We start from the raw sequence: 72,089 nt of genomic DNA, 5'->3' as shown, positions 1-72,089 counted from the left end.
GCCCCAGCATTACACCAGAACCAGGTCGTTACACCCGTTTTGAAGTTCCTGTTGAGAAACTTTGGGAAGTTCCATTGCTGGAACTCTTCTTCTGTTCTTTACTTGTCCTCATGGATCTTCCAAAGTTCCTTTGTTCCAGTTCCTACTTCAGCCCTCTACGCTTACTGAACCTGCCAACATCACAACACTAGAAAATCCTTATTAAAAGGAAGTTTGCTCAATTCTTAGTATCATCATTAAAACCTCATAAGGGTCAACAATTTCCCCCTTTTTGATGATGACAAACTGAGCAAACTTCTGAGGATGATAAGTAGAGAAACAGAAGGTTAATTTTTTCATTTTCCAATTTTTTCTTTTTTTCAATAAGCAAAACAAAGAAACAAAACAGAACATAAGTAACAGAAAGAAAACAAACAGAAAGCAAAGAAAATTTTGTAGAGAAGAGAAACCTTTGTTACAAACAGAAAGCAAAGAAAATTTTGTAGAGAAGAGAAACCTTTGTTACTTACTCAACTGGAACTAGAACAACTTCAGCTTTCAAGTTTGCTCCTGCTTTTCCCCCTTTTGGCATCATCAAAAACTTGACTTTTCAAAGTTTTATTCATCTACTCACAGCCCCACAGGCAATTCATCGAATGTGGGAAGCTGGAAGCAGCGCTGGCTAGCTCTCTTAAGCTAGTACTTTCACACAAATTTTCCTGTTTATTCTCAACAATGCAAGCAAGTATAGACAAATTTCCATAATATTTAACAAAACCAACCATCCAGAGTACTTAAAAAATATTACAGACCAAGTTCCAAAATATTCTAAAGCAAATAAAGTTCAAAAACATCCAAATAAAAACAGATCATTGTTCCAAAACCATTAATATGAAGCTAGGGGATGGCTAGGGTAGGCTGCATAGGTGATCAAGCATCAAGCGCTTGTAAAATTCTCTCAAGATCAGCTTTGTTGTCCTCTTGAGCTTTCTTCATTTTCGCTTCAAGGCTTGAGATGGCTTTGTGGAACTCCTTGGCCTGAGCAGCGTCAGTCCTCTCCATAGCCTTTATCTTCCCTGACAAGTCAAGGAGCTGTCCTTCAACCTGCATAAGCCTATTAGATAAATCAGCTACTAGCTCATCAGCTCCTCCATTTCCTTCACTCAACTCCAAGGGATCAGCAGCACTGGTCCTACCCTGAGTTCCACCAGAGAACCTTCTGCTCTTCCTGACAGGAACTCTCACCTGTGAGTCCTCGTCCTTTTCTTTCTTTTTCTGAGCAGCTTCATACCTCACACACTTCCCCCTCACTACAGCAATACTCAAACCTCTCAGAGTGGTTTCATTGATCACATTTTCTCCTTTCTCCCTCATATGCCCATAGAAATCCCTCAATAGCACACCTAAATCTTCAAACACAGAAGCAAGAATCGCAGCATATCCAACCTTTATTTCCTTTTCTATGCAGTGCTCTAAGTGTTGGATCATAATTGCTGGGAAATTAATTTTAATCTTCTTAGACATGCAAAAGATTAGGGCCATATCTAAGTAGCACAATTCATTTTTCTTTTGAGTCCTTGGAACCAAGGACTTCTTTACCAAATTAAACAGCAATTTGTGCAACGGAGAGAGATCATTGTGATTCATCACGCTAACACCCTTTTTACCCCCTAAGTAATTTATGATTTCAGTTTTAGTATGCCCTGCTACCTTAACAGTCACAGCCCCTTTCATGTAAGTATCACAACAGGAATTTCTTGGTATTTTTTGGTTCTGAGGTGGTTTGAAGTAGCACAACAGGAATTTCTTAGCTGAGTGGTTGTGGGCTAGGTGATCTGGGAGGTGATAGCTCTTCTTGGTTCTTAGGGTTTTCTTCGGCCATGGTTGGTTGAGGTTTAGCTGTAGAAATTTTTGTGTGGTTTAGCTGTAGAAATTTTATGGTCAGGGTAGTTCTAGAGTTTAATTGATGTGATGGTAAGTTAATGGGGTTGGTTGGGTAGTATTTATAAGGGAGTAATTTTTGAGGCGGTGTATTGAAGTGGAAGGGTTTAGTTTAGGAACAATGAATTTTATCTTGTTTTTAAAAACTAATCCGGATGGAATTTTTACAAATCAAGAATTTATCTTTTCACACTAAATTTAATAAAAGATAATTCCAGAAGATAAATCTTCTCGAAAAGAAAAATTGGTTTTTCAAAAATATAATTTATGGAACAAGTCACATACAAGTCTACATTGCTTTGAATAGTATGTACAGTTTTAAATAAGTGTTACTTGCACTGACCTCCAAGAGTTTACCAACGGTGACATTCCCGTTATGTTTATCACACCAAATTTGTGGTAGATGTTTTATTCTTCTAATTGATCTTGTTAATTGACAATGCCATATCTAGGAACTTCAGTTGCAATCAATTCAGCTTGATCATCCCAAGTTCCAGTCTCATGTCTCAAAGCGTTCTCTGCTCAAAGGCTTAGTTAGAATATCAGCAATTTGATTATCAGTAGGACAAAATTCCAACTTAATATAGCCTTTTTCCACATTATCTTTTAAGAAGTGGTGTCTAATGTGGATGTGCTTAACCTTAGAGTGTTGCACTGGATCTTTAGAAATACAGATAGCACTAGTATTATCACAATAAATTGGAACACATTCAAATTTTAAACCAAAATCACATATTTGTTGTTTTATCCACAGCATTTGTGAACAACAAGCTGCAGCAGCTACATATTCAGCTTCTGCTGTGGACAAGGCAACTGTATTCTGTTTCTTGGAACCCCAAGAAACTAAGCATGATCCAAGAAATTGAGTCATACCTGATGTGCTCTTCCTATTCACTAAATCACCTGCATAGTCAGCATCCGTGTATCCAACTAAATCAATTGATTCATTCCTTGGATAGTAGAGACATAAATCATCAGTTCCTTTGAGGTACCTAAGTATCCTCTTAACTGCCTTGAGATGAGATTCCTTTGGATTTGCTTGGAACCTCGCACATAAGCCTACACTGAAAGATATATCAGGTCTACTAGCAGTTAGATATAATAAGGAACCTATCATACCTCTATACATCTTCTAATCTATGCAAGTTCCAACTATGTCTTCATCCAGTCTGGCGTTAGTTCCCATAGGTGTTCTTATAGTTTTGGAACTTTCCATCTTATATTTCTTTATGAGTTCCTTCACATACTTTTGTTGGTGAATCATTATTCCTTTCTCAGTTTGCTTAATTTGCAATCCAAGAAAGAAGTTTAGCTCACCCATCATGCTCATCTCGAACTCACCACTCATAAGGTCAGCAAAATACTTCACCAAAAATTCATTAGTTGCACCAAAAATAATATCATCTACATATATTTGTACAACTAAAATGTCAGTTCCTTTAGATTTCAAAAACAAAGTTTTGTCTATTTTGCCTCTTTTAAAATCATTATCTAACAGGAACTTGGACAACCTCTCATACCATGCCCTTGGTGCTTGTTTTAGCCCATAGAGAGCTTTATCAAGTTTATAGACATGATTTGAGAAATCTGGATCTTCAAATCCAGGAGGTTGTTCCACATAGACGTCCTCTTTTAATAGACCATTTAAAAATGCACATTTAACGTCCATCTGAAACAACTTAATCTCCATAAAAGCTGCAAAAGCAATAAGAATGCGTATAGCTTCTAACCTGGCAACTGGAGAAAATGTCTCATCAAAGTCTATGCCTTCTTGTTGATTGTACCCCTTGACAACCAGTCTAGCCTTGTTTCTTACTATGATTCCATGTTCATCAAGCTTGTTTCTGAACACCCACTTTAGACCTATGACCTTCTGGTGTTCCGGTCTAGGAACTAGGTGCCAAACTTTGTTTCTCTCGAATTCTCCTAGTTCAGCTTGCATGGCTATGATCCAATCAGCATCTTGTAAGGCTTCATCACAGTTCTTTGGTTCCAACGTAGATAGGAACGAGAAAAATGCACAGAAGTTCCTTAGCTGTGACCTGGTCTGAGTTCCTTTGGTTATGTCACTCATAATCACGTCCACTGGATGAGACTTTTGATGTTTCCAACGTTTAGGGGTAAAGTCTTTGATTGGATACAACTTTTCAGGTTCAGCATCATTGTTTCCTGTCTCTTGATTCAGTGGTTCCTGATTCTCAGGTTCTGGGTTCTCAGGCTCAGGATGTTCCTCTTGTGGAACTTCTGTTTCAGTTGCAGTTTGGTTTTCAGCTACTGGATTCTTGTTTTGCTGCTTTATGGATATTGTTGATTCCTCATCAGGGTCATGTCTTCTTACTAACCCTATCTCGAAATCATCATCAGCCTGTACATCAATCACAAAATCAGTTTCATCAAAAATTATATGTACAGACTCTTCAACACACATTGTTCTTTTATTATAAACTCTGTAAGCTTTACTATTTGAGGCATATCCTAAGAATATAGCCTCATCACTTCTTTCATCAAACTTTCCCAAGTTTCTCTTTCCATTATTGTGTACAAAACATCTGCAACCAAAAGATCTAAAGTAAGAAATATTTGGTTTTCTTCCTTTAATTAGTTCATAAGGTGTTTTGTTGGTTATTGCTCTAATAGAAACTCTATTCAATATGTAACATGCTGTGTTTATTGCTTCTGCCCAGAAGTTCCTAGGCAGTCCACTGGAAATCAGCATAGTCCTTGCCATGTCTTCCAAGCTTCTGTTTTTCCGTTCAACTACTCCATTTTGTTGCGGAGTCCTGGGAGCAGAGAAGTTGTGGTCCATCCCATGTTCATCACAAAACTCATCAAATTTTGAGTTTTCAAACTCAGTTCCATGATCCGACCTTAGGTGAATCAGTTGATGACCTGTTCTTCTCTGTTCTTTCTTCACAAAAGCAACAAAGTGATCAAACGTATCATCCTTGCTTACAAGAAAGAAAACCCAGGTATATCTGGAAAAATCATCTACAATAACCATCACATACCTTTTTCCACTTCTGCTTTGTATTCTTATAGGACCACACAAATCCATATGGATAAGTTCCAATGGTTTTGTGGTGCTTACCATATTCTTAGATTTGAAAGATATTCGTGTCTGCTTACCTCTAACACATGCACTGCAGACTTTATCTTTTAGGAACTTGATGGTTGGAAGTCCTTCCACAAGTTCTTTTGATCTAAGTTTATCAAGCAAAGAAAAACTAGCATGGCCAAATCGTTTGTGCCATAATAAGGGATCATTCTCAATGACACTAAGACAAGTTAAGCTACTACTTGGAACTTCGTTAAGATCCACAATATATGTGTTCCCTTTTCTGGTTCCTTCCAGGATAATATTGTTAGTGTCATTGTTAATGATTCTACAAAAATTAGAAGTAAAGCTAACTGAGTTACCTCTATCACAAAATTGAGAAATACTTAACAAGTTGTGTTTAAGACCCTCGACTAAAAAGACATTTTCAATAGCATTGGAACTTGACCTTCCTACTTTACCTATAGCAATGATTTCACCTTTCTTATTATCACCAAAGGTCACAGTTCCACCGTAGTAGGCATCCAGTGAGAGAAATTTAGATTTGTCTCCAGTCATGTGCTTAGAACAACCACTGTCGAGGTACCAAGTGCTGTTCCCCCTCACTGGAACCTGCATGAAAATTAAGCGTTAATTTCTGGAACCCAAGTTTCCTTGGGTTCCATTGTTTTGGAAGAAGATTCAGATTTCTTCAACCATACCTGTTCAGCATGCTCAGTATTCTTAAGAGTATCTCTATTTCTTTTAGGACATGCAGCTTTAAGATGTCCTGTACTACCACAATAGTAACATAGTTTTTGACTGGGGAGATCCACATACTTCTTGTTTCTCCTAGACTTCTTCTTATAACCTAGTCCTTCTTTATTCTTGTTATGGATGTTAACTATCCAAGATGGAATTCCATTATTAATTACTTCTTTGCCTCTCCTGGCTCTGGCAAGTTCCTCCTCCAAGGTTTGATTTTTTATTTTAACATCTTCCAAATTAGATTTTAATTTTTCAAAATTTGGAAGTTGGCTTACAATAGGAACTTCAGAGTCAGGAGTGTCAATTCCAAGTTTTAGTTGAGCTAGCTCTACATTCAACAGAATATTATCATGTTTCAGTTTTTCAACTTGTTCTTTTAGAAGGACATTTCTATCATATAAATCAAAGAATCTAGTTTGTATGTCAGTTTTCATATTATCTACCCATTCACTATGTTCTTTGTAAATATTTAAAGCTTTATCAGTTTGGAACTTCGACCTATTCAATTCTTTACAATCTTCTTGAAGTTCCAGAATAATGTCCATAAGATTTTCCTTTTTTAAGTGTTTAAGTTGTCGATAGTCATACCATACCTCAGATTCAAGTTCCTTCAGACGTGCTTCATCATCTGCTTTGGCCATGAGACATAAGTTGGCTGTTTCCTCTACAGGTTCTCCTTCTCCTTCATCTTCTGAATCAGAGTTTCCCCATGCAGCCATCATGGCTTTTCTCACATCTTCCTTGGAGAATGATGGTTTGTAATACTTGTTTTGTTCCTTCCCTTTGTACTTTGATTTTTCATCCTCCTTAGGTTGAGGACAATCTCTGATGAGATGGTCCTTGGAACCACAACCAAAGCATTTGATCTCCCTGGAACTTGGCTGTCCTCTCCTGTTCTTCTCTCCTCTCTTTCCCAGCATCCTCCTGAACCTTCGTACCAGCATGGCTGTCTCCATGTCATCATCTTCAGACTCACTTGATTCATAAGCCTTTAGAGCAAGGCTTTTGTTCTTGGAACTTTCAGTATTAGCTCCAAGATGAAGTTCATGAGTAAGCAGGGAACCATTGAGCTGTTCAAGGTTGAACTTGGTGAAGTCCTTGGATTCTTGCAAAGCAGTGACCTTGGACCTCCATCTCTCATCTTGAGGAAGGCTTCTAAGGACTTTCCTTACCTGTTCATCAATGGGTATGGACCTGCCTAAAGATTCTAACTCATTGACAATGTTAGTAAATCTAGTGAACATATCCTGAATGGATTCTTTGTGTAGCATTTCAAATCTTTCATATTTAGACATTAGTAAATCAATTTTGGAACGTTTAACTTCATTCGTTCCTTCATGTGTTACTTGTAGTAAATCCCAAATCTGCTTTGCAGACTTACAACCCATGATCCTATTGTGCTCATGAGGTCCTAGTCCACAATGCAAGATTTTCACAGCTTGAGCATTTAACTCAAATTTTTTATAATCTTCCTTATCAAATTCAGCTAGTGGTTTAGGGATTACCTCTTTGTTTGCATTGGTTTTTGTTACCTCAAAGTCACCGTTTTCAATGACTCTCCATACTTGGTAATTTTCAGCTTTGATGAATATCTCCATTCTATTCTTCCAGTATGAATAAAACTTACCATTGAACATTGGTGGTCTCTGGGTGGAATACCCTTCTTCAAGTTTCTCATGTGCATTCATCTCTTCAGTAACTTTACTCTACAAGGTTGCTTGTAATCTCGTGAGAACCTGCTCTGATACCAATTGTTAGTTTAGATGAAATACTACGAGAGGGGGGGTGAATAGTAGTAGGTTCCAATCGCGGAACTTAAGCGGAAATAAACAATAAAAACATAAAGAAAACTTAAGCACACAGCAAGTTTACGAGGAAACCATCCAGTGCCTAACTGGAAGTAAAACCTCGGCCCTATTGGGACTTATGAACAAATTCCACTATAATAGGCAACTCTCCTAGTACAACCTATTACACAGACCTTTGCTTTGCAAGTTCCACCACGGACACTTGACTCTATGATAGGACACTTCCTACCAGACCTAAGACACTTCTCAGGACCCTTTTTCTCCCCTTACCCAGGACACTTCCTAGGTGACCCAAGACACTTCTCAGGTTCCTTTCACTCTCTGTGCACTCACAGTCTTCACTCGAATTTTAGAGAATTCAAACTCATACACTTGCGTGAATTTAAGAGAATTCACGATCTCACCCCAAAACCAATTACAACTCAAAGACACACTCTAACACATAAATGGAAAGCTACACATGAAACCCGAAATCAAAATGATAAAACTTAAACCTTTTGGCAAACTTACTCTTAAGCACTAAGTGGTTTTCACGCTTAAAACTCTCACTTTGCTAAGCTGAAATACTTCTATATTTATAGGAGTTCCTCAGCTTCTCAAACTAGGGTTTTCGCAAACAAGATAGATCAAACACAAATTTGATCTTATCTTCTTTAAAACCGAATCCAAACAGATTTAAATTCGTTTTTATAAAAACCAAATTTTATCAAATTCGTTTTTGTTAAAAGATAAGATTTTATAAAAAAGATAAAACCAAGTTAAACCAGATTTTATAAGATAAAATCCATTAAGTACTTTTTTATAAAATTCATAATTATCTTTTACGAATTAGTTAGTTTGCCAAGCTTTATCTGATTTCTAATAAGTTCCAGGCATATCTATCATTTATATGTTTACATCATCCTACGAAAACAAACTTATCTTTTACACAACTATAAGTTATGAAGTCCATCTTCTTCGGTTGATATCTTGATCTTTGTGTTGATCCTTGATTGTTGAGGCTTGCCCCAGCATTACACCAGAACCAGGTCGTTACACCCGTTTTGAAGTTCCTGTTGAGAAACTTCGGGAAGTTCCATTGCTGGAACTCTTCTTCTGTTCTTTACTTGTCCTCATGGATCTTCCAAAGTTCCTTTGTTCCAGTTCCTACTTCAGCCCTCTACGCTTACTGAACCTGCCAACATCACAACACTAGAAAATCCTTATTAAAAGGAAGTTTGCTCAATTCTTAGTTACATCATCAAAACCTCATAAGGGTCAACACAATGTAATTCATTCCTTTATATATGTTAATAATGTTACTATACATATGATACTAGTATACTATATAGTATATACTCATGCGCTAGACATAAGGAAGCAAAAGGACTGACATATATTGAAAGTAAAATACTACTGCAATTTCATTCAATCAAAGAACAACGGATCATATCGGAAGTGTTAACGGATCAGACCAACTCAACCATAAAGGTTGATGGTTTACAACCACGACTGGTTTATATACTCTATCACGGCCAGCTTAAAATGTGGATACAACATAGTCATTGATACAGGAAAAAAAAAAAGGCAAGTCTCACCATGGTGCTAGCTAACAGCTAATGAGACATGAAAGGTGAAAGGGATTACAAATGTGCTAGCTAAGTTTGCGATTAACGACAATTAACAACAACGAAGACGGTAAGACAAGTAATAAACGAGACAAGGAGAATTTACAGTGGGAGGAAAACCTACCAATCCACTATGGAGTAACAATTTGACGAAAATTAATGTAGATTACAAGCTTTCAATCACCATGAAATAAAGCCCCCACCCCAAACTCACCCTCTCAAACACTCAAACCCTAAGTGTTTGGGTTTACATGAGGCTCTCTCTCTCTCTCTACATCTTTCCCATCTCTTATTACTCTCCCTACAATAACAATACAAGGGTATATATAGTGCAAGAATATCAACGGCTAAGATTACATCCTGAGCAAAATAAAAGAAATTGCACGCACGCTCGAACAGGGGCTCGATGGTTCGACCGAACATACCTATAGTTCGGTCAAACATGAGGTGGTTCGGTCGAACTTCTTCCTTGATTTGACCGAACCTTCTCTGATCTAGAAATCAAAAGGTTGCAGGGTCCGCCTCAGAAGATAGGTTCGACCGAACCTTTCAAAAGTTCGGTCGAACTCCCGTACTGCGCGAACAACTCTTCTTAAAACAGCCATAACTCCCTCGATTCTCGACCAAATATAACTTATGACCAATCGTTGGAAAGCTCTTGAGACTAGCTATCACCTCCAACTTGAATCATTTTAAGATCTTCACATATGCCCATTTGAAGTCAGCTCTTTGTCGTCCACCATTGCTTAACATCAAGTAATAGCCCATAGCTTAAACTAATCCTAAGCTATGCACCCCCCCCCCCCCGATGGCGGATCTTAGGCCAAAAAGCTTGGGGGGCCAAGGTTTGATCCTTAGACCTTTTGCTAAAAAATAACAATACTTAACCACTATGCCATAACTTTTTAAGTGTAATTATATATTGTTCATTATATTAGTTAAAACCAATAACTTAGAAAAATTAAGGGGGGCTGAGCCCTGACCAGCCATAAAGAAGGTTCACCCCTGCACCTCCCTAAGCCTTCTTGAACCGTTCTCCATAGTTCTCAAACCCAACAAAAGGCTGGTCACCAGCACAACTACATACCCGTACAAGATTATTGAAAGATTAGGCCTCTTGATGCTCAGTAGAATGAAGGGTTGAAGACTTGAAGAACGAGTTGATGAAGGTGCCATCATCATAATATGGGATTATTTATGCTATTGTACGTGTTAGGATTATTTGAAGTATGTTATAGATCAGAAGTTCCTTAATCGATGGCAATTATTTGAAGATTTTACAGTAGTCGTTTGAAAAATGACTACCATATTATTTTAGTGATATATAATATGATTGGTTGATTTTTTTAAACTTATAAAATGGTCACAATAACTCTTATTATATCTACAATGCAAATGTATTTTTTTTGAAATTTTCTATACACCATAAAATAATTTTTTTTTGAGAAACTACAAAATAAGAATAAAAATAACATAGATGAAATTAAAAAATTGGTAAATCAAAAAAAAGTTGATAATACTATTTTTATGCCTAAGGTAAAGTAATATAATTATTTATTTGAAGAAAAAAATACATCAAAAATAATTATAAACTATGTAATCATGAATATATTATGGTAGTAATATTTTAAATGACTACTGTAAAATTTTCACAAATTTTAGCTTGCTAATTGTCATTGATTTATCATTCCATTTCAGTTTTTTTTAATTTTTTTTTATGCAATCTTTCCATTTCATTGTAATTGTCCATATGTTTACTTTAAACTAATGGAGGTTAAGCAAGTTCATAAAATGATTTACATGATAAAAATAACAAACTAGCTTCTTTTTTTTTTTTTTTTTTTTTTTTTTTTTTTTTTAAGGAAAAATAACAAACTAGCTAAGTATGAGAAAAGCTACGAAATTGTTGTTACAGCTGGAATTGTAAGAATGGGCTTGTAATGACATAATTAAATCATTATGTACTTTAAATTCGTTGACCTGCGTGAATTTAGGCTGTTTTGACTTTTGAATTTATTTTGAAATCGCAACTTGAAGAAGCCGGTGCAATGGTGGTGAGCGATGACAGAGTAGTAAGGAAAATTGGCCTAATGTGTTGCCAAAGATCATGTCAACGTTTTTATAACAATGGGTTGCCAGAGAGTAAGGAAAAAAGTGATGCATTGTGCCACCTTTTGCTTATTAAATCCTCCTTTTTTTCCCACTTCTAACATCTCTACATTGGATATTATTCATATATTCTACCTACTAGTTAGTACTTCAATTATATTTTGCTATTATATTTAAAGATCATGTTACATTTATCTGAATGTACATTGATTAAAACTTGCGGGTTAATAATAAAAGAGGAAGTAAATTAGAAAATTATGTAGAGCCACACACGAGATAATTCTCGAGTCATGCTTTTAAAATTATTGATTATTAAAATATACTTTCTCTATTTTTTCTTTAATAAGTTGGAGTTATATGTAGTATAAGTTACTCTATTTTATTAAAAAGTGGACACACGTTGTGGTAAATCCCACATAAAATGCTTTGAAATGTACAATAGGATAATTAAAAAATAAAGGGTCGTGGGCTCGTGGGAGTTATGATAATACAATGTAATGTGTTAATGTTGGCTTAATGGCTTTGTGTCGTCGACAAAATTAAAAAAAAATAAATAAATAAATTAAGAGCCTGTTCACATTTACTTAATTTCAGTTCAGTTCAGCTCTAATCAGTTCAGTTCAGCTTCAATCAGTTCAGTTCAGTTCAGTTCAGCTCTTAATTTCCCTCTCCCATAAAATATTCATTTCAGCTTAGTTCAGTTCAGTTCAGCTTCAATCAGTTCAGTTCAGTTCAATTCAGCTCCAATCAGTTCAATTCAGTTCAGTTCAGCTCAGTTCAGTAAATGTGAACAGGCCCTAAACGAACGTGTGTGAGTGATGGCAAACTTGGATGCAATTGTTCATTTACCAACATATGTAGCACTGAAAGCAACATACGGTACCATTCAATTATTTGGGCGTGGAAGATGATGGCAAACTTTGCGTATACCACTGATAAAGTGGTGAGTGATCGAGCCAAGTTTGCCGTTGAGTCTGCCGGAGATGCTATAGTTCATATCAGATCTTGCTATAACAACAAATACTGGGTCAGGTATCAATTTTTTTTTTTTTTTGTGTCAATCCTTTAGTGTTTTTAGATGCCATGTACAGTTGTCTTAAAAGGAAATAAAACTGTTATGTATGCTCCCTCTAACCTCCGTTCCTATTTTGTTTTAGCCTCATTTGACTTTGCACGGTTTTCAAGTTGTGTTTTAAAACGCCTATATTTTTATTATCATACTTGTAAAAAATAAAACATATAATAAAATCTTTCACAAAAAAAAAAAAAAAAAAAAAAAAAACATATAATGAAACAGATTTAATAAGATCTCACATGAATATAATACTAGTATATCGTTATTATCATACTGCTAATAATTTTTTTCATTGCAAAATTAAAGTTATTTAGTAGTAATAAATTGAGCATAAAACAATAAAGTATGTAAAGAGTTGAACTTATTTTATTGTTAGGACCTCCCACCCTATCACGGAAATAGGGGAATGAGGAATCGAACCCTTATCACTTGGGTGAGAGTGGAGAGACTATTAAATCCTCAAATATCATACTAATATCTTGCCTATTATTCTTTATCACATCCTCTCACATGAAAGTCTTTAGGTTTGAAACCCATTGCGAAGTATTTCACTTGAAAGGATGGTGGATGAGATTTTCAAACCTAGAATCTTCTTGTCCACATTAGCTTTTAAAACCATATTGAACGATTAACTAAACTAAAAATTTATGGTTAAGGCAACGGCGCAGTAATAAAGTATAAATATAGGATATAATATATAAAAATTAATGTCATAGATAAGACAATTTTTTTTTTTTTTTAACATTAAGGAAAAAAAAAAAAAAAAAAACCTTTTATTTTAACACCATAACAAGTAAAAAAAAATTGGATTTCACCACCAGTTAGCGAATTCCGTCACGAATAATAAAGTTTATCCCTTTCATTTCCCCTTTTCTTCTTCACAGTTTCTTCAACCTCCATTACTGCATTCCCTTTCAACTCCATTACCACCTTCCATTTATATACCCTTTTAAATTTATGGTCGTGATTATGGATTCATGGTATACTATAGAAATACAGATTTAAACTAGAACTACTTGTAGGTTTTGTAGATTGATTGATGCTAATACGCAAGGTATGTACCCCGTCCTCTTTCTTATTTTGACTAATATAGGATGTATATTTGCCAGAAATAGATTTGTGACCAGTTGTTAGAAAGCTCTTAAGACGAACTTTAATCTCAAATTTGAATCACTCTAAAAGGTTGAGTAGATCAAAAGTTATGGTTAGTTGAAGTTGACACTTACGCAAACAATCCTTCAAGGCTCTCCAAAAGCTTTTCATTTCTCTTTAAGGCACTCATCCTACTTCCTCCATGGCTCTATCAACCAAGCTTGCCCTTCTCCTTGCTCACTCAGGCTTGATCACATCCATAGTGCTAAAAATAGCTATAATACATAAAAAAAACACAAACAACCCGTAAAGCATGGATGATACAAAATTTGCATAAAAATAGGATAAATAATGAAATTTGATGCCAAATATATAATTAAAACAAAGTTCAAAAGTACCTTAAAAATCATACCAAATAACAAGTTATCACATATGCATTTCAGATTGTTTACATAATCATTTAAAATATGAACATAAGCATTTAAGAAAGTGAACATATGCATAAAAAATAAAACATATGCATTTCAGTAAGGGAACATAATATAAGCATTAAAATATGAACATAAGCATAAACAGATAAAACGGACAAAATGAGAACATTTTATGAATATTAAAAATATTTATCATATGAACAACAAATATTAATATTATGAACATTTCAAAATATTATATGAACATAAAGTATCCATTTGATTTCACTAAATTTTTAACAATTCCAATAAAAATTTCACACAACAGAGTATGGAACAATATTCAAACAAAGTTAAGTGATATTTAGATAAAATTACCTTTTTCATGGGAAAATCGGTTAATTTTTCATCTCATATCTAATATCCACAATTGTTTTCAAGGAGAAAGAGTGAATTGTGTTTGATAGCTAGAGAGAGAAAATCAAAGACAAGAGTAATAACTTTCATAAATATGAGCAAGATTAGCCCTGTCTGATTTTAAGATTTTAATTAATTGCCACATCAGATTTTATATTAAATTTAATTATTTTATTTAATTTTTATTATGTTAAGACTCCTTACAACTCAATCAGATTTATCTCTTCAATCCTAAAACTTATTTTAGATTTATTTAAAATATTGTCATCAAACGTTGTTAAATCATGATTGGTATGTATGAATATTTTTTTTGCAACAAGATAAGTACATAATTAAGATAAAATAAAACAAAAAATATGATTTTTGTATATAAAAAATTAAAAAACAACGTACATATCTATAAAAAAAAAAATTTTGAAACAACGTACATAAATTTTTTTTTTAAAAAAAAAAAACAACATACATAGAATTTTTTATTTTTAAGAAATGTACATAGATTTTAATGTATTTAAGAAATTAAAAAAAAAAAAAAAGATTTTTTTATCATCAAAACACTGTGTTTTGATGTATATATAGGGAAAACACTGTGTATAGTGTATAGAGTTGAGTCTTAAGTTGAGTCTTGAGTTTTTAAGACTCCACTTCAGATTTTGTTAAGACTTAGCTTCTTAAATGCAATAGAAAAACAAAGTTTTGTCTTAAGATCACAACATTAAAAAATGATGATGTCACCTAGAGTCTTAAGACTCAGGGCTAATCTTAGGGTGACGGTTTTTTCTTAAAAAAATTACTACGTATTTAAAAAAAATAGCTATTGGAAGTGACAATTTGTATAAATTACGGCTGCGTTTTAAATTGATGTTTAGTTTTATTGGTGGGCTTGTTTTGGCTTGGGGCTTTTTTTAATGGAGCACTTTGAAATTGGGCTTATGGGTTGGTGTTAGCCTAACAAATTTGCTACAGTACCAATGGAGTTCAATTTGGGGAAGCGATTATTATTATTATTATTATTATTATTATTATTATTATTATTATTGTTTTGTGTTAGGTATGGATCTTATGATAAAATGAATTTTGGTTAATACGTGTACTGTGTGTGATATAATGCTGCCTTTGACCAAATTAAACAAAGAATCCGTCGATTAAAGAATACAAAGCAATTAAATTAAGATTTTGATCCATTGACGAACGTGAATTTTGGTAGTCATGTCTTGCGGAATATGATAATATTCGCCGGTACACAATAATATATTTGTAGAATTAGTTAGTGAAATGGCCTATAAATAGAATAGGATTATAATGAAGGTACAAATAATCCAACACAACCAAAGAAAAAAAAACACACACACACAAGAAACAAAAATAGAGAGTGTAAGTGATGGCAACAAACTTGGAAGCAATGGTTCATTTGCCAACATACGTTGCATTAAAAGCAACATATGGTGGGGAGCCATTCAAGTATTTGGGCGTGGAGGATGATGGTAAACTTGCGTATTCCACTGATAAAGTGGTGAGCGATCGAGCCAAGTTTGCTGTCGAGCCTATTCGAGATGGTATTGCCCATATTAGATCTTGCTATAACAATAAATACTGGGTCAGGTATCATTCTTACTTCGTACCCTTTTTTTTTTGCCCTTCTATTATTTTGAGTTTTTAGACGTTATATTAATGTAGCACCACAACCCCTCCCTTAGCCCATTATCTATTTATTCTACTACATCCGTTGTTTTTTTTTTTTTTTTGGTGAAGACGAGGGGCAAGCCCCAAAACAAAGAGAAACTAGAAGCTAGGAAATAAAAAGAGCAGAAAGCAAACACAAAACAAAACGAAATAACAAAAACAAAAAGTAAAACGAAACTAAACGAGACTAAGATTCATCCTGACGAGGGATGCTTCTCGGAATCGCCTTGCCCCCCAAGTCCTCCAATAAAACAGCACGAAGGTCCACCGGGACCGCCTCGAACATCATCAACTTTTGGTCAAGAGAAACACCGAAGTTGGCTAGCCAATCCGCCACCCTATTCGACTCCCTATAGCAATGACCAACAGTTACTTCCCACCCTTCCCTTGATAATAGAGCCTTACATTTCCTGATGAGGTGAATGTAAGGAGAGTTGGCTGGAGTATCCTCCACCAACATTCGGACAACTGCTTCCGAATCAATTCTCACTTGGACCCTTCGATGCCCTCCATTCCAGGTAATAGCTAACCCTCTCATCACCGCCAGCAGTTCAACTCGAGTACAGGTACAAACACCACAATTCATAGAAAATAATTCACGAACCTCGCCAAACTGATCACGGACAACTCCGCCTGCCCCTGCTGGACCTGGATTGCCCTTCACTGCTCCATCAGCGTTGAGGCACACCCAGCCACGAGGTGGATTATCCCACCTAATAAGCACCTCCTCCCTCTTCCTCTTGCCTCGTTTATTCGCATCCTGCTTATCATACGCAATTCTAATATCTCCAACTCTAGCTAAGATAAAGCAGCTATAGGAATAGATGGATTGCTATCAAAGCACCTCACATTCCTCCACTTCCACATCCACCAACATGCTACAACAAAAACAAGAGGCCACCCCCCACTTCCTTGGTCATCAACGCGCTGCAAATTTTCTATAAACCACTCTTGGAAAGGCTTTCGAAAAGCAGGGGAATTCACATCAACACCCAACTTTTGCCATACAGCTCGAGCAGCAGGACATTCTCTCACAATATGCTCTGAATTTTCTTCGACAAAACCACATACCATACATCGAGGATCATCTGTCAAATGTCTCAAGAACCGAGCAGCATTCGACATCAATTTATTCTGGTAAGCCAACCAAAGAAAGAAGCAAATCCTCTGAGGAGCACGAATACCCCAAATGATTTTCCAGGGGACCATACTCGAATCCTGTACTTCATTCACATTTCGAATAATTCTCATAGCAGATTGCATAGTGAAATTACCATGAGGAGATCCATTCCAGTATATCGAATCAATAGCTTCCTATCTTCAATTAATTCAAAAGATTGAATTAATTGAAGAATATTAGCTGGAAGGTAGTCTGCGAATTTCTCAAACTTCCAGCCCCTAGATGCATCCCACAGATCATTAATTGTGCTTTGCAGCAACTGCCCTGTCGGTTCAATAAGCACATGCTCCAGCAGCGGCTCTTTAATAGCCCAAGGTTGCAGCCAAAATCTTGTGTGTTTTCCATTTCCAACAGCAACACTGATTCCTTTTTTCAAAACATCAATATTGTCAATTATACCTCGCCAAACATTCGAACAATCAGCCTTGGGCTTGAACATTTCGACATCACATCTAGCCTCACAATATTTATGTCTCGGCACCTTAGACCACAGAGCTTGGGGTTCTGTCAAAATTCGCCAACCTAGCTTCGACATAAAAGCTGCATTAGCCTGTCTCATAGACCTAAACCCAAGTCCTCCTTCATTGTTAATTCGTTGTTAATTGTTATTTTTAACTTATGAATTTGCACATAATAATTAGCCGATGTAGCATATATAAAACTAGCAACATCATCTTGTTTCAAAATTGGACCGTCAATTTTAGCTACTCCCTAAAAAAGTCGGATCTATCTTTACATATTGGAATTTATAATTGAACATTGAAAATTATTGGAATTAGTATAAAACTACTCTTATTCCGATCTTAACTCTTGATAATTTTTCAATACCTATTTGTTTTTTTTTTTTTTGGTGTTTCAACCGGTTCACCCTTTGGGCTAATCCGGATTCGGGGATCAGCTCTGGATGGTTAGGTTCCAATCTCCTCCTCATTGTTGTTGCGGGGGATCTAACACGGGTCCTCTCTACCAAGTGTAATCCCAATCACTACCGCACCAGCCAATTGGTTTAGATACCTATTTGTTATATAAGGTTTTCATTTTTAAGTCACATAATATAATATTATCATTTAAAATATATACGAGTACAAACATTGAACAACTTTATCTTTATTTATTTATTTATTTATTTTTAATTTTTTTTTTTTGTCAAAATCACGCATCACAAGAGGTTAGGAACACTATATACTAGTATATTTTTCAGTAATCAATACATTTGTTAAGACATTATTTTGACCATTATTAATATATGTAAATAGAGTTGTCAGACTTGTTAGAAATTGGATTAATAATTTAATCAAACCACCCATTTCAAATTGTATTTGGACCAAAGAGGGCTAAATATAGAGGGCTAAATATGGAGGATCCAAATTCGATTGGTAATCGACTTATAATCAACTCGGATCTAAATACAACTCGACCTAAACTTAGCTCTTAGCTCTTTTTTTATTTGACCTGATGCAAAGTTAACTAACCTCGATCGATTTGGCACAATTGATCTGAACTCATCCGCCCTAATTTGACTTGATCTAAACTCATCAACTCGGCCAAAAATCAACGAGAAAGATATCTGATTGAACCTAACCTATTTAGATTCGACCTATTACCAAAGCAACCTGATTTTGATCCAACCTATATTCAATCTAAGCTAATCTTTGCTACATAATACTTAACTCAAAAAATTATAATTAGTCAATAATAGATTAATCATAAATTATGGTTTGATTAGATTCTCTGACTTGGGCCAAGTGTTTTACTTTTATACTTAGGGCATGTTCACATTTATTGAACCGAGCTGAACTGAACTGAACTGAACTGATTGGAGCTGAACTGAACTGAATTGAGCTGAAATGAATATTTTATGTGAGAGGGAAATTAAGAGCTGAACTGAACTGAACTGAACTGATTGGAACTGAACTGAACTGATTAGAGCTGAACTGAACTGAACTGAACTGAAATTAAATAAATGTGAACAGACCCTTAGTCATACTCTTTCGTTTTGTAATAATCGTAATATTTTTCTTTTATTAAGTCTATTTCATAATAATTACATTACTTTCTTATTTGGTTAAAGTCAACTATTATATTTTATTATATGTCTTACATTACATTTTTTTTTTATATTATGATATTATTATATCTCTCTCCCACTAACATTTCAACTATATTTTATATTATATTATTAAATTCCCACTTTAGCCCCACCCCATAACTATGTTTTATGTCTACTATTGCGATTATTCCTATATGGGAAATTCCCTGTTTCTCATGGTGAGAAACGAAATTTGTTTCTCATGGGGGCATTTTTGTGAATAAATCAACAACTTTTTCAATATTGTGGGCTCCATAGTTGAATAAAGTTGAAAAAGTTGTTGATTTATTCACAAAAATGCCTCCATGAGAAACGAATTTGTTTCTAACGGTGAGAAACTGGGGCTTCCTCTTCCTATATTACGTAACGAGAAGAGTATTTTTTGAATGAAAATGGGGAGAGTATTTGATATGTTAAAAACTGTTGTATATTACATAATAACACATAATTTCATACCAAGCATTATTTAAAATTATTTGGAGGTTCTACATTTAAAAATATCACGGACGAGCCTGGATTGTTTAGGACACTCCCGAGTCCCTAACCCTATTTGTGCATACCATGTAGGTCATCGGAAAGTGAAAATTGGATAGTAGCAGCAGGAAAAGATCCAGTGGCGGACAAAACGGCATGGAATTGTACTTTGTTTAGGGCCAATGTGAGTGATGATGGAAAGACAGTGAAGTTTGTTCATGTTCAACTTGGAAAAACTGTAGGGAGGCGTGATGTTGCTCCGGATCGAAATATGTACTTGTGTTTGGAACCTCTTGCCACCACTGAAGACAATTCCGCAGTGGTGGATTATGGATCAATTACCATACTTCCCCAATATGTTGCATTTAAGGACCCAGATGGTCATCAATATTTTAACACAAAAAAGACGTTTCCTTTTGTCACGTTCACAAGCGACGATATTGGAGAGGAAGGGAATTCATTCGAGATTGTTACCAATCCTGACGGACTCATCAATCTGAAAAGTAGTGATACCGGAAAGTGTTTGCAAAGCAAATGCCATATACCCGCGTTTATTTATATGTTTCCAATAGATATTGACAATGTAATAGTTTGCTATCAGGATTACATGGACGATGACACTGACATGTTGTTTTCAATACATAGAGTTGACAAAAATGTTGTTGCTCTTCGTCACATATACACTAACAAATTCTTGGAGAGGATAGATCTTGGTGATAATGCCGGCCTCTCTAACTATGGATTAATGACCACTTCAAATACTATAACAAAGGAGTGTAGATTGCATGTGGAAGAACCTGTTCTTGCACGCCAAGTTAATGTGTTCGAGTTTCATCTTGATAGAGCAAGGATCTATGATCTCAATCCTCTCGCATTAGATATGCAAACAGGTAAGAACCAAGCTGATGATGATGACGCACACATTACATTTGTATTTAGCATTACTACATCTTGGAGTAGAACATGGAGTGTTGGCGTTTCTTGGACTGTGGGTATGAAAGTAACTCTTACCAGTGGAATCCCTAAAGTCGCTGAGGGGTCCGTCGAGATTTCGGAACAATTCTCGGCGCAGTACAATATGGGAGAAACTGAGAGTATAACTATTACTAACTCAAGCTCTTATACTGCCAAGGTGCCACCCCGGCATAAGGTAACCGTGACTGCTGTAGCAACACAAGGCAAATGTGATGTCCCTTTTTCTTATTGTTGGAATGTGACTCGAGAATCAATCGAGGCTTGGCATATAAGCTAAGGGGAAGAATTGCTTGTGTTAAGCAAGGAAGCATTGGATGGGTCAACTTCAACTGGGCATATCTCTCAAACTACTTAGAGTTTTGAGGTGATTCAAGTTGGAGGTGAAAGCTTGTTTCAAGAGCTTTCCAATGATAGGTCATAAGCTTAATTCCGATAAGAAACGAGGAAGTTATAGCTGTTTTACTACGGGCTGTCTGTGCTGATGCGAACAGGGGAAGCACGTCCGTGCCATATTTGGCACGTCCGTGCCATATTTGGCAGTAGCTACTGAAATGAGTTATCTGGGCTTGCACGTCCGTGCCATATTTGGCACGTCCGTGCCTTCCTGATACCCTGTCCAGATCTGTCGGGGGTATAAATACTCATTAAGGGTATTTTGTTTATTATCCCCCAAATTGAGTGAAACACAATTAGAGCTAGGGTTCTTGTTCTTGAAATCCTTGTGCTTTAGAGTGGAAATTAGTGAGAGATTACTCTTGTAAACACTAATTGAAATCAATACAAACATTCTCCTTGTTCTTGGGTGGGTTTTATAGTCTTCAAGTAATTGCTTGAAGGATTTTCCCACCTTCCAATTTTTGTCTCTTTTACTATCAAATTTCCTTATTGTTTTTGCTAATTACTTTAATTATCAACCATTTGCTCTAACAAATTGGTATCAAGAGCTAGGTTAGATCCTTGGGTAAAATTAGGGCTTGTTCTTGGTTGATTGAAAATTGAAGGTATTTTGGCCATGGGAGGTTCAAAATTTGATATTGAGAAATTTGATCGGTCAATCAACTTTGGGTTATGGAAGTTGAAGATGAATGCCATTTTGGTTCAAAATGGCTTGGATGAGGCAATGCTTGGGATTAAGAAGAAGCCTTCGGCTATGTCGGAGGAGGAATTCTTAAAGTTAGACAAGAAAGCTCTCTCCTTGATTCAATTGAGCGTTTCTAATGAGGTGTTGAGGGAGGTAGCGAAGGAAACAACGGCAGCGGGGTTATGGTTGAAGCTTGAGTCGCTTTACATGACAAAATCGGTAACCAATCGACTTTTGTTGAAGAGCAAACTACATGACCTCAAACTTGAAGAAGGTAAATCCTTGAAATCTCATCTTGATGAGTTTGATTCTATAGTTATGGACTTGCATAATATAGATGTTACTTTAGATGATGAAGATTTAGCTATACGTTTGTTGTGTTCATTGCCTCCCGATTATAAGCATTTTAGAGAGACGGTTTTGTATGGTAGAGATGAATTGTCACTTGAGGATGTTAGGAGTGCGTTGTTGCAAAGGGAGTTAATTGAAAATCAATTAACTAGAAATGATGACCTTGTTCATGGTGGTGAAGGTCTTGTTGCGAGAGGTAGACCAAAGGAGAGGAACAATTTCGGTGCTAAATCCGGTACTTCTAAGTCTAGATCAAAATCTAAGCTTAAGAATGTTGTTTGTCATGCTTGCCGTAAGAAAGGCCACATTCGGAAGTTTTGCCCGGAGAAGGGGAAAAAGGATAAAGGTAAGAGTGTTGCTAGCACATCTTACCATGACGATTCGGCGGCGGTGGCTCATAGTGATAGTGATGATTCAATTCTTCTTGCAGTTGAATCGAATTCAAGGTCCAATGACAAATGGATACTTGATTCGGGGTGTTCTTATCATATCACTCCCAATCGACATTGGTTCTCTACTTATGATAGTGTTCAAGGTGGAGTGGTATTAATGGGCAATAGTGCGGCTTGCAAGGTTGCCGGGATTGGGGCGGTTAGGATCAAGATGTTTGATGGAATGGTCCGTACTCTATCAAATGTGCGTCATGTTCCGGATATGACTAAGAACTTGATCTCATTGGGCACTTTGGATAGCAATGGTTGCCGGTGCACTCTTGAAAAGGGTGAGCTTAAGGTTGCTTTGGGGGCTCAAGTTGTGATGAAAGGCAAGAAGATTGGCTCACTCTATGAGTTAATCGGGTCGACGGTTGAGAGTTCGGCATCGGCGGTGTCTTCGTCAATGTCCGAGTCCGATAATACGAAGTTGTGGCATATGAGGCTTGGGCACATGAGTGAAAGAGGTTTGTCGGAATTGTCCAAGAGAGGTCTATTGGGAAATCAAGCTACGGGTTCTATGGAATTTTGTGAGCATTGTGTGTTCGGGAAACAAAGAAGGGTTAGCTTCAAGGCGGCCACACATAGAACCAAGGGTACACTTGATTATATTCACTCGGATTTATGGGGTCCTTCTAGAAAGCCATCCTTGGGTGGTCACCGCTATTTGCTCACCTTTATTGATGATTATTCACGGAAGGTGTGGGTTTTCTTCTTGAAAAGCAAAGATCAAGTCTTTGAGGAGTTCCAAGATTGGAAAACCTTGATTGAGAAGCAAACCGGAAGGCAAATAAAGAGGTTGCGAACGGATAACGGGCTCGAGTTTGTAGAGAAAGAATTCACCAAGTTTTGCAAGAAACTTGGCATTGCTCGTCATCGCACTTGTACCGGTAGACCACAACAAAATGGAGTGGCGGAAAGGATGAATAGGACTTTGCTTGAAAAGGCTCGATGTATGTTGTTCCAAGCGGGGCTAAGCAAGGGATTTTGGGCCGAAGCGGTGAAAATGGCGGCTCATGTGGCAAACCGATCACCACACACCGCTCTTGGGTTGAAGACGGCGGAGGAGATGTGGTCGGGTTCACCGGGAGATTATTCCGGATTGAGAGTTTTCGGTTGCCCGGCTTATGCATATGTGAATGACGGGAAGTTGGAGCCTAGAGCAAAGAAGTGTATCTTCTTAGGATACACGGATGGGGTCAAGGGTTATAGACTTTGGGACCCTAGCACATCAAGAATCATCACTAGCCGAGATGTTACCTTTAATGAGTCCGTATTTCTTCAAAAGGGTGATACTTCTTCTTTTGAGCTTGCCGAGAAGGAGGTGGAGAATGATGACGGTGTTGATACTCATGAGAAGGTTGATGAAGTTCTTGATGATGATGTTGGTGTAGAGACACCACAAAAAGGTGGAGATGTTCCTTCCACTTCCTCCCCTAGGAAGGCCACCACACCTAGGAAGGAACAATCTTCCCACCAAGTGCAAAAATCAAGCCTAGCACATGGACGGGCTAAGAGGCCTATAAAGCCTCCGGTCCGGTTCGGATTTGAGGAGATGGCGGCCTATGCATTGAATGTTGCTAGTGATGTAGTCGATCTTGAGCCATCTTCATATACCGAAGCAATGGAGTGTGTTGACTCTAAAAGATGGCAATTGGCCATGGAAGAAGAGATGGAATCTCTTCACAAGAATCAAACATGGAAGCTTGTAGAGAAACCACGGGGCAAGAAAATTGTTGATTGCAAATGGGTCTACAAGTACAAAGAAGGAATCCCGGGAATTGAGGAGCCAAGGTGCAAAGCAAGAGTTGTAGCACGTGGTTTTAGCCAAGTCCCAGGAATCGACTACAATGAAATTTTCTCACCGGTGGTAAGGCACACTTCTATACGTTCACTACTTGCTCTTGTTGCCATGCATGATTTGGAGTTGGAGCAATTAGATGTGAAAACCGCATTCTTGCATGGAGAGCTTGAGGAGGAAATCTACATGCGGCAACCGGATGGTTTTGTTGTTGAGGGTAAGGAGGAGCATGTATGCTTGTTAAAGAAGTCCTTGTATGGTTTGAAACAATCACCTCGGCAATGGTACAAACGGTTTGACCAATGTATGTTGGGGCATGGTTTCTCCCGAAGTGACTATGATAGTTGTGTATACTTGAAGAAGGTGAGTGATGGCTCTTTGTTGTATCTTTTGCTATATGTTGATGATATGCTTGTAGCGGCAAAAGACATGTTTGAGGTCAAGAAGGTGAAAGAAATGTTGAAGGGGGAATTTGAAATGAAGGATTTAGGCCCGGCAAAGAAAATTCTCGGCATGGAGATCATAAGAAATCGTGAGAGACGGAGTTTGTACTTATCCCAACAAAAGTACATTGAAAAGGTCTTGGAGAGATTTCATATGATGGATGCTAAGCCCGTTTCCGTTCCTTTAGCATCTCATTTCAAATTGTCATCCTTGGATTCTCCAAATTCCAAGGAGGACAAGGAGTTCATGTCATCCATTCCTTATGCCAATGCGGTTGGGAGTATTATGTATGCAATGGTTTGTACTCGACCGGACATTGCTCAAGCCGTAAGCGTGGTAAGTAGGTACATGGCAAATCCCGGAAAGGCACATTGGCAAGCCGTCAAGTGGATTCTTCGGTATTTGCAGGGTACTTCTAGCACTTGTATTGAGTATGGGCGGAATGGAGATGACTTGATTGGTTATGTGGATTCCGATTATGGTGGTGACCTTGATGATCGGAAGTCCACTTCGGGGTATGTGTTTTGCCTCGGTGGTTCGGCTATTAGTTGGAGGTCGGCATTGCAAGAAGTGACCGCCTTGTCAACAACGGAAGCCGAATACATGGCTTTAACGGAGGGGTTTAAAGAAGCCCAATGGCTTGGTGGCTTTGTTGGAGAGTTGAGGTCGGAGAGATGTGTTCCTATGATGTATAGTGATAGCCAAAGCGCTATACACTTGGCTAGAAATCAAAATTCTTTTCATAGGAGGACAAAACACATCGATGTAAAGTATCACTATATTCGAGATACTATTGCTAGTGGCAAGGTTGCACTAGGGAAGGTGCATACTTCAGAGAATCCGGCGGATATGTTAACTAAGCCTTTGCCGGTTGCAAAGTTTGAGCATTGCTCAAACTTGGTTGGTTGTTATTAGCTATGTTGTTTTTTTTTTGACACCCTTGTAAGGGTGGTTACACCTTTTGTAGGTGGTTTCATCTTTGTTGAAGATGTTGGTTACATCCGTTGTTTTCGGATGGTTTTTTTGTGAATACTTGACATGATTGATTATCTTGTCAAGGTGGAGAATTGTTGGAATGTGACTCGAGAATCAATCGAGGCTTGGCATATAAGCTAAGGGGAAGAATTGCTTGTGTTAAGCAAGGAAGCATTGGATGGGTCAACTTCAACTGGGCATATCTCTCAAACTACTTAGAGTTTTGAGGTGATTCAAGTTGGAGGTGAAAGCTTGTTTCAAGAGCTTTCCAATGATAGGTCATAAGCTTAATTCCGATAAGAAACGAGGAAGTTATAGCTGTTTTACTACGGGCTGTCTGTGCTGATGCGAACAGGGGAAGCACGTCCGTGCCATATTTGGCACGTCCGTGCCATATTTGGCAGTAGCTACTGAAATGAGTTATCTGGGCTTGCACGTCCGTGCCATATTTGGCACGTCCGTGCCTTCCTGATACCCTGTCCAGATCTGTCGGGGGTATAAATACTCATTAAGGGTATTTTGTTTATTATCCCCCAAATTGAGTGAAACACAATTAGAGCTAGGGTTCTTGTTCTTGAAATCCTTGTGCTTTAGAGTGGAAATTAGTGAGAGATTACTCTTGTAAACACTAATTGAAATCAATACAAACATTCTCCTTGTTCTTGGGTGGGTTTTATAGTCTTCAAGTAATTGCTTGAAGGATTTTCCCACCTTCCAATTTTTGTCTCTTTTACTATCAAATTTCCTTATTGTTTTTGCTAATTACTTTAATTATCAACCATTTGCTCTAACACTTATGATCAGGTTGACCTTATGCCTGACGGAAAAAATAATCCGAAAAGAATGACGGATGGTGTTTTTACTGGCGTTAACGCCTATAACTTCGAGTTCGTTGAAACCAAGGAACCCCTCTAATATAATCCGCTCCTGCATTGATAGCCTACAAAGATCATATCGTGTTAATTGGGGATTGTTTCTTTCATGCTAGCTAGCTTGTACTCTGCATTTGCTTGCTTGTTTTTTCAATTTTGCCCAACTTCTTTCTTGTATGCAATGTAATAATTGTGCACTTCCATTGCATAGGTGTGCTTGTATTGTTCAGTGTTTGAGTGTTATGTTTACTACTTTACTGTGATGTTATTATTGTACCGTTGTACGTATAGTACTACACTTATTTTTGTGCAATAAAGCTCTACTATTATCGCATTTCATGTTGTCTAAACTTGGAGCTCCTAAACTTGTATTCCAACTCTTTCAATCTCCCTTGGGCTAACCCAGTCCCTTTTTTTTTAAACCAAAACTGTGCAAGCGTTGGATATAGGAAAATTTTGAGCGTTAGTCCCTTTAATTAAATTACTTCTCTTAAACTCGAGTTTTAAGTTTTAAACATTTGAGCATTATTCACTAGCTAAAATACCAAGCTATGGAGACAATGGAGTAGTATTGTATCTATGTCTTATTACATGAATATTTCAAATTACTAAACTAAGCTTGGTCTATTGGTAAGACAAATATATTCCAACCTTACCTTTTCCCTCTCATTCTCAAAGTGTCTGATACGCAAATACCGAACTAAAAAATATTGTGAGGGTTGAGGTATATATTAGGTAGTTTCTTACAAATTTTTTTTTTTTCTTTTTTTTTTTTTTTGAGGGAAGTTTCTTACAAATTACAACATTCTTTTTAATAGATAGTTTTTTACAAAATTTGTGTTTTATTTGATAGTTTATAACAAAGAGTCCTTCAAAATAATAAAAGAATTTGATCACGACGTTGGTACAATCCATGCAATAACTAAGAGCAACGACCTATTCAACTCGACTCAAATTAAACAACCCCAACAACCCGAATTCTAACTCGAACCTGATCCATTGACCACTTGACCCGAATTATATTGACAGGTCTAGCCAACATCCATTTCCTACTCCGGCACACACACTATAAAATATGTGATGGGGTCCCCTACCATTTCATGCAATATTTGTATTCTTGTTGTTGTCACTTTCTAGCCTTAATCTGATGTTCTAGCTTTCTATTTCTATTACTGTACTTCAACACTTTACTTGTGGTCAATCTCTTCTCAATTCATCATATTTTGGGATTAAGGAAAATAAAAAAAACCAGCTTTCTCTCATCTCAATACATCTTTTAAATGTCGGTCATTTTCCACGCTTTCCATTTTTAAGTCAGTTAGAAAATACTCCATTTTTATACTTTGTTAATAATGCAATTTAGTTAAGTTAAATGTTAATGGCAATTGGCAAATAAGCATGAATATTTCACGAGAAAATCCTGTGCTTGCATTATGGATTCATAATCATAAAACATTACACCCTGAAACATACAAAAACCAAGCGGATAATATAAGTAAGGTAATAGTCGTAAAACTATATTTGCTTCATATAGTAATTACCTCTTTGATATCATGGATTCATGGTATACTAAAGAAATACTCTTACATTGACTCATGCTAATACGCAAGGTATGTACCGGTCCTCTTTCTTATTTTGACTGATATAAGATTTTTTGGGTGCATACTAAGGGCTAGGCCCCAAACAAGAAAAATAAAAATGTAAACTACGGAGAACAAAACGTGGCAAAGCCACTCCTATTATATTATCATGTTATCGATAATTAAAAATATTATTGTTGAAAGTTTTACATTGATATACATGTCTAGGAAACATTTCAATCAAAAAAACACTGAAGAAATATTTGATTATTCTTAAGAATTAGAGTATTTATTTGGATCCGGCGTGTTAAGTATTTACGGAGGGAGTATAGAATAGAGGATCAACATTGGCCCGGCCCGCTAGCCCAGCTCAAAAATAAGACGAGTTTGGATCAAGCCTAAAAACACATTTTTAGTTAAAAGCCCAAACACAACCCGAAAAAAAGCCTGAAAAGCCCGTTTTTGCCCGACAAATAAGTTACTTTTTTACAGATTTGGATACGACGTGTATTATGATAAGGCTCGCCTGAGTATAGAGGGAATCAATACTTATATACTAAAAGACGCACCAGCGATGACACATGTCATCTCCTGGTGTGTCCTTAACCATTTTCCTTTTTAAAAAAAAAAATTAAAAAAATTTATTAATTAAGGAAATAAATCATTTACAAAAATATAATATTATTTTTTATACATATTCCATATTAATGTAGTAATGATTATATCTAAAATAAAAAGATTTCACAACTCTTTCCAAAAAAAATTTGGCAATTATAAACAAAAAATTATACTCTTAAAATAATTTGTGAACTATTTTAGAAAAAGACTTTTTTTTTTGTCTACTTTTTTAAGTGGTATATTAGATGTTTCAATTAAAAAATGCAAATATCAAATCAACTTATCACATAATTTGTTATTCATCGACTAATTTATAATAATACTTATTAACCAATAACCTATAAGTATAAATATAACTATTGATCACCGTGCATGACACGGGATCTAACCTAGTATTGGTTAAAATTCAACATATCTGGTCAAACTATTGTACTACGTATTTAAAATTTGTAAATTCATGAAATAACCCAATTATTCTACTAACCCATACAAAAAATGTTGAATACTCCGTAAAACCAAAGAATAAAAAAGAGAGAAAGAGTCAAAAAAAAAAAATGAAGATGCTCTGAATCGTTGCAGAAGATTTGGAAGTAACCAACTCTCTCTCTTTCTCTCTCTTCTTTCTCTCTCTTAACTCACTCTGCTCACTCACTCACTCACTCACTCACTCACGCATTCTGCACCACGCTTAACCTCAACCCCTACCCCCTACTTTTCGTGGGTCCCATCCTCTAAAACGACGTCGTTCACCCCCTCCCTCATCTACAATAATGGCCATTTCTTCAACAACATTATTTTCCGTTCTAGTGAGAGAAACTCATCAACATTCCTAGAGAGAGAAACTGAGTACTCCCATTTTTGTACGGATTACCAATATAAGATTTTATTCTACTCAGGTTTGTCTTCTTCAACAATTTTTCTTTAATTTTGAAGGTGAATTTGATTTTCTGATTTTTGATATGAATTTTGAATATTGGAAGAAGCTATTTAAAATTGTTGTTGTTTTCCATATTTTGTTGGTTCAGATTATTTTGTTTTTGTCATTTTCAAAGTTGTCAATAACTCTAATTCGTTTAATTTGTCATTTTCTAGTATGGAATTGTTGTTGTGTCATACTCATCCATCTTAATGGCTAAATTTACAATAAAATCACGAGTAGATAGATGTTACGTACGAGTATTAATTTAAAGTAAAATTACGTGTCAATTAGTGTAATATTACTCCGGAGATAAAATCATAATTAATGCTTATTGGTAGAGGTAGAGTTGCATTTAATATATTACTGTATGATTTTGTTTGGATTAAATAAATAATTTGATGAATATTTTTAGAATAAAGGGTTAGAGTTTCTAGCTAATGGATTGGATGGTTGCGTGTGCTACTATTAAAATAATTTAATTACTTCATATAAAAAAAAGATTGCATAAAATCTTTTTCGTGTGTTTGTTTGCATAAAATATAAGCTTACATTTTTTAATGTTTAATTTTTTAAGGTTTCTTAATTTATGATTATTTAATTTGGGTTGTTTTTTGCTGGAATTTTGTACTACTATACAATGTATTAGTAAAGTGGTTGAAATTTGCAGCATTTCAGTACTAGAATTCAATGGAAGTAGTTTGATTAATACCAACCTACAGACTACAGTACATTAATTGTTTGGATTTTAAAAAAAAAAAAAAAAAAAGTAGAATGAACTAGGGTTTAATTTTGGGGATGATTTGGGACCACAATTAGGGGTTAAAGCTCAAAAATTGAAACCAATCTTTATGAACTATGATTCCTGGGCTTGGAACATTCTATTTTTAGTAATCAATTTGAAAATTTAGGTTTTTGAAGTACTAAAAGTGATTTAGTGGGGTTACCCGTGATGGGGTTAAGGTGAGAATGTGAATGTGGGGGTCCAAAAAGATTTTTTTTTTTTTCACTGTTCTTGTGATTTTTGGTTCAGGGGAAAATGAACTTTGGATTTTATGAAAGTTTTCATGAACTTTTCACCATTTTATTGGAATGTGGTTGTCATGTTTGTGCTTTATTTTGTTCTTTTGTTTTGAAAGATTAGTGGGGGTTTGTGTTCTTAATATGTAATTAAGGTGGGTAATATAATTACATTAGTGTGTTATAGTTGATGTTTTACTTCTGAGAGTATAAATTGGGGTAAGGATGTGAAAGAAAGTAGAAAAAGTGCCTTTCTTGAGAGATTATCTACTCTTTAATGGTAGTCTACTAGTGATACTGTAATGATTTACCTTTAAATTTGTACTCATTTCATATATAAAGTATCCTCCATTTTTTAAGGGTTTTAATATGATACTTTGTGCATATGCAGGGATGCTACTCTGAAGTATTGAGCTTGTATAGAATGATGATTCCGAGCCTGGTTTTAGTGCTGCTTATGCTATGTGCAGCCAATGGTTCCAGTGATATTGAGATAATCATTTCTCTACAGAAGGGTTTAATCCAGAGAAAAGAAATGATTCCTAGCTGGTTTTTCCCAGAGTCACCTGTGTGCAACTGGACAGGTGTAGTGTGTGAAGGCTCGGACGTCCTTGGGCTTACTTTTCCTTGTGATTCTTCACCGCTAGACCTTCCTTTTCCTAGTACCATTGGGGAGCTAAAACATCTGAAATATCTTAATCTCAGTCAGTGTGGGTTCAATGGCATTATTCCTGATAATATCTGGAGTCTCGAGGAACTCATGATTCTGGACCTGAGTGGCAATGGGTTCTCTGGAACTCTACCTTCAACAGTGTCCAACCTGAAAAATCTCAGGCAACTTGTACTTGATGGCAACAACTTGTCTGGTAACTTGCCTTCGTCAATTGGCCTTCTAACTGATCTTATGGAGCTTTCTGTTGAGGAAAACTTCCTCTCTGGGAATCTTCCTGCAGAGCTTGGAAATCTTTCAAAACTGGAGTCTCTTGATATATGTGCAAACTCTTTCTCTGGTGTCCTCCCTTCGAGTTTGGGTAACATTGCTAGTCTGTTGTACTTTGATGCTAGTAACAACAAATTTAGTGGTCCTATCTTCTCTGGGTTAGGAAATTTAACAGGCCTTGTGAGGATTGATCTCTCATGGAACTCCATAAGTGGAACCATACCAGCTGATATTGGTAATTTGGGAAATCTGACTTCAATAAATCTGATGGGCAATGTCATCAGTGGAGTAATACCATCATCTATTGGCAATCTCAAGTCGCTTCAGTTGCTTAATGTCCAGAACTGCAGACTTACAGGTGCCATACCTGAAGAATTGACTGAGTTATCGAACTTGGGTTACCTGGGTATAGGACAGAACTCTTTTGTGGGAGAATTGCCAGAAAGCATTGGAAAAATGACCAGCTTAAAGCAGTTTCTTGCTGGAAATGCAGGATTGAGTGGGAACATCCCTGGACAACTGGGTAACTGCAAAAGGCTGATTGACTTAGATCTTTCCGTTAATTCTTTCTCTGGTCCTTTACCGGATGGTCTTGCTGGGATGGATTCCCTTCGATCTCTGATGCTTCAGTCTAACCACTTGTCAGGGATGATCCCAAGGTGGATTTCCAAATGGAAGCAAGTGGTATCTATAAATATGGCTGAGAACCTCTTCACAGGGTCTATTCCACCACTCAATCTGCCTAAACTGATGTTCCTTGACATGAATTCTAACATGCTTTCTGGTGAGTTGTCTTCAGAAATATGCAATGCAAAGTCAATAAGTACCCTGTCATTGTCAAACAATAACTTCACTGGAAGCATTGAGAATACCTTCAGAAATTGTAGTGGTCTAACTGATTTGACATTGTCGATGAACAATCTTTCCGGTGAATTACCTGATTACTTAGGTGATCTTCCTCTCATCACCCTGGCATTGTCAAAGAACAGATTTGAAGGAAAGATTCCCGATCAGTTATGGGAGTCAAAATCTCTGATAGGATTAATTCTCGACAACAATTTGCTTTCCGGAGAGATTTCTCCAGCTCTTGCCAAGGTTCAGACATTGCAGAGACTGCAATTAGGCAATAATTTATTTGAAGGGACCATCCCAACTGCCATTGGGAGATTGAGGAACCTGACCAACCTCTCTCTGCGCGGTAACCTGCTAACAGGAGAGATCCCTGTGGAACTTTTCAACTGCACAAGCTTAGTATCCTTGGATCTTGGTTCAAACAGTCTTACTGGTCAAATTCCAAAATCCATTAAAAGATTGAAACTGCTGGATAATTTGGTATTAGCCAGGAATAATTTATCTGGTTTCATTCCTGAAGAGATTTGCTCTGGATTCCGAGAGGGGCCCTTGCCAGATTCCGAGTTCACTCAGCATTATGGCATGCTTGATCTCTCCTATAACAAGTTTTTGGGTCCAATTCCTGCATCAATTGGTCAATGCTCTATAGTTAGGGAGCTGTTGCTACACAATAATGAGCTGAATGGAAGCATTCCTTCTGAATTATCTAATCTTTCCAACTTGAGCTTGCTGAATTTATCCTCCAATCATTTAACTGGTCCAGCCATACCCAAAATGTTCACATTGAAGCAACTTCAGGGTCTTATCCTTTCGCACAACGAACTTACGGGTTCTATTCCAGATAACATGTCCTTGTCAATGCCTAGCTTAACTGAGCTGGATATTTCATGGAACTTTCTCAGTGGTTCATTGCCGCCTTCTGTGTTCAGTTTTGAAAGCCTTAGCTACCTTGATATCAGTGCAAATTCCCTTACAGGAACCATCCCTTGCCACATGGCATCTGCCAGCTTGCTGGTACATCTAAATGCTAGCAACAACCATTTTTCTGGCGCCCTTTGTGACTCCCTCTCAAACCTAACCACCCTTTCCTCTCTAGACCTGCACAACAATGCATTGACAGGAAGCCTTCCACCCTCTATATCAAACCTTGCTGCTTTGACATATCTAGATCTTTCTGGTAACAATTTTGAAAATTATGTTCCATGCAACATCTGTGACATTGAAGACCTCTCCTTTATTAATCTCTCTGCTAACAGATTTCTGGGAATTGTGCCTGAGTCCTGCACTGATCATAAAGGACCATGCTTAGCCTCTGGCCCTCCACGAACTTTGAAACAAGCCCCTATTTGGGGTACTATAATAGGGGTCTTAGTTGTCCTTATTGTTCTAGTCATCTGTGTGGGCAGACATCTGGTATTAAAGCACAAAGTGGCCCTACGTGACTGTAAAAAGTGTGAGCTTGTTAGTACAGTTGAGCGGTCTGATGATGAGCTCATGTGTAAAAAGTCAAAGGAGCCATTGAGCATTAATATTGCTACTTTTGAGCATTCTCTCACCCGCTTGAGCCCTGCAGATATTCTATCAGCCACTGACAACTTCAGCAAGATGTTCATAATCGGTGATGGTGGATTCGGTACAGTTTACAAGGCATCCCTGCCAGAGGGGCGAACCATAGCTGTCAAGCGGCTTAATGGAGGACATTTTCATGGTGATCGAGAATTTCTAGCTGAGTTGGAGACTATCGGAAAGGTTCAACATGAAAACCTGGTTCCATTATTTGGGTATTGTGTCTTTGCCGAGGAAAGGTTTCTAGTGTATGAATACATGGAGAATGGGAGCCTTGATGTGTGGTTGAGAAATCGAGCTGATGCAGTGGAAGCCCTCAATTGGCCCACCCGTTTTAAGATTTGTTTGGGTACTGCCCGGGGCATTGCCTTTCTGCATCATGGGTTTGTGCCTCACATCATTCACAGGGACATCAAATCCAGCAACATATTACTGGATCACAACTTTGAGCCCAAAGTCTCGGATTTTGGCCTAGCCAGAATAATCAGTGCTTATGAGAGCCATGTCAGCACCATTCTTGCTGGCACATTCGGGTATATACCTCCTGAGTATGGACAGTCTATGGTGGCGACAACTAAAGGTGATATTTACAGCTTCGGTGTGGTGATGCTGGAGTTGGTCACTGGTAGGGCACCAACAGGGCAAGCTGACATCGAGGGTGGTAATTTGGTTGGTTGGGTTCGGGTGATGATGGCCACCCACCGAGAAGATGAGGTGCTCGATTCATACATCCCATCTGTCGCAAGGTGGAGGCGTCAGATGTTGCAGGTCCTCAGCATTGCCCGAATATGCACCAATGATAATCCTGCTAAGAGGCCTACTATGCTTGAAGTTGTCAAGCTGTTGAAGGAGATTAAAATTGAGAGTTAGAAGGATAAATAATTTCCCATATGTAGTGTACGTTGGGAACTGTAATCTGAAGCAGAGTTTGCTAGGAGCTAGGATCTGTATATAAATGACGAGAATTAAAAAATTTATTGGGGCGTTCAATTTGAATGAAATCATGCCCCTATTCCGGAATCTTGACCTATTAATGAAATTTCTCTGACTTCATTTTTATCTGAAGTCCTGATTAGAAGATTTGTCTCATATTTTGCCACTTTTTATTTAGAAGTTTTTGCTTTTTTTTTGCCTTTTCTGTTAGTGATGACATACTGATATAATCACATGTCAAAAAAAAAAAAAAAAAAAAAAAAAAGAAAAGGACATACTGATATAGTATTATCTACTTAAAAATAGCTGTGTGTGCTTACATTAATAGAATGTATAATCAGCTGCATTTGTTAGTCTGAACTGAAGAACTTTTTGCTGCTGGGATCTGTTTCACATTTTTTTGAACATGTGCAGTGGAATTGCAGTTAAAAAGCCATCCTGTTGCTAGTCTGTCACTTTTCTATATGCCACTGGAGATGGGTCATTAGTTGCAGTTGCAGTTGCATTTCAGAGCTTGCACCGAATAATATAATCGAGCTGTGCATCTGAACTCTCAGCCGGAATGCTTTCCACCCTCTAGGTGGTTCCTGTACCTGGAAAAATATCCATCATTCCATCCCTACAAGACTTGAGATGATGTTCAAGGAAGCTTTGTTAAGGATGGATGTGGTTGCCTCTAATTTACCTGGTTCAAAAGCTGCATCCTTTGCACAGGTCAGAGTTGTGTGTCTAATTTCAAGAACATTTCTAATGAAAGGATTTTGAGCTTAGAACTTTGGAATATTAAGTGATACCTGTAGAAATGCAGGGCCAGGGTGTCTGTGGGGTGTGCGATCTACACTACTGATGCTGGTGTGGTAAATGCTGCTGCAATGAGAAACACTGAGAAAACAGCAGTACTCTAATGTGGAACGCGATTACAGCAAGAACAAAAAAAGGTAAGAAATTGATAGCAACATTATTTGCAAGTTTATTTTATATGTATGAGGGTTTTACTTGTATTATGAGCTTGAGGCATCTCACCTGTAATACAGAAAGTAGGAATTGTGGATTGTTGCCATGCTATTGGTTGAATATCTTGCTTAACTGCTGAAAGAGAGTTTTGTAAGAGTAATTAATCAAAATTTAGAAAGCCACCAATCCCCTGTTCTGGCTTCTTTTGCACAGAAGTTTTGGTCACCATCTCCACTTCTTAGAAACAAAGACATACTTGAGTGTTCTTTTGAACCTTAAATCCAGGAACTTTACTTGCAATTGACTTCACCTATTCCAACATCCTTCCCCACCTTATTAGACATTAGTCGACCTACTTCTAATCATTCTAAAACCCGACTAATTATACTTTGTATAACCTAACACTTAGGAAATTCTTCTAATATATTTATTTTTATGAAAATGTGGCTAGGTCAACTAGAAAAAGAAAAAGGTGGTGCTTAATTAAATTAATTAATTGATTTAGTGGGATCATATTTACTTAAACGACAAAAAAGCTAGAAATAAGGACTATCAATCAACAATTAGTTGGTTGAGTAGCACAGTTCTACCAACTAATTTAACTACTCCATGATGGTTCTTTCTCTTTAATTTTCTCTGCTTGTGTCTCTGCACCAAACTCAGATTGTACTTTACATATTCACACGTAGCATGATTTATGATTCTACCTTGATAATTAAGGCTAACCAGGAAACTACTTGCATCATTTTTCAGCCACTTCAAATTTCATATTTCATATTATAGCTTTCTTAAGTGTGATTTACTAATACTTTCTTGCATCTCCTTAATCAGTACTTAATTAGTACTATTATCAAGTCACTAATGAGTAAAGACATGAAGGAACGGCGTGAGAGATGGATAATTCTTCCCTTTTCCTTCGGTTGCTCTTCTCGTTCAAGCGTTGCTGTTGGCTCTCCAAGTCCTCCTAACGGTGCTGTTCTAAATAGTACGAACTCTACCCCTTTGCTCATTCCTGAGTCCATATTCTTTTATCATGTGGTTGGTTATGCTAATCCTATGAGATAATTGTGCTCATCATACCAATTTAGTTTCTCTGACTTGAATTATGCTTTATATGTTCTCCAAGGTAGACAAGGCAAGCAAAATGATTTACCCATCACCAAGAAAACCATGAACTCGATTAGCTTCAAGCTTCCGAAGTCCAAATTATCCCAAGGAATTAGAAGATTAATCAGAAGTCTGAAGAATGTTTCTCAATTCTTTGGTAAGTTGCAAAAAAAGAATTTCAAGAACAAAATTTGTTTTCATTAATACACAAGCTAGACAACAGTTTTGGAAAGTGTTAAAAAAAAACCAAGTTGTAGACAATAATTTGTTGTGAAACTGATTGCTGTGATTCCTTAGTATACAAGGAGGAGATGGATGTCGAAGAAGAGAAAGAACTGGAGATAGGCTTTCCAACAGATGTAAAGCATCTAACACACATAGGATGGGATGGTTCTACTACAGTTTCTAATGACGCGAAAGGCTGGGAAAATTTGACCCCTTCAGAAATCATCTCTTTCCCATCAATTTCATTGAAACAATTCGAGGTTGCAATGGCTGAGCAAGCTGCTGCTGCAGGTGTTGCTGTTGGAGAAAAACCTGTTTGATATATCAGTCATTCCCTAATCCCTATGGGAAGAAAAATACCTGCCTTTCTTTTCTGTACAATCATAGGCTTATTGATTTGTTTTTAATGCTACATGTATCATGTATGTGATAGAAACAGAAATTCATAACTCAGTTTGATTAACTAGTATGGATTTCAACTAATTTAGCTCATTAAATCGTCCGAAAGATTGTATGTAATACTGAGTTTTGGAACTTATCAATCTTACAGTCCAAATTCTAGATTCATTTTGGTTTTTGGCAGATATTGTAATTTTCAGTACCTATGTTAACTATCCATGGCTCTGTTTATACACCACCCATACACTACAGATCCCACTCTCCATCCCCGTTCGCCTCGAGGACTCAGAACTGGTATCAGTGATCTGAAATGATTGAGCAGGATCAACAAGTGGGTTATTCAGGTATTCTGATTATCCATCAATTCACCATTTCCAGCATCAGAATCATTAAAAATCCAAAATAAACTAACTCCCTTGAATAAAAAATCTGTTCATTTTTGCTATAACATTGCTAATGATATACTCTGTATTAAGCTTATAAATATGTTATTGATGATTCATCTAAATTAAAAACATTTGCTAATGAAAAGTTGGTTCTTGCAAAAAAAAAAATTAGTATTTTCTTATTGATGATGCAACCAAATTCAACAAAAAATTACCTAGAAAACCTACCAATATGAAATTCAACTACCCAAAACAGATATCTAACCAAAAATATTTTGAACACCAATTAAAACAATTTATTTGCATAAAAAAATTCATTGAAAAGAAAACAAAATAATGAAGATTAAAAGTAGAATGTAGGCATCACAGCGAGCACAAAGCTCACAAAAAAGAGCAAAGGCTTTCTGGAGATGACTCAGATTGTTTATGTCTCCGATTCTCAGATTTTTTCCAGATGAATGAAAGAATGAAGACTTCAAGACAACCCAGAAACTGATAAGTCTTGGCTGCCTCAGTGTCTTCAGAAAATCGGATTTAGGGTTTATTTTGAGACTATTACCCCTTTTATACTACATCTACCCAGCCAACCCAGGTCCAGTCTGTTAAAAATTAACCTAGTGTTGACTTTTCATGACCAACTGTCAGTGGAGTACATTACGGGTCCGTTTTGATTTACTGAATTGAGCTGAGTTGAACTGAACTAAACTTAACTTATTGAAGCTGAAATGAATTGTATATGAGAGAAGGAAATTAGGAAATGAACTGAACTGATTGGAGCTGAACTAAACTGAACTGAACTGAAACTAAGCTGAAAAGAACAGGCCCTACATACTTACATAGCACATGCATCCCTAATTCCCTATCTTTAAAATATGATAAAACACTTATGAATAGTGTAAAGATAATTACTCCCTCCTTTATTCTTTTTTGTACAACACTCCATTAAGGATTTTGACATTATTCACTTAATATACTTTGACCAATGCTTGATTAATTAGACAATTAAACATGTAATTGGGGTAATCAACGTCCAATTGATCAATTCATAAACCCTAATTACATCCCAAAAAATTATGCAGCCACTTGTCCAATTAATCAATTCATAAACATGTAATTGAGGGGAAAACATAATTTAAACATCCCCCAATTATATGTTTAAATTATGTTCTTCCCCCAATTACATGTTTAATTGTCCAATTAATCAATTCAAAAACCATAATTTTTTGAATTGAGCAAAAACCCTCAAATTGATTACCCAAAGCCTAATTATACTACTCAATTCGGTTCGTTGTAGGTTAGATTGTAGCAATTATAACCTAATTTGCGAAATTTTTGTATTTGAAATCAAATTTAAAGATGAAATTGGAAGGACACCGTGGGAAGAAAGAGGGAAATCAAAAGTGTGGGCCCATGATGACGTCATGTCGCACAAAAGGTGGGAATTTGAACTTTTGAGAAAGACTAGGTGGTAAAATTTTTTAAAAAATAACTTGAGGGGGTATTTTTAATTTTGGCAACAGTAGTTGGTGGTAATTATCAAATTTTCCTAAAATAAATAAATAATTAAGTTGTCTTTTCTCTCTCGACTTAATTACACACGGAGTAAAAATTAGGTTGTTCTCTTCAGCTTATTTTCAATTCAGTTTCAGTTCATTTTTTTTTCTTAATTTCCATCTCTCATAAAATATTCAGTTCCTGACTTGACTTCAGAATAGAAACTGAAGTGAAGGACTTGATACTGCAGCAACCGAGGAGATGGAATGCAAATTTAGTAAGGGAACGGTTTGAGTGGGTTTCAGCACGAAGGATTTTAGGAATGGAACTTCCACAATCAGAGGAGAGAGAAGATTTTTTATATTGGCCTAATCACAAATCAGGGGTCTACACGGTTAAATCAGGATATGCCTTCCTTCTTGGGTTAAAGGAGAAGGACCTTTTGGATCGGGATTTTGAATATGTAAGACTAATTTGGAAACTTTATATTCCTCCACAATGGAAGCTGTTTCTGTGGAAACTATTAAGGAATGGAATAGCAGTGAAGGCCAACCTACACTACAGAGGGGTAGACATAGATGAGGAGTGCGAGCTTTGTCAGGACCCGAGGGAAGATGGTCAACATTTGTTTAGGATGTGCCCTTTAGCCAAGGCGGCTTGGAGAGGATGCCCTTTGAGCATCTGCTCGGACTTTGACGAGTCTACCCCGTTAGGGAGATGGATTCGTAACTATATCATGCTCTTTTATAGCAAGGATGGTTTGAATAGTAAGCATATAGAGATTTTCATTATCGTCCTATGGAGTCTTTGGTTAACGAGGAATGCAAGAGTGTTCAGGCTCGAACCGGGGGATTTGCCAGCTTTTGAGAGGAAGGTGGAGTCCTCTATAAAAGCGTTAACAACTTTCCAGTCTCAGGAACGATTTAGTGAAGAAGAGGAAGACCCCGGAGATAGACAAGCGAGGCATCCGCCAGGTTTTCTGAGAATTGAACTGGGTTATGGAGGAAGTATAGGAGGAGATAGGAATAAGGATGTGATTATTGAGATAGATGGATCATGGAAAAAGCAAACAGGTAATGCAGGATTTGGGTGGAGTTTCTTTGAAGATGGCTCAACTTATGAGGATGGGGGAGGATCATATGGCAAGACTAACTCAGCGGCTCAGGCAGAGTTCCTAGCTTGTCAGAAAGCGCTGACCTGGGCCCGACAGAGAAATTATGATTCAATTACGATCTACACTGACGCTGAGATTCTAGTGCATAGTTTGCAGGCCCCTAATCAGAGTAATATAGAACTCAGATGGACAGTAAAAGATATCCAAAAAATGGGAGAATATTTTAAGAAGTGTACCATTTGGAAGGTAGGAAGAGAACAAGTGGAGAGAGCTCATTTGATTGCCAACAAGTGTAGGAGCAATTTGGTTTCCTTTTGTAATCTTTAATTTAGTTTCCTCTTGTCAAAAAAAAAAAAAAAAAAAAAAAAAAAAAAAATATTCAGTTCAGTTCAGCTCTAATAAATTCAGTTCAATTCAGCTCAGAGCAACTCAGTTCAGTTAATCAGAACATGCCCTTAGTCACCTCTCCATCACCACACCAACACTAGGCACCACCCTTTACCTTGCCCCCACCACCCAATCGCACCTCCACCACCATCGCCGCCTCTTCCCCTACCATCACCGCCCACCGATAAGTTCTCCCCTCCCTTAAAAATCTCCCTCACCACACAAATAACTCATTTATTTAACTTTCCAGCCACCACCCGACCATCCCACCACCTAGCCACCACCCAGCTACCCTCGCCGCAACTCATCTTCCTCTCGTCGCCCTCCTTCACCGCCCAAAAACCCTTCCCTTCCCCCCGAAAACCTTCCCCTACCTCGAAAACCCTAGAAATTTCAATCCTCCTCCCTGTAAAAATCGTCGACCACTCTCAGATCAAAACCGTAGCTGGCGGTTTGTACAGGGAGAAGGAGGGGCGGTTTTTACAGGGAGGATGAGGGATTTCTAGGGTTTTTCGAGGGTAGGGGAAGGTTTTCGGGGGGAGGTGTTACTTATTCAGTGGTTACTAGTATATGTTATTTATTCAGTGGTTACTTGTAGGAGTTACTTATTCAGTGGTTATTTGTAGGAGTTACATATTCAGTGGTATATGGCCAGCTACATATATACAAATAATTGTATTTGTAGTTTGCTACATGATTGTATAAATAGTCTCATGCTTCCTAACTCAAAATTTCTGACGTATAAATCATAATAAAAGATCAATAGTGTGTGAAAATAATGAGGATGATCAAGTAATTAAAAGTGATTACTACTCCATAGATCCAACAAATATGCTCATAAAATTTAGCTTGTGATGTCATTTTACGACAAAATTAAACAAAAAGAGTAAAGGACCTATAATGATCAGTTGGAAGGACTATACATGTATGGAAATGGTTCCATATTTTTTGTGGAAAACATGAAAAATGATACTTGATCGATCCAATTGCAAGAAAAAACAAGTATAACAAATATACGAAGTAATAATGTATTATATTTAAGAAGAACAAGTAATCAAGGTTTGACGTGAAGGGCAATGTCAATGGAAGCCATTAGGGAGCTCGCTACCACAATAGTTGACAAGAGCATTAAGAGCAACATTGAGGTAGGTCAAGGTTAACATGTTAACATGTAGGCAATTTAAATATATATAATCCCGCCCACTTTTTAAGCCACCGGTTTTCGTAATCCCGCCCACTTTTTAAGCCACCGGTTTTCGAAAACCGGTGGCCATTGAGCGGTGCCTTTTTGTATTTTTCTACTAGTGACAAGACCTAAGACGTTGGCATGAACGGCGGTACAAAGTAAGTAGCAGCTAGCATTAAATTAAGCCATTAAGGTTAATTAGATTACCCACAATGCAACAACATGACTCCCTCTTAGTAGATCCAATGCGAAGGTGAACGACATCTAGTACATCCGTGCACACATTCAACTTAAGGGCATTCGAGGGGCAAGCGTTAAGAGATTGGGCTACATCTGTAGCAAAAGCAAAATTAAACAATACAAGGTTTAATGTAAGCTAAGAAATTAAAGAGTGTGATTGATTGGGGTTGTGCTTCTAGAGGCCATTATGCAATAATTTAACTAGGACAAAGCGTGCTTCTTTGATGCTAATCAATAAAATAAGCCTAATTAACACAAGCAATTTAATTGTTTTGATGCTGAAATACTTGGGAAAATAAATGGAGTTATCTATAGATTCCAAAGTAATAGATGATGTATTGATGATTCAAGGCATTGCATGAGTTGGTTAGATGAGTATGATATATATATGCATGAAAGAATTAGATTATATTCAGCATATTTTAGGTTGGCAAATAGATATAACGTTGAACTAGTGATGGAGATCAAATAATTCACCACGATATAAATATAGTGCTATTTTTAGCGGGGGCGCTCCAGTTGCTCTTCTTGATAAACAAAAAGTGTTTCTCTAGTGGTAATTGTGTAATAAAAACGCTTTGAGAATTGTAAACAAATAATACAGTATTATAATCTGAATATTTGCTGGCTGTGGGGTTCCACTGATCTGGTGAGGTGGACCATTGTAGACAACATTAGACGGTGAAGTTAACAACGTAATAATAATATAGCAGGCCATGCGTCATGCGATATATTGCTAAAATTGGATCAAACGAACACAAAAATGACATTACAAATAATGGCATTAATGTGCTATACACATCATAGTACCATACTACTCCCTTCAATTCGATCCTTTAATTCCTTTTGATTTTTCCATATGAAATTTTTTAAGTTAAAAGAACATAAAAGATTTTTTGAAAGGAGTAAGAGAGGTAGAAAAGAAAATTAATGTAATGTCTTTCAAGCATAGTTCTCTAGTCTTTGTACGACTAGGTTATTAAAAAAATTCTCAACGTATAGTATGTAGTAAGAGTGTAAGACTAGTAACATTAGCCATCAAAGAAAATTTACTTAATGTAAAATTGTGAGTGGCTAAAATATTAGATAAAATCCTAGCCATTTTCCCATTTATTTATTTTGACTTAATACAAACTGTATGTTGATTTAGGTTTTCATTTTTTTTATATAGGATGATTGAAAAAATAAAATAAAAAATAACACATTCTTTGATTCAGTTTCTCCTTTAATATTTTGATCCATGATCCTCTCTCTTCTGGAATCCTTCTCTATTCATTTAGAATTTAAAGTAGGATTATAACACATCAAAATACAATGGAAATAATTATTAGATCTGATCAGAATTAATGATTTCTATGGTCGTGTATATTTTACTTTAAGCTTTGCCCCATAAAAATAATATGAGGAGGGAAAGGATCAACGAAAAATTCAATAAATCAAGAAACTTGGACTATGATATGAGAAACGGTTGGAGTTTAAATATAAACATGTTTGATTAAAGAAAGCAAAACAAAGTATTGAAGGAGAAACTGACATAATGTTTTTTTTTTTTTTTTAAATCAAAATTTTTACAAAACTAAAAAGTCATTTTTAAATCCCAATCAACGGTTTATATTAGTTAAAATAGATAAAGGGTTGAGATTTAATAATCTAATATATTTTTATTTGAAAAATATAATTGACCACAATTTTATTGTTGTTGAAAATTGTCATGCATGGATAGAAATAGTACATCAAATCATTTTAAAACAAACATGCAAGATAAATTTTGGTAAATGTGTTCTTTTTAGCTCGATGGTGTTTAATCTTTATAGGAATATAATCATATATGACCATCAAATTAAATTTATGTAAAAAAAAGTCATTGAAACGTATGTTATTTACTATTTAAAGCAGCAGATGGGGCAAAATTGATTTAGGCCCCGTTCTTTAGAGCTGCTCTGCTTCAATCTGCTCGGCTTTGCTCTGCTCTGCTTTGTCCTGCTCTAATTAAAAATAATACTAATACTAATAATAATAATAATAATAATAATAAAATCTGCTTGGCTCTGCCCAGAAGCTCAAAACAACAGGGCCTTATTGCATGTGCAATTCTACAAGTTGATACAACAAAGCATTAAATATCTTACACTTTATGTAGCAATTTGAAATTCAAGAACTATAAATAGAAAAATCTATAAACCAAAAGAGGAAAAAAATTACCTAAGCTAATAAGCATTGTCTTATGATAATTGGCACCCTACTTGTCAAAAAAAAAAGTAAAAAATTTTTGATGTTTAGACAAAAATGATTATTTTATTTAAATAAACATCGTGGTGCTAGAAGTAATTCCCGAAATTAAGATAGTTAAAATTAATGAAAAACATCCACATGATCATAGAAATATATTGTATTCCATAAATGGAAGCCACAGATACAATAATGGGTTAGTAACTTAATAAAGTATATGACAATTACTCAACCGAAATGTACTCTATAAATTGGAGCTTATTAGTGCTTCATATTAGGTTTCAAAAAAAGAAAAAAGTACTTCATATACTTTATACGAGTACTAATTAAGCTAGCTCTACAATGCCTTCTTTCAATATTATTACCATATTTTTTGTTGCCTTTGCGATAACCCCCACCATTATAGTAGCTGCTCGTTCGCCTCCATCTCCATCACATCCTCCACCTCCTCCCTCTCCTCCATCTGACTTTGTCCTTCTTGTTCTGCAATGGCCCAAAAGTCCGTGTCAGGCATCACGGTGTGTGACTGCCCCGAGCATGAACCAAGGGTTTTCATTACATGGTGGGTGGCTTGTGGATCAGTAGCAGATCTTAGACTAAACTATATGGGTGGCCAAGTTATAAAATTTAATAACTTCTAATTAAAATTATAAATATATAACTATTTACAGAATACAATAATCTGACCGGTGTCAGGTTTAAAAGAAATGACATCAATCGTCCTCACTTAACTATTATAGAAACTTGTTACATACAATTCAAATATGATAATTAAATAATAATTCACTATAATAAGAAAACAATATGCGAGTTTGATCTAAAATCTTACTTTACACAACTTATATGGGTCAGTAGATGCAAACAACATATCACGATACATGTACAATATATGTACAAAAATAATATAATGAAATTATTTAAAAATACATACCATCTATATCTATATTATTATTAAAACTCCAAGGTAAGGAGTGTCATTCCGCCATGTGTCAATTTTTTTGTTTTATTTCGCCACATCATTTTTTGTAACATATAAACTTGCCACATAAGCAATTCATGTTAATGATGTTTCAATTATTAGTAAAAAAAAAAAAGCTTTTTCTTCCAATTCAAAGTTTGTAACCGACATTATTATTTATAATGGTCTTAGTTATTTGTCTTAATGAATAATCATATTATATCATTATTGAATTGCTTGAATTGGAGCAATTTGTAAAGATTGTACTCGATGATCAATTGTGAATCAATTGGAATTCTACAACTGAATAATGAATGGTGAGTAATTAATGAGTAATTAGCCACAAATTATAATCGTTGGAAACGATTCACTTACCCTGACCTCTTGGAACAAGTTTTGTAGGTGAGTATTTTGATATTTTATTTGTATACAACATAAAAATTTGATATATCCTATGTATATCAATGCAATTAAATACTCCATAGTTATTATTATTATTTTTTTTTTTGAAAACAATAGTTATTATTTTATATTCATTCACTTAGAAGTCTGTTCACATTTACTGAACTGAACTAATAGAACTGAACTGAACTTGGAGCTAAACTAAACTGAACTAAACTAAACTGAATATTTTATGAGCTGAGTAAAGGAAATTATGAGCTGACCTGAACTGAACTGAAAATAAGCTGAAGTGAACAGGCCCTTAATTATAAAGATTGTTGAATATTAATCTTATAAATTTAGTTTGTATCAAACTTATAAAATTATAATGAACCGGGGCATCGCCCGGGCCAATAACTAGTTTATAGTTAAAGGGAATGTTACTTGGTTGACTTGGTTGTTGCTCACATCTCATAGATGGTATGTTACAAGTTCGAAACCAAGCTGGCCAGCTAGCCCATATGCTTTTCCTTTTTTTTTTTTAATTTTTTTTACTAATTCTTGTTGGGAAAATTGGTTTACCTGATCACAAAAATGACACAAAAATGTGACAAATTAACACTTCGAGACCTGGACGAGATCAGTTTCCCAAAGTAATATTAGGAGATACAACGAAAAAAATCACAACAATGTGTAGTATGTTTGTGACATAATATAACCAAACTTATGATAATTATGATGATAATAAATGGGAATTGCATTATGGCTTCAAGAGAAAAATAGAAAACTCATTTTTTCTTGAGCTAGAGTACTCTTTCATCATATATTTCTTAACATATATATACCGATCCAATTGCAAAATTAAACCAAGAGATACGAAGATAAAACCTCCAGAAAACTGACAATCTATCTCGCGCCCGACCGGGCTGGCCACCGCCCGACCAGGCCAATTCGCGAACCGTGATATAGGAGATCACGCGCCCAATCGGGCAGTGGCTGCCTTACCGGGCGAGCACAGTGAAACCTAGAAACTCTTCTCGCGCCTTGTAGGGCAGAGATAACTAGATCCGGGCAGCAAAGCTCGACCTTTCCTTCTTTGTTCTCGCGCCCGGTAGGGCGGTGGTGGCCTTGACTGGACGGCTGACCTTTAACCTGAATCTGACGTGCACGAAGCCGGCGTCCACCGCCCTAACCGGCCAGCAAACCTTCTTCGTCTAAAACAGAGGTTCGTCCTCTAAACTGAGTTCAGTTTTCTTTTTACCAAGAAAACTTTAATTCCTTTTACCAATGTCATTTGCTCTAATTTCTTATTTAATTAATAATTACAACACCTTAACCTAAGTAAATTAATTAAATAACATGAAATTAGTCTACCATTCTCTAAATTATTCAACAATTCTTTTAATCTTTCTTATACTTTGTCGTAAAAATCAAACATTAAATACATTTACTTAAGTTAATTTATACTAAAGCTTTACAAATATTATTGCCGCTCTACATAAAATTTCTAGATCTGTCCTTAAGACTATAATGAAAATAATGAGTTAAGTTCAAGAAGTCCAGATAATAAATTAATAATCCATGAAATATGTGCTGAATAAATGACTTCATCAACAAGGGCTGCACGGTTAATCTTTTTGATTGATTACTTAGTTTGTCAATCTATTTTGCCAAGTCATGAGACTCCATAAGTGGAATATGAATTAGCTATTACTCATTCCACATAGGGATGGCAATGGATCCGGATCTGTGGATCAATATCCGTTTTTCACGGATATGGTTCTTCAAAACCTGGACCCGGCAAATTTGGGTCGGATTCGAATCCTATGGGAAAAAACGGATCTGAATACGGGCCTTAGCGTGATACCCTGATCCAGATCCGTTTAGCTGTTTTTTGTAATAGTTTTAAAAATAGTTAGATAAAGTTAATTAGTAATAATCAATTCTTAAAACAAAAGTTAAATTAAAACTTTTTTTTTTACTAATCTGGTGATAACACGTGTAAATTAAACTAAATAAAAAATTCACCTAATCAATTGGCTACAGGTAGGGGTGTTAAAAAATATCTGGTGATCCAAAAATTCGAGGATCTGATTTGAAATTTCGTATATCCGATCCAATATTAAGGTTTCGGATATTTCAGAACGGATAACAGAAATTTTGTCTATAGTTTTAATAATAGACAAAACACATCTACTTGCTATTTGCGAGTATTGCAACATGTCTACAATTCAAATTTCCAAATTTAGTGATTAATTTTGGGAACACATGCATCATTCTTATCAAGCAGAACATTCACAAACTGTGCTGATTTATCTTCGGTAACCTTGAGCTTCAACTTAGTACAAGAATTTGATTCAGGGTGCCTTATAGTAACTTCATAATCCCCAAGAAGCAACACTACTTCTTCAGAAAACCCATGTCCATTGGTTGAAATCTTCAATGGTTCAAGCTCCACAATTCCTCGATCAGCTTATCAATTACATCTCCGGTTGGTGTGGTCTGAAAGTCTTGATCAATGTCAATCAAACACATTTTGCACTCTTTGCTGAACGGCGAAGTAGGCCATATCACAATTCCTTTGACAGCAGGGTGTGAGTATCCCTCCCTCAAAACTTCCTCATACTCTGCCTGCTTTTAACAATTTTCAACAAATGAACTGTCATGTAACTATATATATAATCTGATGTGTGTCATATTGCTTGACATATTAATATCATGAGATATTGAGATGATGCACTCTGCCACTCTTTCGCGCTATCAGTGAACATAAAGAATTCAAATGCATAGATTACATTTTCTCCTGATCTCATTAAGCACAAATTCTAATTTTAAATTTTATGGCATCGATGTCCCACACCTTGTTGTTGTTGAACGAACTAGCTAGGAAACTAGCTGCGGATTTGACACAATTAAACTTAATTGTGATGCTCTTGGGTTGGAAGGCTCAATGGTTGGGTTGGAAGGCTCCAGAGGCTCTTCTTTTTGCAGCTACAAGGAGGGTCTGAGGCTTTTGTGAGCCGATTATTGCACAAGGGAAAGCTGTAGTTTTGGCACCAAAGTTAGCAAGAAAATATGAGATCAACAAGGTTGTTAACGACTCTGATAACTTTCTCTTGTGACAACGAGGCTTAACCAGGCAGCAATTCACTTAACGTATAAGATATTCATTATTCCTTTCGGAGTAGAACTAGTACGAGTTAATCATTGTCTGTGTGAGATTAACTTGTATGTTTTGATAGACTCTTTGTCCTTTTCTTAATATAATTCTCCTGTTATAAAAAAAAACTATTCATTAGTTATATTATTTAATTATTGGTACCTTTTCATCAATGTTTCATTTTCTATATGTAGATCGTAGATGTTGTTCTCACTTCTGAAGTGTTGATTTTTTAATTACACTCATATAGTAGTGGGTACTAATCTAGTTTGTTCACAGGTTTCTTATACATGTATGTGGTTGCCGCTGTAAATGCTTGGAAGCATTCTGATTTTTTGGGTTAGATTAGAATTATATATGTTCTTAATGGTCTTCACAACATATACACTTGATAATGTATGTAGTACGATAAAAACAGCGAAAGAATTATGTGAGTCTAGCAGATCATAAGTATATGATAGAAGATGCGACATCAAAAAATTCTTGGAATTTAAAGTAGTGGACAGTAAGAATGTAATGACAGTAATGAGTCAAGTTCAATAAGTCAAGATAATAATCCATAAAATATATGCAGAATATATGACTTTATCAGCAAGGGATGCCCGGTCAATCTTTTTTATTGAATTAACTTGTCAATCTATTTTGCCAAGTCATGAGACTCCATACGTTGATATGAATTAGCTGTTACTCATTCCACAATCCACATGTACCCAACATCCATCAATTCAATTTCATGACGACGTTTTGTTAAGCTTGTTTATGTAATACAACATCATCGAGTGGTACCAATTGGCTGTTGATTTGGGACTACACTTGGTGGGAGAACTCGTGTAGTCGTGTTCGTTCGATCACTCGCAACAATAAGAATTTACGAAGTATAATATAATTACAGAGTCAGTTAATGAAGTTTCTCCAAAACCTCAATCCTCAACTCTCAAGAATTTAGATTTTTCTTTTTTTAGCTATAACCTCCCATTAAATGACTTCCATCATTTTTTTAATAACTTCCACCTTTCCTATTATTTTTTTTAGGCGTATATACACTATTTTCAGTGCAGCCAACCGCACGGTGCGGCAGGGTGTCACATTAGTAACCCCTAGAGTAACCCCCTAAAGTGACCCCTCTAGTAACCCCACGTAAGTAACCCATCTAGTAATCTTTCAAGTAACCCCTCTACCATAAGTAACCCCCCAAGTAACCCCTCAAGTAACCCCTGACCGGACCTAGTAATCCCTGACCAAGTAACCCTGATCGGACCTAGTAACCCTAAGTAACCCCTAATCCTACACCACCTCAAAGCCTTAAACTCTACCACAGCACCACCACCACTTCCCGTACCCACTGCTCCACGCCACCAGCTGCAGCACCAGATCCACCCAACCTAACACTAACCTAACCGAAACCCACACCCAAAACCCACCCTTACCACCAGCAACCACTCTGCTGCCACGAAATTCGAACCCAAAACCACCCTAACCACCACGCCACCACCAACTACGCCCAGCAACCCACACCTAGCCCTGATACGTATCCAACCTAACATTGACCAAACTCGAACCTACACCCAAAACCAACCCAACCCAGCCTAACCACCACACGCAGCAACAAACCCAAATCCAACCAACCCTAACCAGGCCACCACGCGCAACAACAAACCCAAATCCAACCCACCCTAACCACCACGCGCAACAACAAACCAAAATCCAACCAAAACACAAACTAAACCGAAAAAAAAAAAATCAAATCTAACAAATACCTTAAATATTAACAATGGCTTAAATTTCACTTCAAATAGGCTAAAAAGGCCAAATTCGACCATGAAATCATTAGATCTAGAGTTTTCATGGCTGAAGTTAGCCTTAAAAACCTCTACGTTGTTTTTCGACGATGGAGTACGAAGAGGTTCACGACGACCACGAGCTAAGTAGGAAGAAGTCAACGGCGATTAGGGTTGGAGAAGGAGGTCGACGACGATCTGGGTTGGAGCATGAAGTCGTGCTTCAAGGATGAGAAAATAGAGGAGAGGAGAGAAAAGAGAGAAGAGAGAGAAAAAAATTTTAAAAAGTTTTTGTGGCTGGCCGTACTGTGCGTCCAGCCGCATATAAAACTTTTTTTTTTGAGGAAACGTTAGTGCGTTACTACCTCCGTTACAGGTTATGTGCAACGATTTGACATAAAATAGAGAAGGAAAATGTCTAATCGTTGCACATAACCTGTAACAAAGGTAGTATTATTAATCCAGGTTCAAAGCAACTTTCCCTTCAAAAAAAAGGTTCAAAGCAACTTTGTCCAAAAGAACATACGAAAAACCTCACAAGGATAAGGTTCAAAGCCGCATATAAACCTTTGTGAAAATGTGTTGTGGTTAATTTATTTACCTTTTCACCACCTTATTTACGGAATTACATTGACTCATTGAGTGGAATAGACAACTTATTTCATTTTGACACAATTGAGCATTTTCTCTCTTTCTCTCTCTTCAAATTCTCTTTGTCTCTCCTCAAATTCACTTAATCTCCATTGCAGTTGTTGTGACAATTTCAAGTGGATTTGTGATTTCAATTTCATAAAAGCACCAAAATTTGCAGGTACTTTCGAATATCACTGTGCATGTAATTTTATTGATGGTTTTCAATTTGCCTTAATTTGATTCGTTTGTTTTTCTAAAATTTGCTATTTGTGGGTATATATATGTTTATCGTATAGTCGTATTTGGTTATTTAGGATTCTTTCGATGATCTGAATTTTGGTATCGAACAATACTGACGATTGATAAATTGTGTCTTTTTTTTTTTTTTGAATTGATGAATTGTGTCTTGTTATTGCATCAATTTGATGTTTGTAATTGCTAGTAATCGTAAAATTTTCGCATCGAAATGAATAGTTGTTGTTTGCTATTGGAAAAGTTGATGCTTTTTTTTTTTTTAGGTGATTTAATGGTTTACTCGTATCAAATCATCTTTTTGTTATTGAATAGCTGTGATGATAAACTCAATTGTTTTGAGGCTGAAGAATTTCTTATGTATAATTTGGTTTTAACTTTTAATTAGGTTTGGAGAGAGATATAAATTGAAATTTTGGCTGAAATTTTAAAAGTTGTAGTCAAATGAATGCCGGGGAAACAAACTACATTCTTCTTCCAAATGATTTGCTAGGGTGTATCTTTTCAAGGCTGCCTGTAAAAGACTTGTTGCGATTAAGATGCGTCTGCAGGTCATGGTGTGCCCTCATTGACGATTTTAGCTTCATTTTGACACACCACCGTGCTCAGTATGCAATCCACAAAGCAGATGGCGATGTGCCACTCCTCATTTGGTATCATGATTTATTACGTGGAGATCGGTGCTATCTTTTATCTAAACACCAAGGGGGTGACGTTCTTTTGAATTTGATATCAGATGTTGAACGTGATAGAAATTCTGTTCTTACTGTTGATCCAAATGTAATAGTGAAAGCTCTTTGTAGAGGCACTGCAAATGGCATTATTTGCTTCGATATTATATTGTTTCATAAAGAACGGAGTGGCTATGATCTCTATGAATACCGTCTTGGCTTGTGCAATCCAGCCACAAGAGATTTTAAGATTGTTGCATATCCAAAAGCCCCAGATCAACGGTTCCCCCAAGGCGGTCATGTTGTTCGTGGCTTCATGTACGATGCTATGTCTAACGATTTCAAGATTTTGGCAACATCTTGTATTGTGTGTGACCCTGACTCATACATAAGTTTGGCTTATGATATTTACTCACTGAGCACCAACTCATGGAAGAGGCTTAGTAATCAGCCAATTTACTCGGGTGCTCGTGGCCCTGGCCTTGTTATTGTCTCACCTTCGACCATGGATGCGTTTGTAAATGGTGTTTATTATTTGATTGCCTCCTTGTCTACTGGAGACGGAACCAAGGAATGGATTCTTTCATTTCATCTAAGTACCGAGACATTTAAGTTATCTGATGCACCGCAAGGGGTTGTTCAGCCCTATGTGCATTTATATAGGGGGTTCAAATGGGAAATTGGTCTGTACAAAGAATTCCTTGCACTATATGTTACCCAGAATCTCGAGCAAGTGGGTAGCGTTGAAATCTGGGTAGTTACTGAATTTGACAATTTGGGAGCTCCAATAGCATGGCAGTGCTTGTTTGTAACTTCACCTATTCATGTACAATATGGTCCATATGCCGTTGGATCACGGCTGGATGGTGATCTCCTGGTCGAAATGGCTGATACGCTGTGGGTTTATGATCCCAGAACAAGCCAGTTTCGAGATTTGAGTGTAAAAGTTGGTAACTGCTTTAGTTATGTAAAGAGTCTATTCCCTCTGTCAAGGAGAGTGATCAGGAGTTAATAATGTATCATCTCATCATGTTCTGGATTATGTATGGATTTGCTTCAAATTGTGGTTTGGATGGTCTCGCATATTATAAGTATTCCCTATTGTATTAATTATTAAACATCCTATTACTTAGTTTTGCAGATAAAACTTTTGCCTAATTAGTTGAAGTATGTGGCAATGTCAGTTAAAAAGACATCCTATTTGCTTTATAAGTATCAAGTATGTATCAGTTTAAGACAAAACAAATTTGCTTTATAAGTTTTTTGAAGAAAGTTTTTTAATGTTTTCATATTTTAATTAATAATGTTATAGTGTTGTATTATTTTAAATCATGTGGAATAGAATTGGTCCGAGCAACTGATGCATGTAATCTCATTTGCCACGGTCTATTGGGTCTAAGTGATCCATCTATTATGGCAGAGGCTAGAGTTCCTTTGGCAAGAGGGGGATGATCATCAATATATTGGTCGAGCACTGTGATTTCAGAGGATGTAGATTCTGCAAAGCATGCATTAGATTACAAATCCTTGAGAAATCTACTTCAGGATTCTGAAAGAAAGTACTCTTGCAAGTTTGCGATCAGAAATAGAGGCCTTGAAGCACTCTAAGGAAATGATTGAGGAACAATTTGAAATTTACAAGATGGGAAATGAAGATCTGAATTTGAAGCTTTTGGCAGTCAATTCTAGAATGGATGAATCCCACCAAAAGGTTGCATCCTTACAGGAAGAGATGAAGAATAAGGAGAATCATTGTGAAGAGTTGGAGGCAAAATGCCACAATTTGCAGGTCCAACTAAAGAGGTATACTTAACTGTCTTTGTCACATTTGCACTTGGCAGAACTCTGGTAGACTTTTGCAATCGTGTTGATTAATTTGAATTATCTTGAGCTGCTAAAACTAACTGTTGTTTGAATTACTAATTTGTTGATATCAGGGCGCAAAAGGCGGATACCATGAAACATCTCGATCAAGGCGAAAAGCAACTTAGAAATGTAAGTAATATATATTCCTTTCATCTACATGTACATACAAAACTGAAATAGAAGGTGTTAGCAAAATAAATGCCTGCATATCTATACTCCAATGGGAAGACAACATGTATAGCTTTGTTCTTCACCTTGAAACATTTATTTTCTAATAAAGTCAAAATGTGTCCATATATTTTAGGTTCAATTTTCAAATTTTAATCTTGGTTAAGTAATTGGGTATTAGTCATATCAATTAAAATTATACACGTCATATACTTTACTAACCCATCAGTGTAAGATTTACTTTAGCATGATAATGTAAGACCAATTTTTTTGGTGCAAATAATTTAAGACCAATTTCATTATAGGTTCCCGTCAAAAAAAAAAAAAAAAAAAAAAAAAAAAAAAAAAATCATTATAGGTGACTATCGGGTTCCACATCAGAACAATTTGAGTACAATTGGGTCAATTATAGGCAAGACTCGTTTGGGTTCAAATATTCTCGGTTCTAGTACTAAGAATGTGGACCGGATACATGCAAGTTGTTTTATGCAATATGTGGCTATAGTTTTAATAATAGATAAAACACATCTACTTGCTATTTGCGAGTGTTGCAACATGTCTACAATTCAAATTTCCAAATTTAGTTATTAATATTGGGAACACATGCATCATTCTTGTCAAGCAGAACATTCACAAACTGTGCTGATTTATCTTCAGTAACCTTGAGCTTCAACTTAGTACAAGAATTTGATTCAGGATGCCTTATAGTAACTTCATAATCCCCAAGAAGCAACACTACTTCTTCAGAAAATCCATGTCCATTGGTTGAAATCTTCAATGGTTTCGAGCTCCACAATTCCTCAATCAGCTTATCAATTACATCTCCGGTTGGTGTGGTCTTAAAGTCTTGATCAATGTCAATCAAACACATCTTGCACTCCTTGCTGAACGGCGAAGTAGGCCATATCACAATTCCTTTGACAGCAGGGTGTGAGTATCCCTCCCTCAAAACTTCCTCTAGATACTCTGCCTGCTTTTAACAATTTTCAACAAATGAACTGTCATGTTACTATATATAATCTGATGTGTGTCATATTGCTTGACATATTAATATCATGAGATATTGAGATGATGCACTCTGCCACTCTTTCGCGCTATCAGTGAACATAAAGAATTCAAATGCATAGATTACATTTTTTTCCTGATCTCATTAAGCACATATTCTGAGTTTTAAGAAGTACTTAGCTTGTATATGAATATGTGTTTAATAGACTTGTAACAAGAGTCAGTGATAGTACCTGGTTCGCGCCTTTATCAACAAAGACTTCAGTAAGCCAAATAGGGAATCCCATTGAAGCTAAGTAGTCTATTCCTGCTCTCATGTAAGCAAAATTAGGCTGACCAGGAGCAAACCGCGATTCTAACCCTATTCCCATAGGCAACATCTTATTACCACTACTCCTTTCCTTGTAATATGAAACAATCCTTTTCAACTTTCTAGCATATTTTGCAGGCATTGACTCTTCATCTTCACTATCCTCTATCGTGCTATAATCATTCATGAACAAAATCGGCTTTTGATCAAGCTCATAAGTTCTAGCATAAATCTCTGCTGAAGCATTTTTACCAAGTTTATTCTCATAGAACCTAAAATGCAAGTTCTCATTCATAACATCCCAATGAATCAATCTTTCTTTATACCTCAAAACAACCGATTTCAGCCTCTTTTCAACTAGTTTTTCCAACTTCTTTGAGCTGATATTGAGATTTAACCAAGTGGGTTGGTACTTTGGATCATCCCAAAAGATGTTGTGACCTCGAACATCAATGTTGTTCTGCTCACAAAATTGTAGCATCGTGTCAGGAATGGTATAGTTTTCATTTCTTCGCGTCTTTTCTTCAGTGAAATACCATTTCATTTCGTTCCCAAAAGCAGTGACTGAGAATCTTGAGGCAATAAACCAATCTCGGTACTTTGTACTATTTAGGACGTTCAAGTTCATTTCACATCCAACTGGAAATCCTGCCTTAGTTTGCTTCAGTGTAATTTTTGCTCCTCTTACTGCTACATTCTTTTTGTTTGTCACTTGAAATTTCACCTTACGCTTTCTCACCTACATGAACAATTTTACGATACCAAATCCAAGTTATTATTACAAGGGTGGAACTAATCAAAGCCTCAGCTCGTTCTCTTTACCAGAGTTTAACTAAAAACAGATTATTAAGACTGTAAACATCCAATATAATACAACTTCAAAGATGTTTGCCTTTTTACCTTTGCAATGGTTGATTCTTGGTGCAATCTCCATTGCTTCTTAGTAAACGGTTGTAACGATACATTATCAACCCAGACTTCAACACATGTGTTATTAGTCTGCATATACAATTGTTAGAAACTTGCATAATACAGAGTTATAAAGCATAAAAATAGGTCCATTTCTCAAAATTACACAATAATTATCTCTCCTAAGAAAAACATTTTTTACAACAGACATTTACCTCAAATGTTAAATCAACCGGGCCAGTAAAATTTGCAATGATGCCACCTTTAAGCATGCTCCAGCATCCTTGCTCGGCTATGCCAGTACCGCCATGGAGATATTTACCACAAGGGCTTCTAAATTTAACAGCTACAATTTCACTGCCTTCGCTTATTTGTATCCATGCTGCCAAATTTCAGGCTGATTATAATTTTATCAAAAAATTTATGATCTAAGTCTTCTTATAAAGAGATGAATGAATTATATTACATGAAACTAGTGGCATGTCATTTGTAAACTAACAAGTAAGATGTACAAAATCTGTGATGGCTGGATTAATTTCGATCAATTGCTTGATTTGTAGCTAATAAGTATTATATGATCTAGTTTAGCTAGTGATGTCTTGGTGGTTATGATTTGAGACGGACAATGAAGGTTTAAAGGAAATTCGTGACTTAAGTGAACAAATGTTCATAGACTACCAACTGAGAGATTATGTAACACTTCTATGTATCAAGAAAATAAAGATAATAAAGCATAAGATTGACTGATTGAGAAAAATGTAACAGGCTTAAAAAGAACAAACCACTAAAGGAAACAATTATAATCTTCAAAAGAATACAAAATAACAACCAACTAGCTAGCTAAGAGACTAAAAGTCCTTGCATTTTTGTCGATTCAATGCATGTACCATACTTGTTAAGAGACAAAGGGAGGAAGCAGGGAAATATGGAGGAGAAAGACAACGACAAAGACGAGTATAGTAGGGCTGTAGAATATACTCTCAAAGAATTTTAATCAACGCTCCATAAACGAACATTTAAGCCTTTGGAAACAACAATTTACTGTACTACGAGTTGGTCTCACCCAATACTTTTGTGCCGGACCAACAACATATGATTCCTATTTAGTTATAATAACAAAGTTTTAACTTGCTTAATCATATCTCTTTAACTATGGATTCCTAAGAAAATGAAGTCAGTTCATGTTACCTGAAAATGCATAAAGTTTTCCACTCTCAATCAAAACCCTCTGAGAAAGGCCATCAGATGGATGTGTCCTGTTAATAGCCGCGATGAATTTGTTCCCACTTTTTGTTACCCTTTCTTGGATCTTCCCTGGTCGGAAAACAGTCCATTTTTCGATACCATCATCGAATTCTGGATTTTGTATGATCCCTCCACCATATTGAACTTTCCAAGCTTCCTCCAAACACTTCAAAACAACATACAAAAATGAACTAAAATTCTTGTATTAGAACAACCTAGGATATTAATTAAAACTCGATTGTAAGAGCCGGATTTTCTGTAACTGTCTACATTTCAATGAATTAGTACCTCTGTAGTTGCTGAATAATCATACTTCAAAGCTTGTATGATAACCCCTGCATCAATTAAAAAGTCGAAAATTTAGTAAAAGACAACAATACTATAATACAATTGACAATAAGGTTCGTCTATAATTCTGTATGGATTAATACATTTGTAATTCAACAATGAAAAACTCACTAATAATTATATATATTAGACCAATGAGTACAAAATAATCGAAAATTACACGAGGCGAATCCTAGACATTACCATTATTGTAGGGGAAGAGGAGCAGAAAGAATGCATGCCATAACAAGAAAGTAATAATCTTCATTTCATTTTTAGGGAGAATCCAAAACAATTTAAGATGTTAAATTCAATCTAGCAATTGCATACTCTTAAAATTTAAGAGGATATGATTTTTGTATCTTAGTATATACAAAAATATAAATTATGGTTTACAGCAAGTGAAGTGAATTTTGAGTTAAATAACAAAAGACAACACCAAAGTATGACCTACACAAGAAAATTTTATAAACTTTTAGCAAAAATAGTTAAATCATGTGACTAAAAAAGATATGACAGCTTAAATATGTAGTCATCTTACTATATCAAATTATATAAATTGCACAGAAAATGAAAATAATAAATATAGAAAGAAAGAAAAAACAAAACAATATCAGAACATGCATCTGGCTAAACAGGATCAGTGTACAAAATTTGTGAAGGCCAGACTAATTAATTTCGATCAATTGCTTGATTTGTTGTTAATCAGTACTATATGGGATATATGTAATAGTAATTTTTTGAGATAATCACGCAAAAGGAATTGATAGTATACAACTTACATACAAAATTATGCAACATTTGGATTATGGAGTACATATATGATGCCGAAATGTGATTAGCTAATGATGTCTTAGTGTTTGAGTTAAGACGGAAAACTGAGATATAGCAAAAATTCACTAAAGTATGATGTTCATAAACTACCAATTGAGAGATTGTAATGTTCATAATAAACTATCAACTGAGAGATTATATAACACTTCTATATATCAAGAATGTAACTGATAGAGTATAAAACATATTCCTGGGCCTCAACCATAAGGCCCAAAAATATGTTTTATACTCTATCAGGGCAAAAAAAGAATGTAACAGGGCAAAAAGAGCAAACCATTAAAGGAAACAATTATAATTTACAAAGAATACAAATGAACAACCAACAAGCTAGCTATAGAAGTCCTTGCAATTTTGTCGATTCAATGCATGTACCATACTATTTTCTCTTGTTAAGGGCCAAAGGGAGGAGGCACTGAGGCAGAGAAATATGGAGGAGAAAGAAAATGTTCATATCAGATCAACTACTTTTATAGCTACATTATTTATTAATCTTATTACATCTTCTTACTCGTTAATCTTACCCTAGACTAATATAATTCTAATTAGGGAGTATACAAAATAATCATATTATTTGAATTATTTCCACAACCAGGATATTTGTTGCGGGCAGATACAGGGCAACTGATAACATTGCGTAGCGGCCAATCAACACAGAGGCGAATCTCTACCAGATACTTGTTGCCGTTGTTGGTGGGGAATGTCATGCATCTAATTTGAAAAATATTGTCATAACGAACACTATTAGTTATCCCCGTCAAATACTGACTTAAAGTATATGCTCCAGTGGGAGAAGGGTTAATACCTATAATCAAACGACATAATTAGAACATAAAAAACTTTTAATAATCTAATAAGTAAATACGAAGTATGTGAAAAATGGTTTGTAAAATTCACTACCTGCCGTTCCAAGACTTGATAGAAGTAAGGATGCGTAATGTCTCGTCAAGTCTATGCTATTTTGGAAATAGGTTACGAATGGTAAGCCTGAACATGACCCATGCTTTCTCCACTCGTATCTCCAAAAATTGTCGTTACTTTGTTGAAAGCTTGGCTAATATATGGCCATATCATTTGCTAGAAACTATAACACACGAGGTATAAATAATTAAAATTGTAATAATTTATATTACTTAGAAGAAAGAATCCGAGTATAAATAACAATTTGTATACAGAATACGAGTATCATATTACCTATAATGCACTTGAATTGTAAGGCCCTGAGTTGCATCTTAACTTAGTGATAGAGAATATCCATAGAATATTCTCATCTTAGGTTTAGGATATATTTTGTATAAGATTATCTTTATATCTGTACATATCTTATAGTTACCTAATATGATTAGGTTTCTCATTGTAACCCATAAATATTGATCAATGGAAATCACTCTGATTAAGGAGTTTATATTATCTGACATGGTATCACAACTTAGGTGAGATCTTGGGATCATATATAAAAATTCCCACCCTGCCGGTGGGTTGAAAAATTAAACCCACCGGCGGGATATACACAAACTTTTTATGCTTCCGCAAACACACACACATATAGATTTTTTTTTCCTTTTCTCAAAGTTTTTTTTTTTTTAGAATCTTTATGTAACCTTGCGCCTCCCACCGACAGTAGCAACCGCGAAAGCCGCCTCCATCATTGGTGGCAATCGCATACACTACCGCCTCCCACTACTGGCAGTAACCACATTCGCCAACCTTCTCCATGTGCCGCACTCTATTTCCACCTCCTTATGACCAACAATGATTCTTACATTGTCCCATTGGTTTTTCTACACATAATCACATGGATTTTGTTTTGGTGGTCGTATATGAGAATAAGGTCAACTACTTTTGCACATTTCTTTTGCTATCAAGTTGGCTCCTCTTATTGTTGCAGCACTTAGAATCTTTGTGGAGTATTGATTCTTGCTACCTGGGTTTCTCTTTTGAGATTAATTTCAAGCAGTGGAATTTAATCTTTTCTTGCGCTATTTTATTTGTTTTTATTCAACTGTGATTTCACGTAGTAGTGTAGTGTCTTCTCCCCGATGATGGTTTGATCCCTTAGCTTCTTCTTCTCTGGATCTGCAACTTAGCCCAAGTCTGTGTGCGGCTCTTCTCCTTCTCCTCCGGCCTAGCAGTGCTTATCTCTACTCTATGTAGGTCGTGGCTGTTGCTTCTCATCGTCATCACCGGCACATGTCTACTACTTCTCTTTTGATCATGGGTTACCATACTATCCTTACCGCTCGATGCGTGATTCAGATCCAGTCTGAGCATCCGATTTTCTCCCGCTCTGACTGCGGGGGTGTGATAGAGAATATCCATAGAATATTCTCATCTTAGGTTTAGGATATATTTTGTATAAGATTATCTTTATATCTGTACATATCTTATAGTTACCTAATATGATTAGGTTTCTCATTGTAACCCATAAATATTGATCAATGGAAATCACTCTGATTAAGGAGTTTATATTATCTGACACTTAGAATGACCGGTGCTATTCGCAGGCCATCCACCGTGTAAAGAGAATCCCTGTCCGATAGATGGAACTTTATTGCAGGTTGTGGCTCTACATAGCCCCTTAGGCCATTGTAGCGCCAAGATAGCAAAGTCGGATGATGGGGGAGGAGGATTGTTAGAAGGGGGAGGAGGAGGATTATTAGGAGGGGGAGGAGGAGAAGCCGTAGTAGTATATATCATAATAAAGAAAATTAAATACATTGTAGAAACCATTTTTTTTAATTTTCTTTGTTTGTATGTAATTAGCAAGTAAAAGAAATTATGGTGTGTTACAAAACAAGTATTGCTTTTTGCTGATTATGACTTTATGAGATTATCTACCTGTATCTTGGCTACTCAATTTTGCTTTTTGCTGATTATGAGATTATCTACTTATACATCGTGTCTACTCAATTTTTTAGAGCAAGCTCCTTTGCATGATCTGATCAACAACAATAAATTTGCCTATTTTGCAAATTTACATGATTCAAGTTAATCAACAACAACCAAATCTTGGCATGATTAATTAAGCAACATTTCATCCGGTGCAATTCAACAACATTCAACAGTTAGTTGAATCATGCTATTGTGATGATATAGATACGAGTACATTCCAACTAATTCCCAAAAAATATTACTTAATATTAAATTTGAACTAGTAACTAATTTCAATATAGAAGTATTGAAAAACTTATATATGCAAAAAAAAATAATTCAAATATCCTTGATCATGAGATATATATTTATCACTATAATAAATAAGAATTACAACAGTAGTTATTATTAACACTAGTATAGTACCCGTGCAATTACACGGTTTATAAAGTTCAACTATTAAATTTCACAATATTTAAACTATAATTAGATTAATGCCTAATAGTGAAATCCTTTACAATAATTGATTATTTATAATTTCATCATGATGATGTTAATCACAATAATGTGTACCCATTTATCACATTACTTAATACTACATATAATATTTTCAATTCATTGTTGAATATAAAAAATTGAAATAAAGATATAAAAAAAAAAGCCAATTTTTTCACTTAAAGCCGATTATTTCACTAAAAAATTGAAATACAGATATCTTGTAGAGCTGTTCGTGGATGGGACAACTCGCTAAGCCCGCCCTACTTGGCCCGTAAAATGGGCGTGTTTGGACAACAATTTTGGGAAATTTTGGATGGGCTAGGGCCGGCCCGCTAATATAATTGGGCGGACATGGAAAAGACAATTTGTACCGCTTTTTAATAAAAATAATTTAATAAATTTGTTTAGTTTGCTAAATTATATACATATTTATAGAAAAAAAATACAAAGAAAGTGTATTGGACTCTAAGTTTTTATTAGCTGCAATAACTATTTTTTATACATATATTTTATCATCAGAGACTTATTAAATAAGTTCTTTCATAATTTTCACTAACATATGTCACAATTTCAGTTTTTTTTTTTAAAAAAAATTTATCATTTGTGATCAAGAAATTTTTAAGACAACTTAATCAAAACAATCGCAACATAAATAAATAATAAAAAGATTACTAAGTGTTTATAATAATTAAAACAAAGTCCTAAAAATAATAAAATATAAGAACTAAGATTATTTTAAGCTCGTTAGCCAGCGGACAAGCCCGTCCCGTTTAATAGGGCGGATATGGACAAATTGTCAAGCCGACATAAAAGGGATGGATTGAGTTTGCTAGATTAAGCCCGTTGGACAAAATAGGAACTATAAGCCCGACCCGTTTCCCGCCCAAGCCCGTAAATGATCACCTCTAATATCTCGATTAAATTTTCCCTTTTGGATTAGAATGAATCAAGCCCATTCACATATCCAATAGACTAATACTAAGTACATTACCCTTCATGTGTACTATTATCTTGATCAACAAGATGAAACATACTCTCTTCGTCTCATAATATAGACACAAGCTTTTTAAAATATTAGATTTACAATAAATGTTACGTTAAATGTCAGCTGTAAATTTGCCCTAAAATAATCAAAAGCTACCTCAACAAAAATAAAATTACCCTAATGTTAATAAAATTGTCTATTTAATATATAGAGACCACACCAACTTTCATATGTGGTTGCAGGAGTTACTTCGTCTATGTAATAAGGGTTATTTAGTTAGTATTACAATAGGATTTACTCGGTCAGTGTTATACGATTACTTTGTTTGATGTACAAGCGGCCACACATGTTGTGGTCAACCGTACACATAGCGCGTTGTATTCCCCAAATGTCTAATGGGGACCGTGTAGCTTTATTGGAGACCATATATTTATAAATAAAAAAAACTCACAACAAATTAAAGTACAAAAACTTTTAAGTATACCCGATTTACATTAATATTATTAGTGTACATCGAACCACATTTTTAAGGTAATTAATAACTTTTAACTTTTATATGGTAACTCTAATGATGACATGATTTTAATTTTAATAAACATTGATATACAGTATGTTTTATAAAGGTAATGTAGTTACTTTCACTCACCAACATTTGATTTTTATACATATTAGAAATTAACTTTATCATTTAGCATAAATCACGTTCATTACATTGGATTCATAGCAGGGTAACTTTTATTTGTTTTGGTGTAACTTTTGATCATATTTATTAATATTATTATTACTCCAAAGATAAACTACATACATTACGAGATTATTTTTTATAATCAATCAAATTTCTTAAAAATTACAATAATGTTGCTGTCAAACATAGTTTAATATTGAGATCCGTCCTATTATTTGGGAATAAAATTATATGCATAGTTTATATAATAAAAATGTATGCATCTTTTATAAAATAATACTATATACATCTTATATATTCTAGAATCAAATATTATATCTGCTAATAATTGATATTGCTATCATAATGATTACACTAAGATAAATCTATTTAATAAGTTAACTAAATAAGAATGATATAAATTGTTTTACGACAAGAATATCACAAAAGATCAATTTGTAATAGAAAAAATTGATGGGAATAATCCCACCTTTTGAGCGTCGGAGATTAATAATCCCATCTTTGGGATTCTTTTTAATAATCCCACCTTTGATATCAATCTGTTGAAAATAGTCTCAACCGGTCATGTAACCTGTTATAACAAGTTACATGACACGTGGCGGCCTGTGATTGGTCAAATATATATATATATATATATATATATATATATATATATATATATATATATATATATATATATATATATATATATATATTTAAATATTAGATTTTTAGAAAAAAAAAAATAGAAAACCAAACCCACCAATTCCAGCCACCATCCCCGCCCCTGACTCCGTTCCCTTGCCCCGCGTTTCCGACCACCAAGTCCTCAGCCACGACGCCGGCGATAGCGCTGCAGCGCCAGACCCTCCCTCTCCCCCTCCCCTGAACCACTTGAATCACCAGCCCCCTCCCTCACCCACGATTTGACAAAAACCCAGCACGTTTGAACCACCACCACGCCTCCCTCCTCTTCAGCTCGCCCCTTCTGGCCGCGATTTCGGTCGCCAAACCACCACACGTCTCCCTCCTCTTCACCTCGCCCCTTCCCCGTCCCGATTCTGGCCTTCTTCTTCTGGGTTTGGTTTGGTGGGTTTCGATTTTTCGAAACCCCACCAGGGTTGGGCTGGCTGTCGTCGATCGTCGGCGCGGTGGTTCAGGGGAGGGGGAGGGTCTGTACTGGTGGGTTCCATCCCCTTCCTCTGTCCCGATCTCGACCTCCCTCCCTTTTCCCCGGCTAGTGTGGTTTTGGGTGTGGTGGGTTTTTGATTTTTTGAAGGTGTTTCGGGGTTGGGTTGGCTGGGTTTCGGGTGCGGCTAGTGGTGGCGGTGGTTTTGGGTCTGGGTGGTGGGGTGGTGGTTCTGATTACGGGTTTGGATGGTGGTGGGGATGGTGGTGGTTGTGGTGTGGCTGAGGTGGTGTTGGTTTTCTTTTTTTCTTTTTTCCTTTTTTTTTTTCTTTTGTTGTTACTTTTGTTTTTATTTTATTTTAATTTGTACAAATCAAATTGTGACACGTGTAAAATAAACTTAACAAAAAAAAAATTACCTCTTCAACCGGTTACTGGTCATCCGGAACTATTAGAAGCGGATAAGGTATAAAGGTGGGATTATTAAAAAGAATCCCAAATGTGGGATTATTAATCTCCGACACTCAAAAGGTGGGATTATTCCCATCAATTTTTCCTTTGTAATATTATAGTTTCTATAAATCAAGTTCAACAAAAGAAGATACGTATATTTATGTCTAGAAAATTGATATTGATTTCGTTAGAAGATGGAATCATAGTATCACAATAAGATTTAATTGATATATATAGGGTTGGAAAAATGAGCGGGAAATTTTTTAACTATAGAGCGACACGTTTCAAGCTACAGCTTGAGTGCCCTCTGTTTTAGTATAATTATAGATAGATTGACATAATAGAAATAGTGGATCTATTAAGTAGCCAAATTCTAATGAAAAATCTTTATCAATCGTCCAAGACCATATATATTGATAAATAGAATTATTATTTATTTGTTAAATAGTCGACTTCATGGTAAAAAGCATAACAATTCAAGAAGAAAAGACACATACACATGTTAACACTTAACACTAACTTAATTGATTAAGGGTCTGTTCACATTTACTTAATTTGAGTTCACTTTAGTTTAGTTCAGTTCAGTTCAGTTCACTTCAGCTCCAATCAGTTCAGTTCAGCTCTTAATTTCCCTCTCTCATAAAATGTTCATTTCAGATCAATTCAGTTCAGCTCCAATCAGTTCAATTCAGTTCAGTTCAGTCAAAGTGTTATAAATTTTTTTCCTGATATAAGTAAAAATAAGGCAAACTAGCTTAATTAAAAATAAAAATTGTGTTGCTAAAAAAAACACAAAGTGTTATATGTGGCTGACCGCACGATGTAGCCAGCCATTATATGGGTTACTTCGTTAGTGTAATGGGGGTTACTGGTCAATGTTAGAGGGGTTACCTTGTCATGTTATAGAGTTACTTGGTCAGTGTTAAGCAAGATTAGCCTTAGGTCTTAAGATTTTAGATGACATCATCATTTTCTAATTTTACAGTCTTAAGACGAGACTTTATTATTTTTAAGCATTTATGAAGTTTGGTCTTAATAAAATCTGAAGTGGAGTCGTGAAAATTCAAGACTCAACTTCAGACTCAATTTAACACTCATTATTTTTTTTTAATTTTTTAAAAACTTTAATATTTAATTTGTATGTAATAAAATGAGTCTGAGCGATGAAGAAATAAATTTTATCGAGTTTTAAGAAGTCTTAACATAATTATAAATTAAAAAAAAAATATTAAATTTAATCTAAAAAACGGCAATACATTAAAGTCTTAAGATGAGACCGCGCTAATCTTGCTCTTATAGGGGTTACCCGGTCGCTATTATAGGAGTTAATTGATCACTGGTAAAGGAGTTACTTTAAGTGGTCGGTTGCACACAAGACGGGCTGAATAAAAAATAAAATAAAATAAAAACTGTGTGCATCTTTATGCTAATTCTCTATCTTTATCTTAATTCTACAGTAGTATCCTAAATTCATACTACCAAAACCAAACACCTAAGTATTTATTTTTGACACAACAATTCTCTTTCTCTCTTCCGATTCTCTTATCCTCTAATTAATAATATCAGTTGTAGTGGCAATTTTAAGGGGAGTTGCGATTGGAATTTCGTTGTTGCAGGTACAGCGAATTTCGTTGTTTTGTTTTGTTTTGATTTTTATTTTTAAATTTCGTTTTCGATGTAATTTAATTTGTTTTCAATTTGCCCCAATTTAAGATTTTCTGTTTGTGCCTATATACTACGTTGATTATATAGTCGTATTTGGTGGGTATAAAGTAGTTTATTGATTCCCAATAGTATTTTTTGTGAATGTTGAAGAATGTCTTATGTTTGGGATTTCTATGAGATGAAATTTGTCCTCACTTAATTTAAATGATTGATTTATATCTTGTTGATGCATGTATTTGATGTTTGTAATTGCTGAGGAATTGTTGAAGTTTTTACATCGAATTGAATAATAGGATTGAGGAATTGTTGAAGTTTTTACATCTAATTGAATAATTGCTGTTTGCTATTGGAAAAATTCTGTTTTGTTAGGTGATTTCATGTTTTAATCATCTTTTATTATTCAATAGTTGTGATGATAAACTAAATTGATTATGATAAAATTTGTTTATCAATCTGGTTTTGAGGCAAAAGTATATCATATGTACATAGTTTGATTTTAGAAGCCTATTTTAATATTAATTTTGTTTTAAGGGAGGTAAAGATTGAATTTTTGGCTGAAAAACACTTTTTTTTTTTTTTTTTTTTTCTTTTTTCCTTGTAGTCAAATGGAGGTTGGGAAAACAAACTACATCCTTCTCCCTGATGATTTGTTAGGGGGCATCTTTTCGAGGCTGCCAGTGAAAGACTTGTTACGATTAAGATGCGTCTGCAAGTCATGGTGTGCCCTCATTGACGACTATAGCTTCATATTGATGCACCACCATGCCCAATATGCTACTAGCAAAGCAGATGGCGATGTGCCACTCCTCCTTTGGTTTTATATGTTTATGCATCCGGATCAATGCTATCTTTTTTCTAAACACGGAGGGGATGACGTTCTTTTGAATTTGATATCAGATGTGGAACGCGATAAAAAATTTGCTCTCACTGTTGATCCAAAAATAATAGTGAACACTAAATGTAGAGGCAGCGCTAATGGCATTATTTGCTTTCACATTGAATTGTTTAATAATGAACGGGGGGACTTTGAATTCTATTGTGGGTTGTGGAATCCGGCCACAAGATGTTTTAAGATGGTTGCATTTCCAAAAGCCCCAGATCAATCGTTGCCTCAATGTTCTTGTGTTGTTGGCTTCATGTATGATGCTTTGTCTAACGATTTCAAGATTATGGGAAGAACTTGTATTGTGTCTGACTCAGACAGCCCATACATAAACTTGGCTTATGATATCTTCTCACTAAGCACCAACTCGTGGAAGAGGCTTAGTAATCAGCCAATTTACTCGGGTGCTCGTGGCCCTGGCCTTGCTATTGTCTCATTTTCGACCATGGATGCGTTTGTAAATGGTGTTTATTATTGGATTGCGTACTTGTCTAATGATGGTACCAAGGATTGGATCCTTTCTTTTCAGTTAAGTACCGAGACGTTTAAGTTATCTGATCTACCACAAGGGATTGTTCAGCAGCCCATGAACATGAATGTAGATCAATTGTTCGGACGGGAGATTGGTCTGTACAAAGAATCCCTTGCAGTATATGTTACCCAAAATCCCGAGGAACAAGTTGGTCACATTGAAATCTGGGTAGTTACCGAATTTGACAATGTGGGAGCTCCAATAGCATGGCAGTGCTTGTTTGTAACTGCGCCAATTCATGTAAGGTCCGGTCCGTATGTCGTGGGATCACGGCTCGATCGTGATCTCCTGGTCAAAATTGATGATATGCTATGGGTTTACAATCCCACAACAAACAAGTTTTCGGAAAAGAGCATACTAATTTCGCAGTGCTTTAGATATGTAGAGAGTCTATTTCCTCTAACAAGGACCTTATTAGGCTATTATTAGGACCTTAGGACTTAGGACTTGTGTCCTTATATTCTACAATAATGTTTATTAAATTAGCCGATATGCTCAATTAGCTAGGCTAAATTTGGTCTACTAGCTCATATGTTCGATTTGTCAAGTCGAGTTTACAAGCCACAGACCCATGGCCTCATGGGGCAGGTTATATAGCGATAATGATCATGTGGAGTTAATAAATCTATGCTTATCGAATATGCAATCAAGTTTACTTTGATTTACTTATATTCTTTTGGCTCGAGCATGTTCTTAACAACTCTAGCTAATGAGGACTAATCAAGTCAATCAATGTACCATATAGGCCAACACAACTCGATGGAGCAAAATACCATTGATAGGCATAATCCATGTAGCTTATCCTAGATTTGCTTGAGCAACTTTAATTAAATCCGTTATAATTTACTTTTATCATTCTAGCTTAATCCCTTGTATCATATGGCTATACTTTTCTATGATCCATTTTGAGCCACCCCTTTGATTTAACTAAAGCTCAATTTACAGTTATAACTACTTATAAGTGATTAAGTTTAAATTAATACACCCCAAAATTCTAATCATTTATGAGATGGATCTTACCCTTAATCAACTTTTTATTAATCCGACTATAATCCAAAATGTATACACGTAATGTAGACCATAATGTAAAGTATAAATACCATAGTATATTATCTCACATGTTTTTGCTGGTGTGGTATATACAAAGTACAGTACTTCTTAAGTCACATACATCGACTCATGCAATACAACTATACAAGTGGTCAAGTGCATAGTTGCATACTATGCTTAGATCTAAAAGTTAAAATAATTCCACCGTGACAGAACAACCTAAAAACCGAAGTGATTTACCCTTAAAATCGCAAGGACGGCAGGACGCTCTAATGTTTCATGAGAAAAATATAATATGACATATCTTGACTACGAAATAGATTTTATACAAACCTGATTAGAAGTGTCAAAATCAAATCTGATTGAATGAAACTGATCTGACTAAAAAAGCTCGATACAAATTTCGACTCGTATGCACACAATAATTTAGCGTGATTCAACTTTGAAATAAAATCGACACAACCCGATCTTACCAAACCCGACCCAAATCTCCGAATTAACACTCCTTAATCCGATCCGCACCCTCAATTTGATACAATTACAAACTCGTTTTGAGTGGGCCGAAACCGCATAACAAAAATTGTCTAACAAAGTTTACAACCAACTTAAACTCCTAAAGAGACTCGGACTTCTACTCATAATTAAGCCCATAAATAAACAACTAAAAAAACCAACAAAAAGAAAATCAAAATTAGAAATTCTGAGCGTAAGAAAATTTGGGTATCTAGGGTTTATCTTTCTCTCTCCTCTTTCTCTTTATCACTCCAGCAGGAAGAGAAAAAATACTCTTTCACTTTCCTCAAATTCCTCTTTTTCTCTCTCTTCCTGTTCGGAGTTTTCATCAATTAATCATGGCGAATCGTAAGAATTTCTGATTTTTTCTGCAATTTTTTTTTCAATTTTTTTGGTATAATTTTTTGTTTTTCTGATTGAAGTTTGAATTTTAATGGTGGTTTCAGAAGCTCCAGCACCAATTCGATCGTTTCTTCAAGCTGCTGCGAAGCCGGAAGAAGCTCCTCTTCCTCTTCGCGTTGTTCAGATTGAGGGCCTGGTCATTCTCTCTCCTATTTTTATTAATTTTTAGAGATTTCGTTTAATTTGATTTAGTTGTGAAAGCATTGTTTTTTCCGGAATTTGATAAGTTTTTTTAGAAGAATTTCGGTCCTTTTTTTAATGGAATTGATATAATTAGATGTCTTAATTCTGTAAATCTTATTGTTGGATTAAAGTTGTTATTTTTTTTTTGGTATATCCCTTGATTTGGAAAATTGCACATCTCTTTGATGCAATTACATGTCTCAGAAACCAAAATTTTGAATTTGTGTCTCCATTATCGTGATCACTGGATTTGCGTACGAGTGAAACATGTTGAATTATGTTTTGCAATTGGATTGAATCGGACGGAATTGATGGAGGTATAGGATGTTTGTAAAGTGTGTAGGTGTTTATCGGTTTTGCAAAAATTATAGGGCATTAGATTAATCGCTGAAGATAATTACAGTGTGGATATAATTGAATGGTGTTGGATTGGGGTAGGTGATTTTAGAGCTGAATTTGAAGATAAAAGGGTGGATGTAAGAAGAGTGGAATGAAGTGGAGAATTCAATTGTTAACTGCAAGCTGTACTTTAGCAACTGACTAATGTGGGGGGAGATGGAGTAACAGAAACAATGAGTTATTTATTGATGGAAGTGGGAGATATCAGATATATGAATGATGCAAGAATAATAATATTGGCTGAGGGGACAACTTTTTTTCTTTTTTCATTTTGATTTAGATTTAGGATTGTTTTTGTTTTGATAGAGGACGAGGCCTTGAGTAAGTGAATAATAGAGTGATTTTGATTTTGGATTGTTTTTGTTTTGATAGAGGACGAGGCCTTAAGTGAATAATACAGAGATTGCGATTTTGCCATAAACAGTTGTTTTTTCATTTTCTGTTGCTGAAGGCTAAGGTAGATTATGCAAATTTGATGTTTTGGATTGCTTAAGACTTAAGGTTAAGTGTTGGTAGGAGATGTTAGTCTCTATTAGGGATGAATAGCCATTACTCCGGTCCATTACATAGAGATATGATATTAACATCCCTTGGATATGAAAAGAAGTAGGTTGAGTTATGCAATCCTA

General features: G+C 35.8%; 6 protein-coding genes across 6 annotated transcripts in view; 5 read left to right on the top strand and 1 right to left on the bottom strand.

Annotated features, from left to right (window-relative positions):
* Positions 1-35,881: 35,881 nt before the first annotated feature.
* Positions 35,882-37,896, top strand: LOC145609363 (CRIB domain-containing protein RIC4-like). Its single transcript, XM_081664864.1, has 4 exons — positions 35,882-35,956; positions 36,815-36,957; positions 37,099-37,236; positions 37,377-37,896. Exons 2-4 carry the CDS (start codon positions 36,834-36,836, stop codon positions 37,622-37,624), a joined length of 510 nt encoding a protein of 169 aa, XP_081520990.1. The 5' UTR covers positions 35,882-35,956; positions 36,815-36,833; the 3' UTR covers positions 37,625-37,896.
* Positions 37,897-39,905: 2,009 nt separating this feature from the next.
* On the top strand, positions 39,906-41,024 carry LOC145609526 (uncharacterized). The gene has a single exon (XM_081664986.1). The coding sequence runs from the start codon at positions 39,906-39,908 to the stop codon at positions 41,022-41,024; it is 1,119 nt and encodes a 372-aa protein (XP_081521112.1).
* A 10,658-nt stretch (positions 41,025-51,682) lies between these two features.
* On the top strand, positions 51,683-55,314 carry LOC145609228 (F-box protein At1g30790-like). Its single transcript, XM_081664766.1, has 3 exons — positions 51,683-51,827; positions 52,290-54,375; positions 54,510-55,314. The coding sequence occupies exon 2, from the start codon at positions 52,346-52,348 to the stop codon at positions 53,582-53,584; it is 1,239 nt and encodes a 412-aa protein (XP_081520892.1). The 5' UTR covers positions 51,683-51,827; positions 52,290-52,345; the 3' UTR covers positions 53,585-54,375; positions 54,510-55,314.
* On the bottom strand, positions 55,169-58,906 carry LOC145609227 (endo-1,4-beta-xylanase 5-like). Its single transcript, XM_081664765.1, has 7 exons — positions 58,607-58,906; positions 58,364-58,410; positions 58,019-58,241; positions 57,046-57,212; positions 56,822-56,920; positions 55,845-56,660; positions 55,169-55,576 (listed from the first exon to the last, which is right to left on the bottom strand). The coding sequence occupies exons 1-7, from the start codon at positions 58,668-58,670 to the stop codon at positions 55,187-55,189; spliced, it is 1,806 nt and encodes a 601-aa protein (XP_081520891.1). The 5' UTR covers positions 58,671-58,906; the 3' UTR covers positions 55,169-55,186.
* An 8,348-nt stretch (positions 58,907-67,254) lies between these two features.
* LOC145609276 (putative F-box protein At3g16210) lies at positions 67,255-69,507 on the top strand. Its single transcript, XM_081664802.1, has 2 exons — positions 67,255-67,449; positions 68,100-69,507. Exon 2 carries the CDS (start codon positions 68,104-68,106, stop codon positions 69,340-69,342), a length of 1,239 nt encoding a protein of 412 aa, XP_081520928.1. The 5' UTR covers positions 67,255-67,449; positions 68,100-68,103; the 3' UTR covers positions 69,343-69,507.
* Positions 69,508-70,639: 1,132 nt separating this feature from the next.
* LOC145608602 (eukaryotic translation initiation factor 3 subunit H) overlaps positions 70,640-72,089 on the top strand; it is a 7,225-nt gene continuing 5,775 nt past the window's right edge. Inside the window, exons 1-2 of the mRNA XM_081664216.1 lie at positions 70,640-70,824; positions 70,923-71,014. Of these exons, the coding sequence (XP_081520342.1) occupies positions 70,815-70,824; positions 70,923-71,014 (102 nt within the window). The 5' untranslated portion in view covers positions 70,640-70,814. The remainder of the gene's footprint in view (positions 70,825-70,922; positions 71,015-72,089) is intronic.

Source organism: Chenopodium album, chromosome 23, assembly GCF_948465745.1.
Source record: "Chenopodium album chromosome 23, dcCheAlbu1.1, whole genome shotgun sequence".
NCBI lineage: Eukaryota > Viridiplantae > Streptophyta > Magnoliopsida > Caryophyllales > Amaranthaceae > Chenopodium > Chenopodium album.
Note: the sequence above shows the minus strand (reverse complement) of the source record. Positions and strands in the feature narration are given on the sequence as shown.

Excerpts from the sequence above, each read along its gene's own strand:
- LOC145609363 (XM_081664864.1), top strand. The coding sequence starts at position 36,834 with ATGAGTAAAGACATGAAGGAACGGCGTGAGAGATGGATAATTCTTCCC. Across the intron at positions 36,958-37,098 it reads TAACGGTGCTGTTCTAAATA|GTAGACAAGGCAAGCAAAAT; the intron begins GTACGAACTCTA and ends ATGTTCTCCAAG. Across the intron at positions 37,237-37,376 it reads GAATGTTTCTCAATTCTTTG|TATACAAGGAGGAGATGGAT; the intron begins GTAAGTTGCAAA and ends GTGATTCCTTAG.
- LOC145609526 (XM_081664986.1), top strand. The coding sequence starts at position 39,906 with ATGGAACTTCCACAATCAGAGGAGAGAGAAGATTTTTTATATTGGCCT.
- LOC145609228 (XM_081664766.1), top strand. The coding sequence starts at position 52,346 with ATGAATGCCGGGGAAACAAACTACATTCTTCTTCCAAATGATTTGCTA.
- LOC145609227 (XM_081664765.1), bottom strand. The coding sequence starts at position 58,670 with ATGAAGATTATTACTTTCTTGTTATGGCATGCATTCTTTCTGCTCCTC. Across the intron at positions 58,242-58,363 it reads ATTATTCAGCAACTACAGAG|TGTTTGGAGGAAGCTTGGAA; the intron begins GTACTAATTCAT and ends GTTGTTTTGAAG. Across the intron at positions 57,213-58,018 it reads AAAACTTTATGCATTTTCAG|CATGGATACAAATAAGCGAA; the intron begins GTAACATGAACT and ends GAAATTTGGCAG.
- LOC145609276 (XM_081664802.1), top strand. The coding sequence starts at position 68,104 with ATGGAGGTTGGGAAAACAAACTACATCCTTCTCCCTGATGATTTGTTA.